The 72,089-nt window shown below is 45.6% G+C and overlaps 2 protein-coding genes across 2 annotated transcripts; one reads left to right on the forward strand and one right to left on the reverse strand.

The window, feature by feature from the left end:
• Window positions 1–3,808: 3,808 nt before the first annotated feature.
• LOC115330680 lies at window positions 3,809–6,088 on the reverse strand. The gene has a single exon (XM_040218140.1). It carries the CDS (start codon window positions 6,086–6,088, stop codon window positions 3,809–3,811), a length of 2,280 nt encoding a protein of 759 aa, XP_040074074.1.
• Window positions 6,089–12,984: 6,896 nt separating this feature from the next.
• On the forward strand, window positions 12,985–28,012 carry LOC115311840 (tropomyosin-1, isoforms 33/34). Its single transcript, XM_040218152.1, has 7 exons — window positions 12,985–13,216; window positions 18,084–18,166; window positions 18,315–18,453; window positions 19,184–19,296; window positions 25,363–26,025; window positions 26,949–27,177; window positions 27,867–28,012. The coding sequence occupies exons 1-7, from the start codon at window positions 13,051–13,053 to the stop codon at window positions 27,980–27,982; spliced, it is 1,509 nt and encodes a 502-aa protein (XP_040074086.1). The 5' UTR covers window positions 12,985–13,050; the 3' UTR covers window positions 27,983–28,012.
• The last annotated feature ends 44,077 nt before the right edge of the window (window positions 28,013–72,089 follow it).

Raw genomic sequence — 72,089 nt, forward strand, 5'->3', positions numbered from 1 at the left:
GATATGAGGAAGTTCTTACATCCGAAGCCTGATGACACAAGAACCTCCTTACCACACATGACACAAGAACCTCCTTACCACACAAGGCAGTGATGTTCCACTTCGATTTTGCGGAAAAGTGAACAGTACTCTTCCCAACCGAAGTGCAGTGTTTTCATTGGAAAAAACTAAAGTGTCTATCTTCACAGTGTGGTTATGTCCACGCAAGGCACGCAAAGCTTTGCCATTGTCAGCGATAGGACACGACACATGAAACAGCTCACGCTCTTCTAGCAACAGAGGCCATAAAAGAGTATGTTGATGAATATTATTTAGTCTTTTCTGAAGTAATTCTTTTATCAGACGAAGCGGCGATGCATTTTAACTTATCGCTTCCAATTGCAGGAATTGTCTCGGAAGCCGTACACTTCGGCAAGATGGATCTTTTCAGCCACTGGACACGGAAAAAACGCTTGTTATGGAGTAGGTGGTGTTCTTAAACACCACGCAACGCTCACTAACTTGAGCTCTTCGCTCAACTCAACGATTTTTACAGCTAAAGGCTTTGTGGGAGTGCTACGTGAAAAAGTAACAAATGACACCATGTTCCACCTGTCTGCGGAACGGGTTCGAGAGTTTTGTGGGGTGAAGCAAGCTGAGTGGACCACCGTAAAACCTGTGAGAGGAATCCAGGCATCTCATTTGTGGAAGTCATTATATGCCCAGGGGCAGGGTGCATACATGGCCACTCGCGCAACTGAGTTTTAAGCTGATGTGCATAGTTAGCGAATTTGCAGAGTGGGGCCGTTTTGTTTGTGTGAATTGCAAGCTAATTATTGGTATTCCAGCTCAAAGTCCCTTTTCGGGTCACTAATACTTCCCCCTTATGAAAAAAGGAATTTTAATAATATAAAATATATGCCATAACTAACGCTGAAAATGTTTGGTGTTGTGCGGCAGAGCCACTATGACGAAAACGTCGGCTTGCTCCGAGTGAAGGTTCGTCGTAGCTTTTCCCGTTCGGAGGTAATATGTATTTTCAGGTTCATCACAGGTTAGTTCAAGTCACTCCAAAGTGCCAAGAGGAGTTTAAAGAAAACAAAAGATGGAGTATTTTTGAAATATTGACGCCCAATCTTCCCTTACGAAAATGTCAGATATGGCCCCGATATATTTTATATACGCCCAGATATGATGATATAAGCACCGTATAGGGCCATATAAGTGCGTAAATACGGCCAGATAGTGTCATATCAGTGCGCAGATACTGCCGTATAGGGCCATATAAGTGCGTAAATACGTCCAGATAGTGCCATATCAGTGCGCAGATAGTGGCGTATCGGGCCATATAAGTGCGTAAATACGCGTCCACATATCGCCGTGTAAAGTCAAATACTGATCCTTTCACGACATAGAAAATAGAATATCCCTGATAATGATATATGGGCCCCGTTTAGTTTGTATATCAGATATCGACCGCGTAGTATAAAGTCGTACTCGTGAAGACAGTTGATTTATCTATATTGCATGAGAGTGACATGTTCTGCAATTGGTTAACTATTGTTAACATCCTTAAAGTGAAGTAATTATTCCAGGTAAAATTTGCACCAATTAATTGCATATTTTGAAGAATGAAAGTCAAAGTAAATGTGGTTGTATATGCTTGACGTGTGACGATATGACGAAGTAAGATCTGAAAGCGAGTTAATTAAACAATGCATTTTAATTGTGTCCGCGAATGGGACATGTGAAGACAAACTCATCAGATGGATCTTCAGCGACTTATTAGCAGACTTTCAGTTGGGGCACATACGTGCGGCATATATCTCCCCGCGGTTTCTTTCATAACCCGATCAACACGGTCTTAACATCCATTTCGCTGCCGCTAGCGCCGCATGTTAATTACCACGAAAGTTATAACCACTTCAGCAGAATGGATCGCTAATGTGCACTCACTGAAACGAGCTGATCGATCGAGGAAAAAAAAAAAAAAAGCTCTTGACAAATAAAAATGAGTCCCGGGAGACTCCTTTTTGCTTGTGCTCATTTGCATATGTACCCAACACACGGTACGATTCAATGCCTTACTTACGGATTTATTTTTGCAAATATTTTCTCCTCGTTTTATCAGAAATGAAGGTTATCGCCCAAATTAACCCGCATTTTCTCCTAATTACATACAACTTTTTGCAAGAATTTTGGTGAGTAATCTCGCATGAAATGTGTCTCCACAAAGCTAATAATGCGATGGAAGAAACTTATTTATGTCATAACACACCAATAAAACGATCAAAAGTTAATTTGGTACTCTTCCAACATTAACAGTTGGAATTACATTTGCATGCAACATTCCTGCTAAATAAATTTTAAAGAAAAACCGTGTCTTAACTGCACAACTGGATGATTTTTGAAGGCATTCAAACAACTAGATACTGGTGTTTCACAGCTTATCAATTTTATTCATTCAAAAAATTAATATCCCTTTCAAGAAACACACAAAATCACAACAAGTAGGGATGGACATAGACACTCAAAAAAGCGCTTGAGAATACAAGTATATATCGAGATAAATGTACTGAAAGGCTGCAATATATGAAAATACCAAGATATGCATTTACTTTTTCAAACATTGGAAAAAATACATAGAAAGACATACACACAAATTGATATACTAAAATGGACTAAAGTGTATACATGACAATCTCAAGTCCAATATCAAGCACTGGCACAACTGACTTTTCAAACAATTCATACTTCTATGAAAAAAAAGTGGTTTTGCAAACATGCAGCAATCAATTACAGTTCAGTATAAGAAGACTCAAATCGGCTTGTCTTCAAAGCAGTCAAAGTGCATCGCAGCACAAATGATATGTTGTAAGAGGTGTGACCCAATGAAATCTGTTAGAATGATTTCAGACAAACGAAAAGGTACATTAGCAGGTGGGGTAGAAATAAACAAAGCAATATATAAGGTAGTAACAGTGCAGCAGGCGTCCCATAAATCAAGTCTCTATATGCATGCAGACACACATCCCGCAGCTGGGGAGGCAGTGGACACAGTCTGCAAAAAAGGACTGTGGTTGTTCCATAAACAATTTGCCACCACAGCCATGATGTCTGCATCAGATTGGAATTGTCGTCCCTTTTGAGCTGTCTATATAAGGGATCGAACAAATTAATGTCACGTGGTGATATGTCAGGACTGTAAGCTGGATGAAGCAGAACCTCCCACCCTTTCTGTGCTAACGCATCCTGCACAATCCTAACAAAAGCCTGCCAAGAGAGATATTTCATTTCCTGACATCCTACCCGAAACATACACACCCAGTCAGTCACTGTTGCCTTCGATACAGATTTGTCAACAAAAAATCGCCTGCATTCTGCGATGAATGTCGACTGATCTACACCCTCAAATTGTTAGAAACTAAATCACAGCTCGCTCACCCACTTCAAACAAATTCCTAATCATATCACATCAGCCATGTTGTCTATGGTGTCCAACACAAACCAGACAAGCGAGGACTTATTGCAGAGAAAGCACAGTGTAACCGAGCTTTTGGTTGCACGTCAAAAGATCCCCAGGTGGTCTAAATTAATCCTCAGTCCTCCGCTGGGGCATGCCAGATGCCCCTCGTTGGTTTGGGACGTAAAACCCCCAATTTGCCAAAAAACGTTTGTGTCACGTGCACCGGGCTACGTGACACAAACGTTTTCCATTTGATCACACCTAAAAACATTTTACTAGCTCTGACAAATAGCATTAACAGCCTCTGTTGAGATATGAATGATGAGACAAGAAAGGTCTCGAACTGAGGAGACATTATTTTAACTACAAATTCAGTTCATAAGAGTTAGGAGAAATGCACACAAAATCCAACACCTTGACACATTTCGTCATCTTAGGAGGAACAGGAATTACGTCCAAATGGTCTTTCTGCTTCACAGCAATGATGTGTGGAATCGAAAATCCCGTTCCCTCAGGCCTGTACTGCACACCACACTCCAGAAGTTTGTTAATAACCATGTACACTTGCCCAGCATACTTTGCGAAGCACTGAATTAATGCAAAAGTTCTCTCTCTCTCAACAACATACATGACTGTGAAATTGTTTCTTCTCTTCTGATTAATGCACAACACAGAAGAAAATGTTTCTGTGCCCATTGTGACTTTCTTGTAAACGTACACGTGCTCTCTGTTGGAGAAGAAAGAACCAAGAGCTGTCCTCACAGCTCCACTTGTCTGACATGGTCTGCCATGAAAGGCAATACCATTAGATGATACTCTCGTGAAATGTAAATTTTCTAGCTTGCTAAGCACAAAGTCAACATGCAAGCGGTCTCCAACACGATTTTGGATGACACTGAGGGCATTGCTTATTGCAACCAAGCTCGCAAGCTGTTTCTCCACAGCTTGTGTCCCTTTCACAAGGCGCATCAGTTCCCCATTTCTATTCTCAAATAAAAATGCTGAAGTGGACCAAAGTGGCCCCCAGTTCCTTACTGAGTCAGCAATGTGTGTGAGCTGGTGAACATTAAATGAGCAAAACCGCTCTCCATACAGATTTTTAACACCATAAACGAATCTGAGCAACAGCCTCTCCGAAATATCAATGTCCTCTACGGAGACAGATTCAGAAAGCAACAGGTAAACTGCGCCAACCAGAAGGGCAAAATGATCAAAATAAACATCCGGAAGGCTTTGGTGCAGAGCAGGAAATGAGTAGAACAGAAGCCACGCACGCAGTTCGCTTGCTTTCCAATAGCATCTGTGTTTCAAGGAACGTGGGGTCCTGGTGATATAGTCCGGTGGCTTAATGGCCAGTAGTTTCTTATCCACCACCTCTACCTGACGGCCCATGTACCATGACTCTCCATGGTACTTAGAGTCAAACCATAAATGCAAGAATGTTCTCACCACCCCGAGCAGAACGCAATGCATGTAGTCGACAACAAATCCGCTACCGCAGTCGAATTCGGGTATGAGGCTCAAAACAGTGGGACCTTTGACGCCCTTCACCGGGTGACCATTCTCAAGTGCCTCTGCAGCTTGCCGTTGCATCCGATGGCCATTCCTGAGGGAGTATGTGCTACCAGGCAGATAGACATGGACATGCCCTTTGCCTGGCAACGAGAGGGATTTCCCAGGATGCTCACAGAAGGAGCAACCATACAGACCATTGAACTGTCTTATACCCTGAAGCATTGCTCTCGCAACTGCATCTACCGAAGATACAGGAGCTGTAATGTAAGAGATTATTGTCTTGCCTGTCTCTGGGTGACGCCAAGCAAGTCCACTAGTGGCAAGTTCCATAAGCTCCATGCAAAAAGGCTTCATGAATGTATTCATTACCGGCTTTACACCAAACCACAGACAAGTCAAAATTTGGAACTTCTTACGCATGAGAGGTGGAAGCTCAGGAATAGTGCAGTGTAAGGGCCAAAGAGACTTTCCCGAACTCTTGAAGACCTGAACACCGTCCGTATTCCAAAAAAGAGAGAAATTAAATTTAGAAGAACAAGCAGGTTGTGACTGGTACATCGCACCATCTACAATATCTTCAATGGGCTTGTCACTGGCTGAACTTGTTGGTTTAATGAAATATTTATATATTTTATCATCCTCTAGAAATGATCGCAAAGTGTCTGCCAACTTCATCTGCAGGAAACTGCCCTTGCTATGGCACGGCTCATTACAACATGGACAATGTGTGGCATTTTGTTCTAGGTATTCATTGCATTTACTACAGAAAAAGTGGCTGCACATTCCTCTGCCTCTTTGAAAGCGCGACAGAACCTTGAAGAACATAAATGTGGTGCTCGGGAGGGTGTTAGATGATGGCAGAAGTGTTGCAAAAGCAAACAGGATTTGACCTAGGCATTCTCTTGTTAGTCCACACTTAAAAAACACTGTCATCAAAAAGAGGCAAGCCTCAATGTTAGTGAAAGGGCTGCCTTCAAAAAGTGCAGACTCGTCAATGTTAGGACTGTCAGGAGCAGCTGAACTATCACTTTCTGCAGCACCATTGTCAGAATCAGAGTTCATCTCTAGCACATCATCGTCAGATTCAGTGTTCATCTCTAGTACATCATCGTCAGATTCAGTGTTCATCTCTAGTACATCATCGTCAGTTTCAGAGTCGGAACAGTGAATCGGTTCTTCCGTCTCACTCTCACAGCATGAAGCAGGACTTGATGGTTGAGCTTGGGCACCATCCAGCATTGAGGAGAGGACAGTATCTGGTGCATCGTCTAGAACTGCTGGGCTGGTTGTTGCACTGGAGGCTGCCATTGCCGAGGCTTGCCATCGTCGACAGGTTTCCCGAGGCAGCTTTAATTAGAGATTCAAAATAAAATTCATTATTATGTATGGTACACCTAACAACAAACTTGCCAAACAAAAAGGGGCAATAGCAGAAATGGTAAGCAGCTCAAGACCACCCTTCCCAACTCAGAACCCAAGCATCTAACCAGTTAAAAAAAATTTGACAATTTTTCATTTCATTTTATTTCATTTATTTAGATACCTTCATAACACTATAAGGCGACGGGTCGGTCGAAGCCAGTAGAGGCTCGAAGGACAGAACCCAGCAAATGCAATGTCACAGATAGACAGAAGAAGTCCGTTGATGCATATATTGGTAATCGGAAGGTAAAAATCAAGCTGCCAAGCATTTGCTTCATCTTACCTTACATGGTGTCTAAAGAGAAAACAGTCTATATGTACAGATGAATAAACTGTACTGAATGTGCAACTAAAAGCATGCCAGGTAATTTGTGGAAATCTCTACAGGTGTGCATTATGAGATTCAACTTTTGTGTAGAAGGACGTATAGACAGGAAAAACCTGTCTTAGACCACAGACGCAGTGCGCTCCAGACTGTGCGTGTTACGTGTGCCGGCGGAAGCTGGGCCCGAGATAGCGCGGCTCTGAACATGCGCTGCCAGTGTGCAGTGCTGGGCAGATCCCAACATTTGTGTTGACCCCCCTGCAGTCTCCACTGGACGCCAGAGATGCGCTCAACACCTCCAGGTCACCAAATCAAGGCGCTCGGCATGGCGGCCCATGCGCTGCCAGTTCCACATTATCATGCATTCTTCCGAGAAAAATTTAGCCGCTAAAATTCTGCGCTTGCTTCCGTACTTGCACGAAACCTTTCATGGTGTGTGCAGGAAGCTACGTATTTTCTTGTTTGCATGTAAAGCTTCCTCACCACTACCTATTCAACTGCTTGATACCTCTGCTCTTTCGATAAATTGCTTCCACAATGAGAACACAACCACATAACTTTGGCTCTAAGTCTATCGTAGGGTGAGATGGAGTATAGGGTCTATAAAGCACATTTCAAGCGCTACAAAATTCAAGCACATAAACCAAAAGGAAGCAGGCAGGGATTGCTTGAAACGCTTATCACTGAAAAGGAAAATTTAAATTATAATGTCATTATACTCAGGAACAACTTGTGGCAAAACAAAGAAAAAAAGTGTGTTCATAGCGTAGGGCGCTCGCTCTCCCCTACCGTAGGCTGCATTGACGCAGAAAGTTGACCCCCAGTATAGTGTTGTGCAAATTCTTCGAAGATTTACAGCAATTCCCACTGTCACTTGTGCAACATTTACTTAAAGCTATGCGGAAAATAAAAGCCACTCATGCTTTACAGCTCTTTCAAGCGATTAATTTTAGGCACTCCAACAGAATGCTGGTGATTTTATTAATGCATTGGGCTTCCGAACCAGGTGTTAAAGTTATTCCCATATTACACTCAAGCAGCGATAGAGTTTACACTTTATGGCTTCAAAAAAACAAAAGCACGGTACAGCCATTCTTCAGAGTCCAATCGCCTATGGGGTGGGTATGTTTTTTGCTTGCTTTTATTGCTTAAGATCCTGTAAGCTGGTCATTTATTAGCCTTGGAGTCGTTCGTAGAAAGAGATAGGAGTGAGATTATCCAATTGCAGGTTTTAAAAAGAAATGCAACAGAGATAACAAGCACTTAAATTGGTAAAGGTGAGGAAGCATTACATGCAAACAAGAAAATGTGTAGCTTCCCGCGCACACCATCAGCGGTTTCACGCAAGTACGGAAGCAAGCGTGCGAGTTCAGCAGCCAAATTCCTCTCGGAAGAATGCGTGATAATGCAGAGCCGGCTGCACGTGGGCTGCCACACCGAGCACCTTGATTTGGCAGCCTGGAGGTGCCAAGCGCTCCTCTGGCAGCCGGCAGAACCTGTAGAAGGGTCAGCGTAAATGTTGGCACCTGCCCAGTGCTGCATAAAGGCAGTGCATGCTCAGAGGTACGCTATCTCCAACCCAGAGTCTGCTGGCAGATGTAGCACGCGCAGACCAGAGGGCACCACTCCCATGCTCTAGACAGGTTTGATGTCCTCTGTACATTGGTCAGACAGGACGTCGTGTCAATGACCAAGCACAGGAACACGAGTTGTGAGTAAAACCAATAAAGGAAATGCACACTTGAAAACACACTGTGGTGCTTGCATGTGTGACCTACAGATTCACGGGCTTAAGAACATGTGCAGAAGTGAAGATACTACAGCAAGAGAGTTCATGAAAGCTTATTACATTATAAAGAAGTTTGATGCCTGCATAAGCGGCTTTTTCTTTTTTTTTTTGTTCAGTAATAAATGGGATTTTTACCTGGTTTGTTCTGGTGAAATTGACTCTCAGGGGATTTTTCTTGGTTTTTTCACTTTTTCCCCCTACATTTTCCCTAGCATCTGACCGTGATTAAATTTGTTTAGTGTTGCACTTGTCTGTGCCCCTTTTTGTTTTGGTCTATATTTGAGCAAATAAGTTTCCTCAGGATCATGCACCAACTAGCGTAAAGAGCAATTGAAGATAAAGTAAGTAGGCAGGCGAGCTGGTTGATGTTACAGATTTTTGAAAACCGGAGACGACGGACGAAAAAGGGGACAACACACAAAACGTCTCAAATAGATGTTTTGAGACGTTTTGTGTGTTGTCCCCTTTTTCGTCCGTCGTCTCCGGTTTTCAAAAATCTGTAGCCTAAAGATTTCCCCTTTCGGTAGTTTCGTAACATTTATTCTATTTGATCAGTACAGCTCATTCATCCACACACTTCAACTAGGCTACAAGGCTTATATACTGTTTTCCCTTAAGGTGGACCGCTGCCGATTCAACAGTGGTCCACTTTTTCAGCCAAACCAGCCCTGAGAGACATCACTTTGTGCTCTGAGCAACACGGAAGTCATGCGGCACATTTTCAGCTCTAGATTAGCTGGACTTGCTCATAACATTCACAGTAGTCTTTCTCAAGGAGAAAAATAGAAATTGCGATAGGTATGCCACTTTCATGTATTATATTATCTGCGCCCATGACAGACATTGCAACACGCCTTTGTGCCAAGATCACAAAAAGCTGACTTACCAGTTCTTCGGGATTCGCAAGGTACTTCTTGTAAGGTCCTCGCCTTCTGCTTGGATCCATCTCAGCTTGGCAGCAATGTCAGAAGAATTTTCCTAGTGCCTAGTTGAATAATTAGGGTGTAAGTCAACTACATAGCGATATCAGCCTTGCAGATTATGGTCCAGAACGTAAACAAAAGCATTATAGGAAGTGGATAATCTGCCGGCAGTTGACCCAATAACCCGGAGGAAAATTGCCGGCAGTTCTCCCCTGTTGTGTCTCGTATAAAAAGAATTGTGAACACCGTTTTTCAAAGCTGTAGAGTAACTCAGTGGTAAGGTGTCTGTCTCATATGCAGCAGGACCCTAATTCGATCCACAGTGAAAACTTGCTTTTTTCTTTTCTCTCTCGATTTTTTTTTTCTTTTTTGTCAAGCGTTTACGACCTTTATTTTTCACAATTAACAAAAAAAAAAAAAAAAAAATCCGAATGTTGTCGACGAAATTGCGCTGCACTAAATGGTATGGACTCCTTTTCCGGGGTGAATGGAGGACAGCGGGGCTCGGGCCGCCGGCGGGCCGCCGCGAAGCGGCGTGTACGGTTGGGCCAACTGGTTTAATATTTTCTAATGAGCAGCCGCAGACTGCCGCCGAAACGCCGTCCGAAACTGCCGGCAGTTTTTCCCCCGGGCTATTGTGCCGGCTGCCCGCAAAATAGTCTCACCCGGCATTATAACACATAGTTAACTGATCTTGTGTGACAGTGGCAGTATTAATAACGTCGCACAAAAAAGTTAACGCCCGGTAGAATCACTAATCAAAATGCAGCCTCATGGTTGGTACAAACACAATGTACTCACGTTGGAAAAATGTGGTTGTTGCATCCAGACACGTTGACAGTAGTTGCAATGTGATGCGGACGCTGATCAGATCGGAAATTACTTAATTCCTAGGTAATTCGATTCACCGTTCCGAGGAGCTCGTGTCGATGCTTGTAGTGTGAGCGCCCGTTCAGTTCCACCCCCAACTCGAGAACTTACAAAACAAAACAACGTGGATTTTTGCACATGGTCCTCGCAGCTGGATTTGGATCTGCCTTGGATAAATATGACTGGATTCTTAAACGGATTCTGAAGTGGATCGTTTTGTTTCGGTTTCTTCTGTATTTTACAAATAAATAAGTAAATAAAAGAATTAAAAAAGCGAAAGCTGTGCTTTTGAACAATTACCCCCCCCCCCCTCTTTTTATTTTTTGTCTTCGTTTAGTGAAGCTGTGCGGCTGTGCTAGAGAGAACAGTGTTTTTCGACTCGCATCGTAGGAACGTGAAACCCCGTGACGCTAGCTGTGATAATATAACGCGAAAGTTTAAAAACATGACGTTACCTTGATCAAACAATAAAAAGAAAAAAAAAAACACAATTTTCCCCCCAAATACTTTTTCTCCCTCTGTTTCTCTCCGTCGTCCACCTAAGCCTAAGATCATCAAAGCACGCCACAATGTCATTTCTGACATTGGGTTGTCGAGCACCACGTGGCAGCTAGCAAGAAAGATAAATGTCATTTTCTTTCTCGCTGACAAGTTTGTGTCCCTGAAATAAATACTACAGGCGCCGAGTGTCATTCCCTGTTGTGACGACATTATAAAGGGCCACTTCGAGAGCTTGGGGTCGCTGCTTCGAAGCGTTCTTCCGTAGAACGAGCATTCGCGCTAGAAATGCACGTCTGAAAGCCAGGGGCGCGGGCTAGCTCGCGCCTGTATACCTTTGGCTGTATACCTCCGCCTCGGGCGTGAGTATTCTGCCTTGATGATACTTCGTCACTCGCGCAATCGAAGCCCGGCCAAAACAAGCAGGTGCAGTTAAATGGAGCGTCTACTGGGTTCCTAACCGTTGGCAATCAGTTCGTCGAGCAACGTTATCAACAGGGCGCTTCGTTGCCATACGACGTTTCATCAAATGGAATTCCCCCGACACCAAATTTGCGACGTATTGTCGCATCCAGGTCCCTATCGAAACTCGTTTTGTTTATAATTACGTTTCGTGGACAACTTTTAATAGACACACGTTTTGTCGACACTGGTCGTTTCGTGGGAACTCCTTTCGTGGACACATGCTCTTGCGATGTTACGTCAACATATTTTGTTTTTATCTAATAAAATCCGGAAGCCGCAAAATCGTGCTTGTCTCTGCGTGCCCCCCCCCCCCCCCCCCCGCCCCCCTTTTCTAACCCCGTAAACCAGGCAAGACGCAAAACGTTTGCTGCGAAAACAGAAGGGCTGTGTTCGGCGAAACGTCGCAAGGGGTGTCAATGGAACGAACGCGGGGAGCCTTTCGATAAAACGAATTGATGATGAATAAGCGTCGCATGTGGACAAAATGATCTTTCTCATTGGATGAACTCATCGTCACCGTCGAACACAACCCTGCTCTTTTTGCAACGAATTTTTCGCGTCTGGGCCGGTTTGAGGGAGTAGAGAGAAAAAAAAAAAGGGGTGGGATCCATAGGTAAATATATCTTGGTGAATTCCGCGATTCACGATTTGATCACGCACTAAGAAAAAAGAAAGAAAAACATTGTCAATGAAGCGTCCCTCGAGCACGTCTCAAAACATGATACCCGCGATATATAAGTTCGTAAAAAGTTGTCCACGAAAGTTGCTCCTACGAATTACGATATTGATCCGGATATTGGCTTGGAACACTCAGGGGCAGGTCGGCAATTCGTAGGCGCTGGTGGTTTGCTGAGCTTGGAAACATAGGCTGAGTGGCATGGGCGTAACAACCGGAGGGGCCGCTTGCCCCCCCCCCCCCCCCCCCTGAAACAGCCGCCACTGGGCACCCCCCCCTGAAACAGCCGCCACTGGGCAGGGGAAACACTTGCCGGCGGCGCCCAAGGGATACCAAGGGCACTGCCCCCCGGCCCTGGGGGGAAGGGGGGGGGGGGGAATCTGGGTCTGGTTTGCCCCCCCCACTAAAAAAAAGTTGGTATGCCACTGCTTAGTGGATATATGTAGGCTCGGAGAAATTGTGCTTGTCTTTGTTCTTTTAGTCATGATAACGCCATGTTCTCAAACGTGTAAGTTTTCGTCGCTAGCGGTACATTTTCACGGAGTTCCGGCTTTCTACGTTACGTAGTTCGTTTGCGCGGGCCGAGCGGGCTGGCGCACACCAGCTGGGTACACGTGGAGCAAACAAGGTCAAACAGCAAAGCTGCAGAACCCCCCACCCCCCCCCCCCCCTTCCCCAAATATTGATCCGGATGAGCATCGATCATACCGGCGTAAGGTCGTGTACCACTTCTGCGTTTGTACCGGTTGTACCATCTAAAACTGAAAACACCCCCCCCCCCTCTCCCCTCACACACGCACACACACACACACACACCGCATATCGAAACCAACCTTGCACGAAACTGATACGTAGTTTGGGCCGAGGTTTCAGATAGAAACTATTGTTGGTTAAAACATCCATATAATTTATATTTATTTATTTGATCACGTTAGCTGCAAAAAGAAACAAAAAAAAAATGCTCAAAACGCCTCCGCATTTTTTTTTTTTTTTAAACACAGAAGTGTTTCATAGTCGTTCGTCGATCCAACGTCAATCCAATCCGGCCGGCCAGCCGCCATTTGCTTTCGTGTTTTCCGCGTGCGTGATAGCAAAGCCGCCTGTAGTCTCCGGCATTTTGTCATGGTGGGCTACGGGCTTGTGTCTTTCGAAAAAGAACACTCTTATGATGTGCTCAAAATGGACTTCATCAGTAGCCCGTCCGGCGAATACCCCACTGAAGGGGAAAAAGTACAAGTTCGCTGGCGGGACAAAGGCACCTTCGAAGCAACTTTAATCGCCACATCAGGTAAGCTCTGAGAGTCATAGTGAGTGTTGAAATGCCTCTTCTCATCGCTGAGAGTCCGTTGGTGGCTAGTACTAGCAGTTGCAGGTAGCGTTTATTGCGGTCCAAAGTGCAAAGCGCAACATCGTCGTTCGTCAAGCTCAGCGTAGGTACAGTCGGGGACAAAAGTCTCCAGGACGTGCGAGCTGCGGCTAAAACGCATCGCTCTGACATCTGCCGGCGGGTGGCCTGGTTTCGAGATCACACAAAAGCGCATGCGCGTCCTCCTCTGCCTGCAAACATGTCTGTTTTCCCGCTGTTCTGCGGCACAGCGCCTAACTCGAAATCGGGCGCGTGGTACCGCCTCGGTGATAGCGCTGGCGGCTGACGAGCGTCTGCTACACATTCCGAAACTCGAGATGCCGCCTGGGGCATTTCGCCGCATTTCGCCGCATTTCGCCGCGTCAGCGCACCTTGCTTTATAACCAGTTGAGCTTATCGCTCAGTTGAGATGCCGTGACTTCTTGCTTGATAGGTGCCATGTCAGTAAGCGCTATCTCCGAGGCGGTACCACGCGCCCGATTCCGAGTTAGGCGCCGCGCCGCAGAAGAGCGGGAAAGCGCACATGTTGGCAGGCACAGTAGGATGCGCATGCGCTTTTCTGTGATCTCGAAACCAGGCGACCCACCGGCAGATGGCAGAGCAATGCGTTTCAGTCGCAGCTCGCGTGTCCTGGAGACTTTTGTCGCCGACTGTACATACAAGCGTACTGCTAGGCTACAGTCGCCTTTAGCACGAACCCTACGCCACAGGGAGTCATGCTCGTAGCCGCCCTTTTGAGCACGCTTTTCCTTCAATTTATGGATACAATACCTCGTGACAGAGACGACATCCCAGGGCTCTGCAGAACTATCACCCAAGTGTTAGTATAGATGTGTGTGTTTGTCTTCTTTTTTTCTTCTGTAATATAGCGCCACCCTGTTGGTGCCAGGCACACTAGTCGTGTAGGGGTGCAAAGCCTTTCCCTGCTCACTGGCACGTTGAGCGGCACCGTAAATTAGGAGCAATAAATACTATCGCTGTATTCACTGGGTGCCATATTGGTGCTTTATGTTCACACCGAGTGCTCAGAAAAAATATCCTTATTTTCCCCAAAGGACGATAATTTAGGTGGTGTGTAATGCACATGTTGGAAACATCGGTTGAGTCGATAGCCATTTGCAACGAGTGCCATGGTAAACTGTGCCACGCTCGGCTGTAGCAATTTCTATGTATACAAACAATAATTTCATCGGCATGCCCTGTGACAGAGTAGCCGTCAAGTTAGAGAAAGTATGAGTGGAAGGGAAGGGATGCGGCCTTGCATTACTGAGTTTGCCGGACGCATTTTATAGCAGCGAATGACGGCACTTTTCTACCATTGTTTACATTTGTGCATGACTTTGCATCACCTTTGCCTGTTCGTGATGTAGATGCCCTTTGCCTTTCGTATCATCACTCTCTTTCCATGCTTTGAATGCGCTTTTGGTGCTCCCTGCCAAGTAAGGGCAAGAGTGTTGTGCAGGGAGCCCGGCCAGACGAGGATCGGTCAGCGCAGATGTGTGTACGCTCGCCGCGACCAGGACATCGGCTTGTGCCGTCCGCGGCAGGGTAACCTTTGCAAGGAGTGAAAGTATGCAGGCAAGCTGGTTAGGAAACATCATAATATAAACCCTGAGACAACTAGAGTCGTCTTGTCCGTGATTTTATTTTTTCTTATCTCAGGGTTTAGATTACGACGGTAACCTTGAGTTGTTTACCAGTACTTCGCAATATCGTAGCAGTTTTACTAGAAGCGGCTCCTATAGCCGCTCACCAAATTTTGGGGCACGCAAGGAGAATTCTTTTGCCAAAACACGACGACACTCTGTGTCAAAACTTCGTCGGTGGCATATCGAAACTATGCTCGTAGCACAATCGCACCAACGCCGAAAAATTCCACACTTACTGGCTAAAGGTCGTCATTGTGAGCTCAGCATGTTTTTCCAAATTCACATGTGAAAGACAAGATACTTTTGTTGAAAATATGGTGTATGTTAGTGCACGTCTGGTCAATTAGCGGCATCCTACATCTTGGTAAGTATGCAGACAAGCGGTGTGAAGTCAGCCACCGGTATGATGCAGGGCCCCATCCTTCCCTAGTGCTACGACATGTGCAAGGCATGTATGGCGACCACTGAACACCACCTAGCATGCCTTGCACTTGACATCATGCTAGGGAATGATAGGACACCTCACCATGCTGGTGGTCGACTTCACATTGCATGTATGCACTTATCAAGGTGTCGAATGCTGCTGACTGCCCGGACATTTGCTGACAGGCACCATATTTTCAACAAAGGTATCTAGTTTTTGACGTGTGAACCTGGAAAAACGTGCTTAGTTTATGATGAGAATGTTCAGCTAGTACATAGGGAATTTTTCATCATTGGTGCGATTGCGCTATGTGCAGAGTTTCGATGTGCCACCGACAATGTTTTAACACAAAGGGTTGTCATTTTGGCAAAGAAAAGCTTCATTATGTAGTTCAAGACAAATAAATCACTGAAATCCCATAATTATTTGACAAGTGACCTGAAAGGGGCACTGACACCCCAAAGGTCGTATTTATTTTTATTGTCTAAAACGATGCAAGTTGCAGCCATAGACACGCAAAAAAAACCGCATCGCGAAAAAAAATTTTCTCGCGCGCACGCGGTGCCTTTTTATTTTTGGCGTTTGATTTTCCCGCCTCTCGCCTCCTCGCTTCTTTTGATCGGTGACGTCAAAAATCAGGAAATTTAGAAGCTTTGTAGGCGGCATCTTTATAACATTTAATGACGGCAATCCTGAAACATGTTTTTTAACGCAATTGCGAACGCACTACGGCCCTTCTTTTTGAAATACCAAAAATCGGGAGTTCGTTGTGGTGCCGTCTCCTGGATTTGTATCCTCCAACGGAAAACAGGCGACACCGCTCAAAACCGGTCCGCCGCAACGCCTGCGCTGGCTCCTTTCCTCCTCGCTTTGGGTCGCCATGGCAACAGCAGGGAGTGGTGACAGGAAAGTGGACTCTCAGGTCTCTGCAATTTTTGACGTCAAGGCACCGGCGCCGATCGCGCGGGAACTTCGAATTCGGCATTGGGAAATTGTTTTTTTACTTCACAAATACTGAATTCCCAAATTTCAAATTTTGAGGGTAATGTCCCGGCATCGTTTTCGACCGTTTCGGATAATAAAAAAAAATATGATTTTGATGTGTCAGTGCCCCTTGAAGAGTCACCACTAAAAGCTCTTCAAAATAAAGTACTGAACTTCTTCCGATTTTGTGAAGTACTCGTAAACAGTGCAAGGGTTGCTGTTGCTGGGGATGTCCCAGTGACTGTCTCGGCGAGCGAGCACTCGCAAACTGCCGGGCTCGCGACGCGACACGCTCGCCTATATTTGGCCCCATACTTACTGATGCACTTAAAGCATGCATACGGTATGATGGAGTGAAAGGCAAAGGGCATCCACATCACAAACAGGTAAAGCTGATGCAGAGGCATTCACAAACATAAACAATGCGAGAAAAGTGCCATCGATCAATCACTGCCGCGAAATCTGTTCCGCGAAATCAGTAATGTGTGGCCGCATCCCTTCTCTGCCACTCATACTTTCTCAAACCTGTCAACTACGTTGACACAGGGCCTGGCGATGAACCGATTGCCGTGATACATAGCAATTGCTGCAGCTGAACGTGACGGAGTTTACCCTAGCTCGCACTGCAAATGGCCATTGACTCAATCACCAGCATGGTGGTTGGCAGTGTTTGACGTCATTGTGTGATGTAAGTGCGAGGCATGTGTAGGGCTATTCCACAAAATGCATTCGCACTTCCGGTAAGCCGAGTTCTGTCACATTGATGAATAGTGTCCCCCATTTTCTCCATTAGTTTGCGTGCAGAGGCTTAGTTATTGACATTGTTATTGGTGTTGGTGAAACGCACAGGCATGGCGAGTGGCTCTGTTGATGACAGAACTCTGTATGTACAACCAGGGACATATTTTGGGCACACACCCGTGCCGGTTCTTTCTGTTTCGGAGTCACGTCGCCAGCATCTATCGGAGGCATTTTGGCTGCTGACAGGTCGATTTTTCTATGGTCTACTCATCTTAAAGGGCCCATGAAATGAATTTTCGTCTGGGATAAATGAATTTAGATTTTACTATTAGCGTATCGTTTAGTGGGGCCAAAAGAAAGAAGGCAGAATGTCAAAAGCCTGATTTTTGGTACGAAAATTTAAAAACACAGCGGATTATTTCGTACCTCCTTCCCTTCGTAAGCTTTTTCACTGTGATACATCCGCGGTACCCAAAGTGCGTCACCGGGCCCAAATGCACGTCACACGATACCGGACCTCACTTATTCCCTTCACCCCTAAGCCAACAGTGCGGTGGAAGCTATGCGCTTGCCGGACCAATCAGCTGCCTCCTTTTTATCACCTGACCTCATTCTCTGCTCGTGGGTATGCACGAGGGAGCGTGATCGCGATCATAATGCAGTTTATAAAATTTGAATGCAATATCATACTGTTTTGTTTCTTCAGCTGTGAGAGAGGTGATGTGATAAATGATCTTTACATTTCACGGATGAAGAAAGAGTAAAACAATTAAAACAGGGACAACAAAACCACATCTTTCATACTGTTCCCTGCTTTAATTGTTTTATTCTTTCTTCATTCATGACTTAAACCAACACACTCTTCTACCAAGCATACATTTCACATTTACTGTTGCTCTTTAACCCTGCATAGACCTAACTTTGTCTGACATTGGGATTGAAAGTAGCATAATTTTTGTCTGGTAAACTATATGAACATTGTTTATTTCAGAGGACGAGCACCAGCTCATCGATGAGATGGAAGATATCATTGCTCGCCAAAACCAGATGGCCATGGCAGCATCAAAGAAAAGTGTATGATATATTTTACATTCAGTGAGACTATCTATTGCTCAGCTGCCGAAATTAAGAGCTTGCAGCTTGCAGTTTGCTGGATTGCTAGACAGAGTGGACCTAGTGCATGTACCTGATGATTCTCTTGCATAATACTTCTCTCTTTTAGAAAGAAAGGGTGCAACAAAAAAGGCAGGGTCAGCAGCTGCTGTCCACCATAGAAGCACAACAAACGAACCTGAGGAAAGAGAACACGGAACTAAAAAAAGAGGTGGCAGAGCTGCGTGCTGAGTTGAAGAACCATCGAAGTAAGCTTTTATAGTTTTCACAAGTTCGTTCAATTCAACCTTGTTAAAACCATCCTTCAAAGGATAGACCGATCTCACCGGCTAGTTTGGTTATTCCATTGCTGTCACAATGCATCGAGGAAACTTCAGTCTTTTTGCACGTGCGACAACCTTGTTGGAGCTCTGCGTGTGCAGAGCCTGAGACGGCTCGTGCTGTCTCGGGCTCTGGCACCTGCCGCCTGTGAACTGAAGTTATGGCGGCTTCACACATGTGCCCAATGCTTAGTGAGATTGGTCTATTAGGCATGCTTTTTCTTCACATAGTTGAAACAAATGTTTCAACCCCCTTATTTTGGTAGAATCTTGACCTGTTAAACAAGCCAACCCTTATTTTGGTAGAATCTTGACCTGCTAAACAAGCCAACCCTGAACAACATTTGTGATCCTGGAGGCCAAAGGAAGAATATTTAAGTGTTTATCCTCAAATACAGGACTGCTTCAGTTTCTCTTTAAGTATGAGCGTTGAAAGAAGAAAATTTAGCTTGAGAAACAAGGGCCATGCTGATGCAGCCATTAGTACCGAAGCCATACTTACTATGGCACCATCTGTTCTAGTAACAGAATAGTATCACTTAAAAAATGCTCAAGAATAATTGCCTGACACCTCTTTTCTCCCTACTGTGCCTTATACTCTGATTTATTTTGTTTAAATGTTTACATATGTTTTTTTGGTTTTTGATTTTTATATTAGAGCTTGGAGCCTACCTGAAGACAGCGGAAAAGCTGGTGAGACACCTCAAATGCCGGAACTGTGGCAGCAAGGTTCCTGTCCTGAATGAAGAAAAGAACCCCTCTGGTGATGAGGTAACTGCAAGTTGATTTCTGCCTACTTTGAATAGACAAGAGTTATACCCTGGTTACACAGGAAGCGTTAACTGTACAATAAGAGTCGGAGATTGGCGGCTGAAGGCACAGCATATCATGCTATTGTTAAACACTGAAGTGCCTGATCTTGTGTATCAAATTCTCATTGAGCAAACTTAGCTGAGTGAAAAGTTAGAAATCAATAACCTGGAAGTACCTACTCACGGCATCCGTCTGTTAAGGAAGTGCGTCTGATCGGTGCAACAGACAGAGATGGCAGCTCTTCCTGTATCAGAGAATACAGAGCCTAGATCTGTAAGGAGATGCGGCTGAAAGCTTGGAGAGTATTTGCAATGTAAGGACGCCTTTTGTGCAGATTGGTTGCAAGTGCGCAAGCGTTGCATCAGTGCGTGGGTAGGGGGAAAGGCAGAGACGCTTGCGGACGACAGACACTTTCGGCTCCTCCTTGCAGCTTGTAATAAGAGCTGCAAGGAGGCCGTTGTTCCATGTTGTGTGCTGCACCGGCCGCCACCGGAGTTTTGTTTTAGTGTTCTTTTACGTTCCGCGTTGAAATTGTGTGTTTTCTCTAGGTCTTTTCATTATTTTAGGCTTTCATTTAATCATTTCATATCTAAATTTCAACATAGCTTTTGTATTTCCTTATTTATGAAATGGAATCGGACAGCGAATGGATTGACGATACAAGATTATGCTTCAGAAACCATGCATGTAAGTTCACATTATTTTGTTTTTTTTTCTTTTTTTTTTGCTAATAAAGGGAGGTCAGCACCATTGCGACATATAGAAATTTCAACTGACGCAGTAAGGCTATCGCAGTCGCGCTTCTCGCTGCATGTGCGCGCTTTGACATTGTTTCCGTTAGTAAAAGTCGAACCGCATGTAAACGCTTTAGCGAGCAACAAGACGAGCGACAACGACGAGAGTCAGCGACGAAGATTTCTCACCATCGCTCGGTTTTTGGATTTCTAAAAAACGTCACTCACCGTCTTGGTCGCTTGCTTCCGTCGCTTTCATGCAGTTCGCGTCGTCGCGAGACTGACCGAGCGACAGCGAAGCTGGTCGCTCGCCAAATTGCTTATGTTCATACCTAATTAATTTCGATGCACACAGCACTTAACCATTGGCGCCTCGATATTAAGTATAAACCGCATGCAAGCGATTTGGCGAGCAACGAGACAAGCGACAGTGACCCACTTCTCTGTCGCTCGGTCAGTCGCACGACGAGGCAAACCGCATGAAAGCGACGGGAGCAAGCGACCAAGACGGTGAGCGATGTTTTCTAGAAATCTAAAAACCGAGCGACGCAACGGGCGACAGTGAGAAATCTTTGTCACTGACTGTCGCCGTTGTCGCCGTCGCTCGCTAAAACGTGCACATGCAGCCACAAGCACGACTGCGATAGCCTTACTGCGTCAGTTGAAATTACCATATGTCGCAATGGTGTTGACTGCCCTTTATTAGCAACCAAAACCAAATAATGTTATGAACTTACATGCATGGTCTCTGAAGCATAGGCTATAATCTTGTATCGTTGATCCATTCGCTGTCCGATTCCATTCCATAAATAAGAAAATACAGGAGCTATGTTGAAATATAGATGTCAAATGAATAAATAAAAGCCCGAAATATCACAAAGTGTTAAAGAAAACACACGATTTCAACGCGGAACGTAAAAGAACACGAAAACAAAGCTCCGGTGGTGGCCGGTGCTGCACACAACGCGGAGCAATGGCAAGAAACTGAAGGTCGGCTATGGCGGCAAGGTTTTATGAGAAGAGCGAGTTGGGCCGACTCACACTTTTCTGCACCAAACGACGAGGAGATGCCGACAAAAAGCGCTGTGTGTGGTTTGGCGACCTTCCCCTTTTCTCTTCTGTGAAAAAAGCACCTGCTAAATGCCATGATTACGCCTGCTGAAATGTGCGTAAATTCATTGAGAATAGACGCTTTCAGGGAGTCAGTTACTCGTGCTGCCACCAGTCGGCGTGCCCTCCGCGCACTTTCCAGGCCGCCATAGCCGACCTTCAGTTTCTCGCCGTTGCTCCGCCTTGTGTGCTGCACAGGCCACTACCAGAGCTTCGTTTTCGTCTTCTTTTACGTTCCGTGTTGAAATCTTGCATTTTTTTTAGGTCTTTTCGATATTTAGCACTTTCATTTAATCATTTGATATCTATATTTCGACATAGCTCTTGTATTTTATTATTTATGGAATGGAATCGGACAGCGAATGGATCGACAATACAAGATTATGAGGCTTCAGTGACCATGCAAGTTCATCCCATTCTTACGTTTTTGTCATTAATAAAGGGCAGTCAACACTATTGCGACATATGTAAATTTCAACTGACGCAGTAAGGCTATCGCAGTCGTGCTTCTCACTGCATGGGCGCGCTCGCTTCCGTAAAGCCGACCTGCATGTAAGCGATTTAGCGTGCGACGAGACGAGTCACGAGCGATGGAGATTTCTCACTATTGCCCATCACATCGCTCGGTTTTGGGATTTCTAGAAAATGTCGCTCACTGTCTTGGTCGCTTGCTCCGTCGCTTCCATGCGGTTTGCCTCGTCGCGCGACTGACCGAGCGACAGCGAAGCGGGTCGCCGTCGCTTATCTCGTCGTTCGCCAAATCGCTTACGTGCGCTTTATACTCAATTAATTTACAAGCACACAACATTGAACCATTGGAGCCTCGATATTAGGTGTGGAGAAAGCGTCAAGCGACTCCGATGTCTCGGATGGAATGTCTTTTAATCACGCGCGCTCGCGACCACATCGGTGTTTGTGTATGGCGAATGGCGATAGTGCTGCGAGCTCAAAGAGGAAATAAAAAACAACGAAGTGGACCCCGACGGGGCCCCCCCATTAAGTATAAACTGCATGTAAGCGATTTGGCGAGCAACGAGACCAGCAACGGTGACCCGTTTCGCTGTCGCTCGGTCAGTCGCGTGACGAGGCAAACCGCATGGAAGCGACGGGAGCAAGCGACCGAGACGGTGAGCAACGTTTTTTAGAAATCCCAAAAACCGAGCGATGCTACAGGCAACAGTAAAAAATCTCCGTCGCTCGTCGTTGACGCTCGTCATCGTTGCCACCGCTCGTCTCGTAACATGCTAAATCGCTTACATGCGGGTCGGCTTTACGGAAACGAGCGCGCACATGCAGCGAGAAGCACGACTGTGAGAGCCTTACTGCGTCAGTTGAAATTTGCATATGTCAAATGGTGTAGACTGCCCTTTATTAGCGAGGAAAACGTTAGAACGGGATGAACTTACATGGTCTCTGAAGACATAATCTTGTATCGTCGATCCATTCGCTGTACAATTCCATTTCATAAATACGAAAATACTAGAGCTGTGTTGAAATATAGATATCAAATGATGAAATTAAAGCCCGAAATATCGTACAGACCTAAAGAAAACACATAATTTCAACGCGGAACGTAAAAGAACACAAAAACAAAGCTCCGGTAGTGGCCTGTGCAGCATGCAATGTGGAGGAACGGTGAGAGACTGAAGGTCGGCTATGGCGGCAGGGTCACGTGACGTCAAGATGGCGGCGCCCATGAAATGTTTCCTGAAAGGGTCTATATGTCCTATGTGGGTCAGCCTTTACTTCTCACACCATCACTGCCGAGTTTGTCCACGATAGCGTCCCTTATCGCGTCTTTGGCAGCAGCAGCAGAGAATGTTTGCTTCGGCAGCTCTGGCTGTCTTTGACACATTCTCTCCCTTTAGGCAATGTTGAAGGCAAATACTGTGAACTTTATTTTTGAAGCCTTAATATTTGGCAAATTTTAAAAATTAGGGGTTTTGGGAATATTTGGCAAGCACAATATTTCGCAATGAAGAGTGGTAGTTTGTATTCTTTACCATAGGCTAATTAATTTGTGTGATCTGTTTTTCACAATATTTCTTGAAAAATAGGTCCTTGCAAAAATTAAGTCGTTTACAATGCACTAGGAACGACTTGTTGCATCAAAAGGCGTCGGCTACCAGCAACGTTTGTGAGGTAGCCACCTTACTGAACTGCTTCAGCCTTGCATATTTTGTGTTATTATGTTTCCCCCCTGACCTTTTATAGCAATTTCTCGGTTACTATGAACAACGGATCGCTCGGACAGAAAAGAAATGGGACACCTGAAGGCGACAGTAGCCAAATTTCAGAATAGCTCAAATGCCATGCTCAAATGAGGTATCCTCAGGGAGAGCTGTGTGTGTGTGTGTGCTTGTAGCTATGATAATTCTTTTTATTGCACGAGCTGTCACAATGAATCCTCATGCTCGCTAACGTGTCCTGACTTAATTCATTTTGAGTGTAGGGAGCACGCAGATAACGGACTGGTTTATAGACCGACACGCTGTTTACAAACAAGCCCGCGTTTGCCCACAGCAGGTGTGGGCACTGCGCGTGCGCAGAAACCGAATTCACTTGAAGTGAAGCGTCTGCGCATGCGCAGTGCCATCGACAGCGCCACCGCAGCTGCGTGACGTCAGGGCCGCGTGTTGGTCTATATTATGTTTTTTTGTTGACAGCTGTATTTTTGCTGCACAACAGTGAATCTCGTCCTATTTGAGAGGTTATCCATCACTCCTTTCTGCCTACGCAGTGCCGCAGAGCAATAAAAACGCATCTGGAAAGGTGCTGCATGGGCACTACGGAGTACTGGCCTTTGCGACCGTATATCATGTAATGGCAGGCGCGGTCCCGCTGGCAGCAGCGCACATGGCCACCTTCAGCGGGTGCGCATAGTTTAGAATTGGCTCAGCTAGATGGCGTGGGATTGGGGAAAGGCTTGTTGCACAGTTACACGGCAGATAAAAGTGCAGATTATCCCCTAGCCATAGTTGGAATAATTGAGCTTGGCGAGCTTAGTTTGGGCGTGTCACTAAACAGGCTATGCTTCAGAGTAACACTTCAGCCATCTTGGTGTTTAAAGGGCAACTCCGGTCAGTACTTTCGAATTTTGGATTACGACTGTTTTCAGCTCAGGCAGTGTCCCTGAATAACAAGGTTTTGAGAGCGGTGCTGTTAAGGGCTACGTTCCCCAGGATCGTGCCCGGTACCAAAGAAATGTCGACACAAACCTCTGGACAGCTGCCGCCATCTACAAGCGACGGCAGCAACAGACAACCAGTCTGGTTGCCGCCATCGCTCATAGATTGCGGCAACCTTTCCAGCTTTCATTGAAGAAGGGATAGTTGGGCGAGTTGGTGGGAGTTCATCGTAGGAAACAACGCGCAAAACAGACGAGGACGAAGAACACACATGATGAGTGCAGCGCTCGTCACCCGTGTTTCTTCTTCGTCCTCGTCTGTTTTGTGTGCTGTTTCCTACGCCCTTATCAGTTTCTGTTTGTACTCACGATGGGTTGGCGGCGTGCTTTTTCTTCGGGGAAAGAAGACCGGGTGCGGAAGAGGCGGCGACATACGCAGCAGTGCGAATGGGTCCGCAAAGCCGCTGTCGCCTCGACTTCCACTTCAGATTTCCTTGCGAAAGAAGAGCACATCGCTCGCCTCGAAATCCAATTACCTAATCACACCTTAATCCTTACATTTATAAATGCTTAATTTCCACCGTAGTACAGCTTCGTCTTCCTTCTTCACAAAAGTAGAAAAGCTTTTTGATATTGCATTTAGTTTTATAGACATCAAGGGCTCAAAGTTTGCTTTCGGGTGTCTACGGCAAAACCGAAACTATCTGCTACCATCAGATGCGGTTGCGACATGACGATACTGTGGTGCTGCGGTACACTGTACATTCTGTTGATGGCAATGCAATTACCTAATGTCTGGTTTTTTCTCAACTTCATGCATTTGATACGTTTTGATGGGCTTTTTTTATGATCACTAAATGTTATTAAGTAGCCTGTTAACATGAATGTACTTTAAATTTAGGTTAATCATGTGATACCAGACAATTTTAACTTAGAGCAAAAGTTCTGTGCAACATTTGGTCAGTTCAGTTGAGCCGAACCATGGTTAGCGGGTGGCTAACTGTTGTTTGCCTTCACATAGTTATCAAAGTATTAATTTTGACTCCCATGCAGCCCCTGCAAGCCTCAAAAGCCTTTAGGGAAGCCCCACCGATCCTCAAGAAGGCCCCACCAGTCCTCAAGGAGGACCCGCCAGTCCTCAAGGAGGCCTCACTGGTTGCCAGAGAGGCCCCACCGATCTTTGAGGAGGCCCCACCAGTCTTCGAAGAGGCCCCACCGGTCTTCAGGGAGGCCCCACCGATCTTCATGGAGGCCCCACCGATCTTCATGGAGGCCCCACCGGTCTTCGGGGAGGCCCCACCGGTCTTCAGAGGGGCTCGACAACCCTTCGAAACCTTCAGGGAGGCCCCACCAGTCTTCTGCGAGGCTGCACGATTCTTGGAAGACCCGAGGGAGACCCCACCAGTCTACTGGGACGCCCCACCAGCCCACAGGGAGGCCCCACCAGCCCACAGGGAGGCCCCACCAGCCCACAGGGAGGCCCCACCAGCCCACAGGGAGGCCCCACCAGCCCACAGGGAGGCCCCACCAGTCCACAGGGAGGCCCCAGCAGTCCTCAGAGAGGCTACACAATTCTTGGAAGCCCCCAGGGAGGCCCAACATCTCCCCCGGGAGCATCTGGGAGCCATTGGGAAATTAGATGGCCACACAGCTAGGCCACACATTTTGAGCGGCACCCCTGCCTCACAGCTACTGCACTCTTGGAACGATGCTGGTGTGAGTACTGTAAAATACCGGGCAAGCGCCCATTCAAACTTTTGAGATAATCACAAAAAAATGGGCGATGGGCGCTCGTCCGGTCGTCAATTTTACATAACATAAATGTACTGTATGTATTTTCTCAGATCTCGCAAATTGGGGAATGGGCACTTAGTGTGGAATGGGCGGATACGCGGTATTCTATGATAGTCTTGTCTTATGCATGGAGTGCATTTTATAAAACCCCAGTCCCAAATTTTTGTTGGTGAACCAAGGTAACATGACCATGTGACCCTGCTAAATTTAGAACATGTCCTCTACTTCTCTACAGTTACATCATGTCCTTTACTTTTGAAATTTCCGTAATGGAATACTGCCTGTGTTGAATTCGAGGACATGAATCCACATTCGGCGGCTCATGTTTTCCTTGAAAAAAAAACTTTGCAGAGTTTCTGTTCATCAGTTAAAAAGTGTAGTGACGGGTTATCTCGGTCATCCGCAGTGGCGGCCACCACGTAACAAGATACCTCATCATCAGTAGTTAAGGGGTCAAATATCTATGTGGCAGTTTTATTATAGTGTAAGTTGGCTCCACTTAATATTACTGCTTTTTTTTTTTTTGCTGACAGTTGAAAAGCATTTTGACACCCACCATTAGCATGTTATCAACCCATCGTTTTCAGAAATTATCAGTCTTGTGTGACTAGCGCAATTACCCATCGTTTTCAGAAATTATCAGTCTTGTGTGACTAGCACAATTATGATAGTGGCTTGTTTTCTGGCTACAGCAGAAGTAATATTACGGAAAATAAAAACCAAAGGGCTAGAGTGACTGTGTTTTTATTTAATTCCTGCTCAGTCAATCTTAAGGTAGTTCATCACATCTTTTTCTGCTCTTGAGTTTTCTCTCAAACATTCTTCTCTGTGATCTGATTTTGCAGGTTGTGGAGCTAGGGCCTGGCTCTGCAATTTTCATCGAAAGCAGCCAGCTCCGGAGTATTGAGACATACTCGAAGACCGCGACGGCCACGGCGCGTGGATTGCTCACCGCAGTTTTCACACAGCAGGCCCTTGTGATCTGCTCAGTCAAAGGTCAACGGGCCAAGGGCTCCCATAGGCCATCCGAGCAGCGGCCCCCACTGGACGTCTCAGCCATCACGGCTATTTTGTGTAAGTTTTTGCATTATTTTAGTCTGCTTTGCTTCTGAAGGTTTTTGGCTTAAATCGGAACATCCTTCAAGCTCTGGTTCTATCGTGTCGGAAAACCACAACTAGTCAGCATTGCTGATGTTCGCAGCTTGTATCCGTTCCTGGTCGAGCAGGAAAGCACAAGTGTTAAAAGGCGTTTGCCCGTTCATTAGGGAACAAGCAGTTATGGAATGGTTTTGTTGATGTCGGGCAGGTTGAACTATTGACACTTTGTCTAATGAATCTTGACGACAATAAAAGGCTCTTGGCATGTTAACTCATGTTGAACTGGCACAATTTCAAAACTTAGCTGTAGACTGAACAAATAATTGACGACTTGCTAATTCTCTGCAGTGTCTCTCAACAGTCGCATCAATCCTTGACAGCCATTTGCTACTGTACATCTGGAAATTCAAATCTTTTTACTTTGCAATACACGGTGCTAAGGTAAACTAAAGAAGATTAACATAGTGCAGATTCTTGCAATGTTAAAATCGTTGCACGGCCCTGTAAAAAAGGCATGCAGGTGTACTATTACTTCTATTCGAATTTCTTTTTGCAGAAGTGTGATATAAAGGGTATAACTCCATCAGGAAATGCTTTTTGCAGTCACTTAGTTTTTCAAAGCTGAAGTGTGTACATTTCTTCTTTTTTTTTTATCTCAATTGCAGCGCACACGAAGGCCATGTGCAAAAGTAGAGGCTGGGACTTCAATGAGAAGTTGATTCTCCTGTCCCTAGGAACGAAGCTCAGCGAAATGAGGAGCGGTGTCAAGCAGCTTGTCTAAAAATTAATAAAAGTTTGTACATGTTCATTATCCCATTTATATCTTTTTATATAGATTTCTAGAAAACATATATACAGCATGTTTTTTTTATTATTATTTCAGATTTGTTAAAAAAAAACGCAAAAGCTACAGTTGTGTGGTTTGTGCAGCTCAGTTATATGGACAGCAGGACATTGTATAGGGAGATAGGCACAACTATTAGTCGGCTAATTAAGTAAAATGTGTTAATTAACTTTTTAATTAGTGCAAATAGCCATATAGTTCCAATTAGAAACATGCTGAGCATCGTTGAAAACCACGAAATCAACTATTTTTAGAAAAATATAACGCCAAGGAAGCATTTTATGGTGTTTTAAAAAAGCGCTTCACTTGGACGCGTTTCTAGGTTTCGCTTTCTTATCGGAGCGCATCTTTGCGCCCGCGGTCCTGCCCCCGAGTAATCGCGGCGCACGGCCATAGAATAGAATCGTAGAATGGAGGGAAGTAGGGAGCACGTGTGTGGTGCGCCTAAGTCACTGGGGAGCAGGACCGCGGGCACAAACATGCGCTCTGATAAGAGACTGAAATCTAGAAACGCATCCAAATGGAGCGTTTTTACAGAATGCCGTAAAATGCTGCCCCGGCGTTATATCCTTTTAAAAGGAGTTGATTTAGTGCTTTTCAATGATGCTCAGCAAGTTTCTAATGGGAACTATTTGTAATAATTAAAAATTTAATTAACAAATTTTAATTAATTAGCCGACTGATAGTCGCAACTATCTCCCTATACTATGTCCCCCTGGCCGTACAACTCAGCTGCACAAACTGCATAAGTGTACACTGCTTTTTTTAAACAAATCTGAAAGAATGAAAAAAAAACCTGTATAAAGGTTGCCTTACCTGATTTGGACATATCTGCAGCCTGATATGGAGGCATATCAGGCTGCAGATATGGAGGCAGATATACCCCTATTTGGCAGACCCAGATATGAATATATAAAAAATTGGGCATATCTGGGCAGATATGCCTTATTTAAACTGATATGCTTGATATGGCCAGATCTGCCCAATTTTTTATATACTCATATCTGTTATTTTTAATATCAGTTCAGATATGCCATTTTTGTAAGGGTTTCCACATTTTGAGAAATCAGTCGCATTTCTGTGTTAATAACAAAAAGATAATTAAAGGTGGGCATATCATCTTTATATATTCGTAAAGAAGATTTAAAAGCGCATATTTTGATATGTTTTGTGAAGTATTATGAAATATGGTTTATTTGGAAAACAATTGTGAATACACTTTTAAACGCGTTTTATGTCATGTTTGGTTTCTTTGTGTGCATAGAAATATTGTATTGATATTTTTATTTTTTGTGTATGTGCTGTATACCTTTTGTAAAGCGCATTAAAGCATTTATGGTGACGTGAAAGCTTTTATGAGGAAATAATGACAGTGAAAATTAGCACTCTGAAATCGCAATTTCCACGCCTCGGGGTTCTCTATTTTATTTCTCAGCGGAAAAAAAAACCGTTACGGCGTGCATATATATCAGAATGTTTCTCCCAAGAACATGGCTTTCATATATACTTTTAACAACAAAAAATCGAAATTATGACCCGGATTATCATTGCATGAATGGACGTGGAATCACACTGAAGGGATTAAATACCGTCCGGAAGCAATGGGGCGAAGAGAACCCGTGATAAGAATCAGTGGCCATTAAGGAATGAAGTTGATTTGGATAGTATTCGACGCGGGGGCGTATGTACGGACCGCGTGCGAAAAGGAGGTGCAGGTTCGGGTACGTTTTACGTACACGAAAGTTAGATTGGATTGGATGCTATGGCTAAGGCGAAACAACTTTATGTCAGTGTGGCCTGCGCACCGTCCAACTTCTCCAAACAGTTGACATGTTTACGAAATACGGCAAGAATGTTTATGAAAATAAATACCATGTACCTTTATTTCACCAATATAAAAATACCGCGCTATTATAAGGCAGAGCCATATACGTTCGACTAGTGCTCTTCTTCGTCTGCGTATCGGAATTTCTCTCATGCACTCTTTCGCAATGCGGATGTAAGCTTTTCTGAGGCAGTGCTCCGGCCTCCAGCCTTCGGACCCTAGTTCATCGTAGGGTGACACGGAGTGTACACGAAGAGTACAATCTTATGGTATACAGTTACCCAGAGTCCCTCCCAGATTGTTTGTACTCCCCGATCGAGAATCCGGAATAAACCACTGCACATCATTCCAAGGCTGCAGGCAGAAAAGTGCGCGTGGAATTCGCGCGTTTTCGCCAGGTAAGTACGGCATGACGAGCAATTTATGCACGACATCGCCCAGAATCAGCACGTTGTGTGCCCTGTTTGCCCTACAACGTGTTTTTTTTTAACCAATCTAACGTTTTACGCGAATAATGACGCCGGTACCACTCCGAAATGAAAGAAGAGACCCGGAGAGCTCTGCAGGCCATGAAACGATTATGTCGAAGGAGCGCCGGGAAAATGGACCCTTTTAATTGCTCTCAGGAGGAATTCGAACGACGACGACGACGACGACGACGCATAATACGGACGGGAACAGCGCTCCAAACACCGATTACATCTCGGCAGGCAGCGGTCCGGGGTCGCATCATTCGAACTGCCGGGCAAACCGGGAAACTGGACACTGGATCCCGGTTGGCGCAGATATTACAATCATGCAGCGACAAATGGTACGTCCTTCCTCGTCCGCTTTCCCTTCTGGTGTCTCTCACTTTCTCAATTTAAGTTATTTGGCCTTCTCTTTCTTGTTTACTTCTATAGTTTTGTACATTGGTTCAAGACGGTTGTGAGTTAGATGTTGACAGACGTTACTATTCTGATGATGATGCAATTACTGCAAAGTTTAGCGTGCTGAAAAAGAATAACTATAAAGTACCAGGACAATTATTTTTTTTGTTCAGTCGCGCACCAGTTATCTCGCTGTGGTTAAAGGTTTGTGTTTTGCCCACTCTTTCTCTTTTTTTGAGGGATTATTATCGTTATTCTTGTCCAGCTCGGTGCATCTTTGCATTATTATCATAATCTTAAAATGCATGCCCTTCAGCCTTGTTCGTATTACGCTGGTCACAGCTGTTAATACCAGTTTGCTCTACTGACGTCTACCTCCTTGTTAGCTAAGTTGGGACCACTCCACCGGAAATGGGGAGGTCGCTGGTTCAATACCAGAACAAGGTGGATTTTTTTCTGTCGCACACCAGTCACCTAGCAGTTTTAGGAGCTCCCCTTGTTCCGCTTCTCCAGGGATTATTATCGTTATGACTATTGTGCCAAATTAGCTTTATTAAACAGAAACAACTAAAATTAAAAGCACAGAACAGTCGTTAATTAATAATAGGTGTTTTGTTTCAATATTTGAAAAATTCCGGCAATGAAATATTTCTAGCTAAAAGTGATTACTCTCGTATATCCATATATACGTTACATTCACATATTGAATTCGTATTTAACTGTTTTGAATTCAATTTATATTTATAATATTCTTTAAATCAGACATTTTAAAAATCGCATGGTGTGTTCCCACAAAACGTTTAGGATATATATATATATGTATACCGGGTCATTCAAGGAGACCGCAGGCTCTTTAAATCGACCGGAAAATTCGGTTTCCTAACCTATCGCGCGACGACTTTGTGCAGCGTTGCCCACAGATCATGCTTTTTTTTTTTTTTTTTTTGTAAAATCTGCAAAGAGCGAACTTACCCGAGGAAAAAGTAAAGAAAGAAAAAGGCTTAGCTCCTATGGAAACGCAGCGACGCCACCGGTCTGCAAACAAGATGGCGCCGTTTCGCACAGGACACAAGAGATGGCGCAACGAACGCCGCCAACGAACGAGCATACGGCGCCGAGAGCTAGCGTCTTTAGCAGACAATCTTTTCGACTCAAAAGCGGAGTGCGTTCGGCGGGCGGCGACAGTCGCAATATGGTGCCTGGAACGCGTCTCCGACTGGTGTGTTTACCGCGGCCAAAAAAGTGGTCCCTCGATTTTTGCCTGATGACGTCATAAACGTGTCGTGCTGTCGCCGGTCGCGACCCTGGCGGCGTCCCAACAGTTGTGGTAGAAATGGCAGATGCCTGTTCTGCTGCAAGTTGCTCTCTACTGTGACAGTTTACGGAAGCTAGAGCAGCCGGAAGTTGGGACGCTTGGGACGCCGTGAAGACAGCGACACTCGCGTTTGCTCGTGCTTTACGCCAGCATTTCTACGGCCAACCGCCAGGATCGTGACAGGCAACAGCATGACACTCCGGTTTCTGTGAAGTCATTTGTTGCCACACCGGGACCACTTTTGATGTATGGGCGGGATAGGACGCTAAACACGCCAGTCGAAGACGCGATCCAGGCACCATAGTCGCAGAAACAAAAACAGGCGCGGTAACAACAAGGAACTGCAGTTGCTTGTCTGCTGAATACGCCGGCTCTCGGCGTCGTCTGCTCGTTCGTTGGCGGCAGTTGGCGTCGCGACCGCGTGCGTTATCTCTTGTCTCCTGTGCGAAACTGCGCCGTGTTGTTTGAAGACCGGTGGCGTCGCTGCGTTTCCATAGGAGCTAAGCCTTTTTCTTTCTTTACTTTTTCCTCAGGTAAATCCGCTCTTTGCAAATTTTACAAAAAAAAAAAAAAAGAAAAATAAGCACCATCTGTGGGCAACGCTGCACAAAGTCGTAACGCGATAGGTTAAGAAACTGAATTTTCCGGTAGATTTAAAGAACCTGCCGTCTCCTTGTATCACCCGGTATATATTAGAGGGTGTTTTTTGTTTTTTTTAAGCTTAACAGATTTGTTTAAAAAAAGCCATGAATGTTACACTTATGCCGCTTGTGGAGGCGAGTTATACGGCCAAGGGGACATATTATAGGTGCTAATCGTAACGATCAGTCGTCTAATTAATCGAAATTCGTTAATTAACTTTTTAATTAATGAAAATAGACATATGGTTTCAATTAGAAACTTGCTCAGCGTCTTTGAAAACCACTAGATCACTCATTTTCAGAAAAGCTTTCGGCGCGTGAGAAGCGTAGTATTGTTCTAAAATTATCACTCATGGAGCAGGTACAACGCTGGGGCTAGATAGGAGACGGAAAAATCGCGCAGGCGCCTTATCGCAACCGCTAGCTTTGTACCTGCTCCACGAGTAGTAACTTTAGTGCACTACTACGCTTCTCACACGCTCAAAGTCTTTCTGAAAATTACTGATTTAGTGGTTTTCGATGACGCTCCGCAAGTTTCTAATTGGAACCATATGTCTATTTTCATTAATTAGAAAGTTAATTACCGAATTTTAATTAATTAGTCGACTGATCGTTACGATTAGCCCCCTATAATATGTCCCCCTGGCCGTATAACTCACCTCCACAAGCGACATAAGTGTAACATTCACGGCTTTTTTAAAATAAATCTGTTAAGCTTAAGAAAAAACACCCTGTATATATATCTATAGGTTTTTTTTTTTTTTAGCTGCACCAAATTTTGAAAAAAAGGGAACGTGAGGTAGAGTAATTTGAGCCCTGGGGAAGTGTTAGTAGCCACGGCGGTCTCTAGAAAAAAGGTGAAATTACGTAATTAGTTTGCTAATTAACTAAAATGTTTTAACTAACTTTTTAATTTTTCACTTGAGGGCACCTAATGCATTTACAGGAGTGAAGATCGGCCACAGTATGGTCTACTCGTGCTGTGCGATTGGGATAAAAAAATTCCCAGTAGGCGCTACGGGGTCGAGAAATGTCACTTTGGTGAATGGCGTCCAACCGAAACTAAACTGGAAAGAGCGCCGGTACAGTTATCGCTCCACCTTTTCGGGCATTCGATTCGTCATTATCACGGCCGGTTCGACTTGCTTCGGCGAGTCGGCCGCGATAATGACGAATCGCGTGCCCGGAAGGGCAGAGCGATAACTTTATCGGCGCTCTTTCCAGTTTAGTTTCGGTTGGACGCCATTTACCAAAGTGACATTTCTCGACCTCGTAGCGCCTACTAGGAATTTTTTATCCATATTTGACGACACGGCTAGACCATACTGTGGCCGGTCTTCCATCCTCTAAATACAATAGGTGCCCTCAAGTGAAAAATTAAAAGTTAATTAAAACATTTTAGTTAATTAGCTAATTACCTAATTCCACCTTTTTTCTAGAGGCCGCCATGGCCACTAACGCTTCCCCAGAGCTCAAATTACTCTATCTCACGTGCCCCTTTTTTTTTGAAAATTTGGCTAAAAAAGAAAAACACCCTGTATATATATATATATATTTAAACGGCATCGAAAACGTAAACCACGATTCCAGAATTAGGTTTGCCATATATTCTGATGACAATAGTACACTTTTACGACACGAAAATAATCTTGCGGCCGAATTCATAAACGCTTCTCTATTCTAAACTCGACTTAAACTTAATTCGAGAACGGTTTTGCGCTTAAAAATACACTACTATTTTCTCCCGAATACAGCTAGGTTCGGTCCTATCTCAAGATTTTGTTCGAGGCTCAAGTTGTTTTTTTCTTGCGTGTCATGGGCTACCGACACATAGCTCATCGATGTCATAGATTTTGTCGTCAGAACCGACAAACTCCTGCCTCACAACAAAGACGAGAGCCTTACAGTGTCATGGCGTCGTTTCAGGAACCGGCTGAACGGAACGGAGGTGTTCAACTACTTAGAATATTTTGCGCGCTACTGCTTTACGAAAGCGACTGTGACCAGCCATCTGAAGGCCCCGCTGGAGGAGTGCGAGAACAGTCGTGGTCTGCCGGTCCCTCCATTGCTCCGGCTGTTCAGTGAGCTGTTATACGGCGCTAGGACATTCAGGTGCAAGGTATCCGGTGACCTGTTAAATTTGTTGCACTTCACAGCGCGACAGTTCATTGGCAAACGTCGCGGCTTATTGCCAGCACTGGTCAGGACTTCGTGCCATCGTCTCATCAATCTCCCCGGGGAGCATGGCGGGCGTGGACCTTGTGGTGGGAAACTTTTACAAACTTAAGTTTTGCAGTAAAATTTATTGTTTAACACTGTACGAAAGAAACGTGCTAAACAGGTGAATTAAATGTCATTTTTGCTAAAGGCATATTGACACAATAGAATTTGACCGCTTGACTACCGACGACAAGACTGACGGTCGTACCAGTCATGCATCAATAAACGTATTTTCAGCCAAGGTTATAATGGCTCCTGTCGAGTTGCGATCACGAGACACCGAGAGATCCGTGCTTCGTACGTAGTAACCATTTAAACGTGTAACTCTTCCAGCGATAAACGAAGCATGGATGTGCTGGTCACTTCCGGTTCTATCAACCTGTATAGGTCATGTGACGTCCGGTCATGTGACGTTAATTTCATCACTAAATTGTGTGGGGAAACTGATTTGATGTGTAGGTCACATGACGTCAAGCCCTGTGACATCAACTTTCAGGCTAAATTGAGTGGGGAAACTGAATTCGTGTCTAAGTCACATGACGTTAGGTCATGTACGTGTCAATCATTTTCCAACAAAATTGAGCTGAAACAAACAATTGATGTCTAGGTGGCGTGACGTCTCGTCACGAGACATAAATTTCCCCGCTATATTGATCGGGGAACTGAACTTGTGTATTGCGTGCGTGATGTCAGCTCACGTGACGTAAGTTTTCCCACAAAATTGAGCGGGAAAACTGAATTAGTGTATCACGTGTTTTTTTGGTGTCACGTGACCTCAGGTCACGTGAAACCAAAATATTTAGGCTCAATTTAGCGGGGAATATGAATTTGTGTATAGGTTTCCACCTGACATCAATTGACGTCACATCACCTAAACAAAATTTTAGTTTTCTCACCAAATTTAGCAGGAAATGTACGGACGGACGGACGGAGAATCGATTTTGGCGGTTCAAGCAAAAAACAATTGGTACTTTAAAATACAATGTCATCATCACGGTAGTTCATAACATTCTGATATATCATATTCAAGGGCTGCTTGTGCTGGCAAAATATTCCAATCGATTACTTTTTGTGGCATAAATATTGTATTGTTCCACTATTAGTCCGCACTTTCGAGTGTGTGTTTAGTTTAGTTTAGCAGCGCCTGCTGTAAGGGGACTCAGACACCCCGTCAACCTGTTGCTGCAGATTTTTATACTGCAGCAATTGCTGCAGTATAAATGTGTTGTGAAATTTAATAAAAAAATTAATGTTTTAGTTTATTGTGCCAATATGAATTTTTCAAATCACAACTGCGCGTAGGAATGATGTGCTGCACTCGCCATATTAGATCATTCATAGTCTTGGCAGCCTCAGAACGATTTTGTGCTGTACTCGCCATATTATACCTTTAGATTACACTTGAGAGAGCAGAAGAACAGACATACCTCAAAATATCACTCACACTGCGTTGACTTTGAACTCTAGTTTTTATCGTGCTTCATATTCATTCTCTTTTACTCTTATATATAAAGAACTAATTTAAGCTACGGTTGGTATAACTACATAAATTTTCGTAAATAGTCAAACTCTTTTTTATAGAGCAATCGAAGGGGTACTAGCTCATAAGCTATCTAGCGTAACAATGTTCGCGGTTTTTATGATTTCTCGCGTGAGTTTGTTATTGCAATGAAAAGGAGGTGAGCTAGTTGGTTGTACATACTTAGATCTTGGAAACCAGCTGAAGTTACAGAAAAAAGTGTTAGGAGAGAAAGGAGAAAGGGACGTCCGCCAGGCGATCTGACGTCTTTTCTCCTTTCTCTCCTAACACTTTTTTTCTGTAAGTTCAGCTGGTTTCCACGATCTAAATTTGTTATTGCTTCTGCCCAGTGCGGTCCAGTTGGCCAGAAGTGGAGAACACCTGAAATCTCGGCAATGTATGCCTAAGTGACCTGAGTCGGCCTTGATGGCGTTGTAATTCGCGAAGCCGGTCGTTGAGACATTGTCCTGTTAGTCCGATGTATCGCTTTCCACAGGAAAGAGGAGAGGAATAAATCACTCCCTCTGTGCAAGAAACAAACTTAGTTTGGTGGTTCTTGGTGCAGCACGCTGGTCGAATAGAAGGCCCATTTACCTTCTTAGATAAGCTGGAGTGTTTATGCGGAGCGGAAAAGATTGTGTCAATATTGACTCGATTGGCTGTTTTATTCAGCTTGTGGGAAAAGTTAGGAAGATAGGGCACAATAATATGTTTTGTGGTGCGTTCTCTTGGACTGCGTGTTATAGCTCCTTCCTGCTTGATTTCCCTGAGCAGGCATTCAGCAACTGCTATTATAATAAAGACGAAGGGTACCCCGCTGAAACCAATCGAGAGATTTGCATTTCGAAGCTTGTATGTACTGTGTGCTTGCATGATTTTTTAAGGAAGGTTTTTAGACAGAGTTGCAATGCCCCTTTCAAAAAGCTTTGTGTGTGCTGAGCTATAGCTAAGGAGCGGATTGTTTGCCCTAGGTTCGTAGGACGAGCAGATGTGATGGTTTGTCATGAAAAGTCGAAGTTCTAAGAATCTTATGGATTGCTCAGCCAGAAATTTGTAAGTTTTAACGAATGCAGGCAGTTTTTGAAAATGGAAAGGACACTCGCCACCAAGGTAAGGAAGTTGTTATCGTCAGTGTCAGAGAATGCCAAGTAATATTCAACGTAGCAAAACACACGCATAATTTTTGAGTGGTCCAAGTTTTGCTGCAAGATTCTGTTGTGGAAGGAAAGAAAAATCTCACTAAGGACAGGAGCAATACTAGAGCCTATGCGTACTCCCGTTTTTGCAAGTATGTTGTTCCGTCACATGTGGCAAAGGTAGATTTAAAGTAGACGGTTATTAAGTCCAGAAAATCTTTGATAGACAGACCAGTTGCGTTTAGAAAGGCGATAACACCAGATGTGTCAATGCTGTCTTCTCTGAACCTGAAAACACCATCTTGAGGTAGAGCATAGTAAAGGTATTTTACATCGATGGAAAAGGCATTGAGTTTTTCTGTCCTTGTGTTTGTAGAGAAAATGCTAGAACTCATCAGAGTTTCTAATCAAGTAGGGATCATTGGTGTCCAGTTGGTTTAGTGTGTCTCGGAGGAATACAGTGATCGGCTTTTGCCAAGTGCCTCGTTCCGACACAATGAACCCGAGGGTCAATGGATCTTGTGAGTTTTCCCACTGAAGAATATCTGAAAGCTGGAAAGCTTGCTCCGGTCAATGGAGGAATAAAGTTGCGTTAAGTCAAGTGAACTACATAATTTATTGGCTTGGCTTTCTATCTTACTTAAGGATATATCGTTGTGGCATTGAAATCAGATTCATGGGTTGTTAAGGAATTAGTGCCGAACAAGTTTTTGCGCTTAAGCACAAAACCGCCTTCCTTGTCGGCCGGCAGACGAAATCAACTACGCTTCTTTAAGTAGGTCTTAACCATCTTATGGCTAGCGGTGTGACTGGGTGTTTGTAAAGAGAAAGTATGTCAAGTCCTTCCGATATGCAACGAACAACGTCGGGTATGGAAGTTCGCTGTGACACTTGCCTGACCAAGGACAAAAGCTCTGGTGCCGACTTGCCGGATTCCACCGCTAACTTTGGACCGAGGCTGAGTACTTGCTGCACTCTTGGCGGCAGAGGGATGTCGCCTATAGCGTGCGCAGGGTTGCTTTGGTTCCGTGTCCTGCCAGGCACAAACGCTTTAAGGGGCTTCAAGGCGAGTCGCCACAGACATGCGGTCGTGCGGTCAGAAAGATTAAAGTAATCATGCATTTTTTTTTTTTTTTTTTTAAATGGTGGACTCATATTGTTGCGCAAATGCACGTACAGGCAGTTCCGGTAGAGCATTGTCTGCCGATGTCATTCTGCTTGTAAGATCTTGAAAAGCCTTCTAACATGGCCTAGAGAAGAGCCAAAGCCTCCAAACAGGATCTTAACTTCCGGAGGTGGAATATGGACCCGGATGCAATAACTGAAAGTCCGTGCTTGACAAATGCTGATGGCAATCAGGGTTACAAGGACGCCAGGGTCCAAAAGAAAAGGCGGAAAGGGGCCGGATGCACTAGAAAGGAAATTAATCTATACTTCAGCATGGGCGTCTAGGTTGTTCATGCATACACTTTACAGTGCATAAGAATAGACACACCTCAAAAGATCACTCGCAAAAAAAAAGTACACGCTCACTGCGCTGATTCTCTGGTGAAGGATCGGTGGCCGAGTGGGCTAGCGCACACTAAAGCCCCTTGATGTTTGGGTTTGTCTCGCAAGTAGCGTAAAATGCGCCAGTGCATGGGGCCCGTGTCTCGAGCGGCCCTGGGAAGCAAATGGCGGCGTAGCAGTGAAATGGGCTGCCCTTAAAAGAGAATGGCGGCAGAGCATCCGCTCGTGGCACGTGTCTTGCGCGTGACCGCAACAATGGTTGGCGGTACTTGTAAGCGTTAATTTCATCAGGGAACCTTAGCGCACACCAGCTCGGAGCACGTGAAGTGAAAGCTCGCGCTGATCTTGGGTTCAATGTTGGCTCAATCCCCACCCCTGCCCGTTTTGATCTGGATGAGTATCGTACCGGCGTGCGGTCGTGTATCTCTACTGCGTGATGCACGTTACGACCCCATGCTAGGGATTGTACTGCACTGGCCAAATGTCTAATCTACAGCTGGGAGACTCCTCGCCTGTTGAGGCAGACCAATTTCTATGCCGTAAAAGCGTACACACAACCCAAATTTTGTTCTCAACTTTTGTTTGCATTGTGCTTCATCTCCATCTTCTTTTGCTTAAATTAGCTTAAATTAGTTCTTTATTTATAAGAGTCAAAGAAGATGAAGATTAAGCACAATTCAAACTAGAGTGCCCTAATTCAAACCAGACTTGAGAGCCAGTGAAGTGTGAGTGTTCTTTCTTTTTGTGAGTGATCTTTTGATGTGTGTCTGTACTTGTGCGCTGTGAAGTGTAAGCATGAACCACCAACTCGCTCAAGCTGAAGATAGACCTTCAGACTAGAAGAGAAGCCACCAAATTTCGGAGACGATTAACTTCCGCTGATTAGGCAATCATATACGTTATTTGTCTTATACCCCTCTAAGACGGCGTCGTGAATGTCCTTTTCGTTAAGCTCCTTTATAAAATCGGCCAATCTGCTCGCGATGTTGAGTGCGCACGTGCCCTACGGCGTGCGCCGGTTCGCCGATTTTATAAAGGAGCTTGTTCTAAAGGCCTTTAAAATGCTCGTCTGGCAGGGGTATCAGCCTGACAGACCTTTTAGAAAGCAACTCTGCGTTCGAAGACTTGTACGTTGAATATATGTGTTATTGGGCAGGAGATCGAATTATAGGGGGCGCTTTATCGAGGTTGTTGTCCCCACAGCCCGGTGTTTACTAAAACAGCATAACAAAGAAATCGAACCTCGTCATGCACTGCCTGGACACGAGCGCTTCGCCCTGACCAATGCTGGCCTTCGAATCGTCGTCTTCGATATCGCTGATCAAAAACAAACAAGAAAATTCGGTTTGTTGCCCCCACAGTTGAAGCGTGCCACTAGAGGCATAACTGCTCGATCTCCTCCCCAATACTAAAATAATTTGTGCGAATATGTTGCCTGTCCTACCTTAATGACTTAAAGGGGCGATGTAACAATTTTTTACTTTGCGCAAACACCACTTAGAACGGATGCCTGACGTTAATGACCTATAAAACACGCGTTCGTTTTTCACCCCACGCAATAGAAGTCCCATTAAACATTTAAGAAAAACAGGCAGCGTTCACCCCCTCAACTCGCAGCGAGAACAAGCGGCCACGTGATCTGGAGCCGATTATATGCCGCCAATGTTGATCATAGCCACGTGCTGGGGTTTTCAAAGCACAGGACGCGCTGAGTTCCAGACATTGTTATGGCTCGGCTATAGCCGTCGTTGCAGCGATTGGACACGGGCCACTACCCGAATGCTTCTCGAGCTAGTAATTATCACGAGCCCAAATCGAGCGCCCACGCAATGCTCGGGTCGAATCTATGAACAGCATTCAAATATCGTCATATGGGTGTACTGCGATCCCCACTTTACGTCATCAAACGTCATCAAATTTTGCAAAGGAGAAATTAAATGAAAATGATCACTTTTGTCTCTGAAATTACACCGCAACAAAGGAGTTTCTTGGTCAGTGGTGTTGCGTGCGAGTAACCTTGAGTCCCACTAGTGCCAGTAAGCTCGTGTAAAGTGAAAAACATTCTAATTGAATATTGTTGCACCGCCCCTTTAATAGCCTTTTGAGGTAGAGCACAAAAGACACATTGACCTAGTAAACTTTCATTACATAATAATATGAGAGAACAAGAAAAGAAAAGCAGGGTGATCCTAGTTGAAATTACACCAAAAGGGTACTTCGAGCGCAAAGTGGCCCGCGTTCCGCAGGCGGCTACAGTCGCAGAATCAAAAGCAGGCGCGGTACAACAAGGAATTGCAGGGCAGACGACATAAGAACCCCGAAGAAGAAAGTCAAAATAACAAGACAAGCCGTTTTTTATTCGATTATATGTCCATTCAATGTTTTCCATTAGTAAGAATGATAGAATTATGCATTCGCAACTGACATCGAAAACGCTTGTGACGCGTTCGAGTCGAAAATATCGTCTGCCATTTGATGGCGGCTCTCGGCGCCGTATATGCTCGTTTTTTGGCGGCAGTTGCGTCACAACCCCTTGTGCCCTCTATTGTCTCCCGTACCAAACAGCGCCCTATCGTTTGAAGACCGCTGCATTTCCATGGGAATTAAGACTTTGTCTTTTTTTACATTTTGCTCAGGTAAGTTCGCTCTTTGCAAATTTTACAGACAAAATGCACCACCCGTGGGCAATGCAGCACAAAATCGTAGTGCGATAAGTTCAGAAACCGATTTTTGCGCTTGATTTAAGAAGCCTGGACGCTGTTTGAGACACACTGTACAATACAAAAATAGAGGGGTTGAGAGAATAGGATGAAGCGGCGCTAAGGGGCTAAAATTAGGGCAAGCCCACAACTTGCCCTGAACTCAGCTGCGCTTTGCTTTTTGTCAAAAGTATTAGTTTTTGCATGGTGTTGCTCCGCTTTTATTTTGTACATAGTTGGCTACATATACTAGATGATTCAGAGAAACTGGGCTTCCCATTAGCCGTTGTAGCCTTCTCAGGGTTATTAATTATGACTAGACAAATCGCACATTGATTAATAGGTCAACCTTTATAACTTGATGTTTATGTTTTTTTTTATTTCTTTATATGTATACTGTTTATTTCATCTGCTCTACGTTGCGAGAAAACAATTAGGGTAGCCGCGACGATCTTATTCGCTGTAGTGTCACTACAAAGGGTCTTGCTACGAGAGATTGTACTTCTTTTTTTTTTAACTGGTGAATGGAGTACTTAGCGTCTCGTCTCGGTGACAGTGAAGACGACCACATAGGTTTTTCAGTGCCGTCATAACTTGGCTAACTGCAACGCGTGATTAAGTAGTCTTCATTAATTATTGACGTTAAAATATGAAACTTGTTTCGATAAAATGGGCTTTGAAGATTTAGTTGGCAGGAGTAGCAGCAGCCGCGCAACAGCATTTTGACGCAGACCAAGTGACACCCTTTACGAGTAGGCGCTCGCTAACCGATTTTTCAGTCCGGCAATGAGAGTCGCCGAGCCGCCGAGACAGTGAGGGCTGGGACACACATGCCCAAAACGACCCGAAAATTTTTTTTAAAAAATTTGGTCATCAGTCGATAGTTTTACAACCTTTATTTAGAAGCAAAGTGCGCATGGCTATTTCTTGAGCTCAAATAAAAACTACGCATTTTAACAAGTGTACCCTCATTTTTCGAAAATCGCTTTATGCTCTTTTTGGCGTGCTCCGAATTTTGTAGAATTTTTATACGGTTTTCGGCACATCTCTTCCAGTCGTCAAGCGACGCCTCAGAAGGGACGCGTCGTGTTTGTTCGTATCTGGCATTTTAATATTCGCCAAAATAACCATCAACAAGTCCACGGCGACTGCCACGGAGTTTGCCGCAGAGCTTCTGACCAACATAATTGCCCTAAAGGGTGCTGATTTTTCTAACAAACATTAACCTGAATTCAAAAAGCGCTCCACAAAAAGTTGGTCTAGCAGCAAATCAATTCCTGAGTAAATCGCACCGGAGGTATTAAAGAAATCACGCTTGAATGAGCGCACGTCGGCGTAGTAATATTGATTTGATTTAACGATTCCGAAAGACCCAGGCCACTGTCACAATGCGTGTCGTTTTAATGACACAGGACCGGTTGGCAGCAAAGGAAAGGAGTTTGTAGCTGGGCGAGTACGCAAACGTGATTGCATATAAACGGCAATTGGTGATGTGGTGCGAAGGTAGACATAAAGGCCGCTTTCAGGGATATCCCATTCAAAAGAACTCTTAAAGCCGACTGGCCGTTCGCGGGCTCAAGTGTGGTTATCATAGGTGGTTGCTTATCAGTAGTGCGTCGCACGACCACTGCGACTCCCAAAGGTGATTGCGGCCTAAACTTTGGACATCGTGGAGAAAAAATGTCCCGCGCGAGAAGTGACGAATTTCACCAGGTGGCGTCAGCTCTGCGCGCGGCGTCAGGACACTGGCTGTCGGTGTCGCGCGCAAAAGGAACCTTGCGTCCTTGCGACGCAGCTCGGTTGTTCACCACATATTCACTCCAATGAATTCAGCCCTGAGAGTTCTAGACCGTAAGCTCGTGGAGAGGTTCAGTGCAGCGCTGCTGCCAAACAGAAGCCATATTAGAAATATTTTGCTATTTGTAAACATCGTACTTCTATGTGCGTAGTAATTTCTGTCACTCGATTTCGTTTACCTTCGATATCAACCTATGACGCTGCGCGCATGGCTGCCTGGGAAACACGTGTCTACGCAGGTTCTTTATAATGACTCAGTAACTGACGCCGAGAGGCAACTCTGGATGTGACGTCGTTTACATGGATACCAACTTCCGAGAGCTCTTGTGCAGCCGCAAAAGGATAAATTGGGACATTTACTCGAAGTGTGAATGCATGCCCAGAATTGTCATTTGAATAGATTCTGAATATGAAAAGCCCTCATTATGTTGAAGCGTATAAAATAAAATGATCTTACATTGTGCACCTGTTTGCGAGCTTCTTTAAAGAAGACGTCTGCGACTTACTTGAACAGCATCCCATTTTTTTAAATAAAAATAAGGTCACCGCATTCAGACAAAAGTTTTCTTACTTACTTTGGTAGGTGTATTTCGTCTCGTTCTAGTTTTTCCCCGGTAAGCGCTCTTTGATCAAATATTTTTTGAAGAAAATATTCCAAACTTCGTCCGAAACAACCAAAGGCGAATTCCCGCCGATGTTTCGCAGTTCCTACTTTGGTCGGTGTAGTCGACTCGTAAGCAAACTCGGTTCTGTATAAATAATCGCAGGAAGTATAAACAGCATGGCGAGTCTCTAAACTGAGTAACAGAAACTCAAACAAGCACCTTCATGCCCTCCGGTTCTTTTGAACGGCACACCTTCCTGGTTCTGTAGACCCTCCTGCGCGTGTGTGTGGTTTTTATTTTGATTGATTTATTTTTGTTTGTTTTTTATCGTGCGTGTGCGTCAATATGTGTGTTTTTAGTGTATTTTATTGATCCTAAGAATGTGATGCTATCGCTTTTGCGTCTGAAGGATTCGAGAGCTCCTTTTCGACTTTCGCCTCTTTCCAGCTTTGGCTCGACTTGACTTCGGGGTTGGGAACACCCACTGGAGCGGAAGGAGGAAAGGAAGGGCAATCGACTAGGTTGTTGTTGACGCGCTCTTTATGCAATTCGGGTTAGAGAAAGGAGAGAAAGAGAAGAGAAAAGAAGACACACCCGTAACGTTGTAACGTCGCTGAAGGCGAGTCGTGCAAAAGCTTTTGAGAAACAAATCCGGCGCAGTGTTATTGTAGCAGCTCTCGTCCTCTGGTTCCGCGCGGATCCGGCAAGCGGCTGTCAGGAGCTGAAAGAAGATAAGGATTCTGGAGCGAATTAGCGTGTATTCTCGATGCTGACTTTTTTTTTTTTCTGAATTTGTTTTTTGGCGTTTGTATATATATATATATATATATATATATATATATATATATATATATATATATATATATATATATATATATATATATGTATATATATATATATATATATATATATATATATATATATATGCACAGGTAATTTTAGATAATATCGACCAAGGGGTTGGTGGTCGGCATTTCTAAATCAACTGATGTTTTTATATGCCATTGTCTAGTGCCTGGTATAAACGAATCCAAACTTAGTTTTGACCAGAAAAAATTTGGGGACAGGAAAAATCGTAAGGCGTGAACAGGTGAACAGTTGCATTAACGCGCACTGATCGAGGAGACGCGTTTGAAATTGAATAACTAAAACGATAAAATTAGAAGATTTACAATACCTTTAAGAAACAAGCTATGTGTACAGCTTGCTTGTAATATATAGTAATTATATTTGTTTTCTATTATATTTTGTTTTCTAAAAATTGCCAAGCATGCCTCCTCGAACGACAAATGGGAAAATTTAAAGGTCTGCACCTCCTGAAGTAATTTAATCATTATCATATACTTTTCAGAAAGTATTCTACTTATATATGGCTATTACTTAAACAATATATAATGTATCTGAGTGATACGACAGTCGGGATATATTTAGGCAAACATGGGGAAAAGATCGAACAACAAAAATTCCGATGCAAATAAAAAACAACGAAAAACACCTTCGATGTTTTTCTTTTTTGTTTTACATTTGGGTTCCCTGTTATACTCTATTTCGGCATTTATCTCTATTGAAAATATGTTGCATAATTTGATTGAGAAAGAAGACACAACTCCCCAAAGTAGGGTCCTTTTTCAAAGCCTGCACTTAACAGTGCCCTATAGGAGAAGTAATCCTGAGTTCCAGTTTCATGAAACTAACACACAGATGAGATGAGGCCATTGATAACTATAGGAATCGTTCACACAGTAAAAGTGGGGAGAAATCACTGTGCATAAAGAGCTATTATATTACGCACTAGTGATCCGAGGAAAGATCCTGCTGCCATCGGCCACTGGGAACTCCTTTTTTCTTTATTTTCCTACGACACTTTATGCTCCCCTTTCTTCCCCTCTATGTCCATCTCTCTCACTTATATATATGCCTGACTTATACCAAGAATAAAGCCACATTCAGGCATTTCCCTTTCTGCGTGATAGTGTTCTGTGGCTAGCAACAATCATCTCGTGAAGATCACGATTACGGCGCAATAGTTGACGGAAGCAGCAGACGACACTGTAGCTAGTTCTGGCGAAACGGCCAATTCAATATTTTTCGCATTTCCCCGCTCACTGTCAAGGATGAGGGGGCTCGCTTTAACCAGAAAAATATGGCAGCCGATGACTGTTTACTAAGCAGTCGTGCCTGTCGCCATCCCACTCGCTGGCGTCACAGGAGATAATATCATATCCAAAGAAGCGCACCGACATACAGCAGAACCACCAAGTACTCGAGCCCCGCCTAGATATAATAGAGTGTAAACACTTTTGCCATGTTAACATAGGAAAGGTAAACATGGCGACGGTGTTTGCGCTTTAGGTAAGGAAGAGCATGGCGTGCGATATGAGTCGGATCCTCATACGAGGAGCAATGTGAGCCCTGAGGACGTGTCTGCTGCCCTAGAGTACTTCACGAAAGACGAGCTACAACGTCACGCCAAGGTCCCAACCAGAAAGACGTGATCTGTGCCATTCTCGAAGGGAGAAAATGTTCGTGCCAAAGCGCTTCCTGACACGCTCCCTTCGAGAGGGTTTTTGTGCATACAAAGACAAACATCCTGATTCCGGCGTTGGGCTAAAGAAATTTTATTACCTGCCCCTAAATGGGTCCAATGTATTCAACACCAGAAAGTGTGCGTTTGTGTGCGCTGCGCCAATTATTACCTTTGTATTGCCGCTGTAGAGAACGTTACGGGTTCAACATTCAACACTGGGGAAATGAACTTTCAGCCTTTCTGTGTGACCCTCTCACAAGTCTGTGTGTCTTTAAGGAGACTGTTATCACTGCCCAAAAGGCCAGTCTATAAACTCGAGGATCTTTGTATCCCAGAGGATGAAGGGATTGTGCTTACAACATGGGAGTTTGGCGACCTTGCGAAAAAGAAAACATTGGATCCTGTGACTTTCCTGAAATTCGTTCAAGTAACCGTCGAAAGTTGGATATTTTACAACCATACCCGACAAACGCAAGATAAAGCGATCTACAATGAAAAGGAGTGCATGCAACGCGGGAGCATTGTCTTTCATTTTGGCTTTACGTAAAACTGAACCATCGTGCTTCCTGACAAAGTTCAAGCATACCACTAGGGAAAAAAGTTACGATATGTGTATGTGTAGTGACGTCAAGAAAATTTACAAAAAGCTTTGCTATCATCAGTGAGGACCTATGTGACGCCGCCGCTCACACGTGCTTGGCTCTAGAAAAGGTGATAGAGTGGGTTGAAGACAACGTTGCGGTATACTCGTACGTAAATTACGGGGCCGCCAGTCATTTTAAGAATTGTTACCAGCTTCACCAGTTTGCACAAAATGATTGTCCAAAACCTCAGAGGTTATTTTCCGCATCTGGACATGGAAAAATGCACGCGACGAATTGGCGGATTCGTGAAGCGCCAGGCCACGCTGAACAACCTCAGAGAACGTCCAATAAACGCAATTCAGACGGCCAGGACAACGGTGAACGTTTTATTTGAGAAACTGGGTGCATCTGGTGTATCTGGACAAAAATACGATTGCTTAATATCGTCAACAACAAAAAAAAAGAGTGGCTGACGGTGCGCGCCTTTCCTGGCATTCAGTCTTGGCGCGCGTGGCGGCTGTGCATGTCATCACCAGAAAAACCCTGTGCCATATATAAAGCAGGGACAGTCGGATCTGGTTGGAAACAACTTTATTAAATGGTTACATCGAGGAAAGCCTCAGCGTAAAGTGCCGAATTCGGTTCCCCAATGACTGCTCATTTTGAATGCAGGGAGATCTTATTTGCCACAGTTTTCTTCGTGGGGTATTTAACCTACTGTTTTACTTGGTGATATCTTATAATCTGTATCTGATGACTATATGAGAATCACGAAATATCATACTCGCGCAGGATAAAATATATCAGCTTGCCAGGATCCATTCACACACCGAGAGCATCGAAGCTCTTACAGTCTGGCGCGGTGGCACACCTCACCTGAAATGGTTTGTCCCCGGAAATACATAGCTTACCTAATCAATTTTTGTATTCTATCTTCATTTTTGTGCCTGGGAGTAAAGTTATTTCTTTTGTTCTATATATAAAGTATACCAGAAAGTAAAACTTCACACTGCATCATTTTTTCTAAAATCACTAGTCTCTAATATGATACCTTTTTGTACGTAGTATGTAAAATGCTCTATATTCTCTCCTCACTTTTACTATGTGAACGATTGCTATAGTGATCGATGGCGTCATATGAATAAAAATTTATAAAAGATGTATGTTAGTTTTATAAAACTGGAACTTAGAGTCACTTCTCGTATAGGGCACTGCTAAGTGTAGGTTTTGAAAAAGGACCCTACTTTGGGGAGTTGTGTCTTCTTTCTCAATCAAATAATGCAACACGTTTTAATAGAAATGAGTGCCAAAATAGGGTATAACAGGGTATCTAATTAAAAAAAAAAGAAATGAAGGTGGTGTTTTTTTTTGTCGAATAGGAATTTTTTGTTGTTTGATTTTTTCCCCATGTTTGCCAGAACATATCCCGACTATCGTATTACTGAAATACTTCATATATATATTTAAATATTAGAAATATATAAGTAGAATTCTATCTGAAAAGTATATGATAATGATTAAATTATTTCATGAGATACAGGCCTTCAAAATTTGCCATTTGTCGTTCGAAGACTGATGTTTGGCAATTTTTAGAAAACTAAATATAATAGAAATAAATATAATTACTAAATATTAGAAGCAAACTATACCCATAGTTTGTTTCTAAACAGTATTAGAATTCCCCTAATTTTATCGTTTTAGTTATTCATTTCAAACATGACCCCTCCATCAGTGCGCGTTAATGCAACTGTCCACCTCTTCATGTCTCACGATAATTCCTATCCCGAATTTTTTTTTCTTGTACAAACTAAGGGTGGATTCGTTTATACCAGACACTAGACAATTGCATATAAAATAATCAGTTCATTAAAAAGTGTCGACCAGCCACCCTTCGGTAGATCTTATCTGAAATCCCCCATATATAAATAGACATGTCCTGTAGTACTTTGCTAAAGTAGCGAAGCGGGCCGAGTTGGTTCATGATATAAAATTTAAAAACGCTAACAAAGACGAGGACAAACAGGAAGGCGAACTTGCTCTCTCTCAAAAATATTATTTCTGTTTTTTTTTTAGGACCGGACTTTTGCTTTCTTGCAAGTTTAAATGTAAACAAAAACACGCAAATTTTCATTACTGTACAGATCTCAGTATAGGCCCGCCACTTGTACTTCATATTTCGAGGGTAAAATAAGGGGGGGGGGGGGGGGGGTTCTTGGCACCCTCTTCTTTTGTGTTATTTATTTTAAAATAAATTCAGGCACTTAATGGTACACGATCAAAATGTAGGATTCGCAGGAACTTATCTTTTGACAAAAAGCAGGAATCAACATGGAGCAATCGAACGTTTACTAGCTCCCATCTCCAAGGTGACTTTAGACGACTTGCCACATCTTGCGAGGTTTCCTGCGACGAGTTGAGTCAGCGCTCGGCGTTGCCACGAGTATCGCTTCGCGCTGGGAGCGATACCTCATACCTGGCGACGGCCAATGTGGCTTCGCGGTTCTTTTAATTATTTTATTGAAAGGGACACTGTATTAAGGAACAATAGCTTTTTTTTCACCCTGATAAATGTCAATGTCAAAAAATCACCTTTCCTAAAAAAAGACAAAAAAAAAAATCCTATTTTTCGCTTTTAATGCGCGAAGAAAAAAAAAGCAGTAGCTGTAGCACGCACCTGCAATGCGGATGGAATGATGCCGTCCCGTACCTGAGGACGGAAGCGCAACATGGTTAATTCTCATAGCTGTCGTGGACGCCACTGACGACCGCCACGAGTGCGCGGTGATTAATAAAGTGGTTAATCGCGGTGTTCTCTAAAACTATCATACAGTACGCGTAGCAACTGGATACTGCCAACGTGGGTTTTCGTGTTACGCGAGCGATGTTTGAAAACAAGTGTTTGAAGCAGATGTCAGGAAGAGCCCCCCTTCGTCGCGTCGTTACTGGCGAGATGCCTGGGCTCCCCGCTCTTCTCTCTCCGCGCTGAGCGGCCGACAGGAAAACCCGACTTCCCGCGTTGGTTGGTTGGTTGATTTGGTGTTTATGGCGCAAAAGCTACTAAGGCCATAGAGCGCCAAAAACAAGACTTGCTGGAAAAGGTTTGGAGAGAAAAAAGAGGCTTTAGTAGCCAGTGATTAGATAAAAGATGGTAATGGGGTACCAAAAGGTAAAAGGGTGATGGGCATGATCTGTAGGTTAAAAAAGCTACAGTCGGTGTAGAAGGCCGATACTATCTAAAAATTTGAAAACATTAGTAAGTGTCACAAGAGAATCATCACTTAAGAGCAGAGCTGGGTGTAGTGGGACTTGTTCTTGATACAGTTGCGAAAAATACGAAAGCCGTTGTTCATGATAAGCAGGACATTCAACTAGAATATGAAGAATGCTTAAGGCATTGTCACACCGCTCACAAGTGGGGGCATCTTCCCCACGAAGAAGGTAGCCATGAGTCAGATGAGTGTGACCAATCCTGAGCTGGCAAAAGACAACCTCAAAAAAGCGTTTCTGGTGGCGTGCACTCTGCCATTCGTTCAAAAGAGGTGATCATGTGCAACTTCTTGCCGATTTCTTGGTCCCATTCAGCCTGCCATTTGCACTTAACTTGTCGCTTGAGAAGGCCTTTGTAGTCTGCATAAGGAATGCTGTGGAGGTCAACTGTTCGCTTTACACAAGTACTTGCTGCGCGATCTGCTGCCTCATTGCCCGGGATGCCCACGTGGCTGGGAATCCACCAAAATACAATTTCGTATCCCTGTCTTGAGGCAGCAACAACCTTATTTCGCAGTTCAAGGAGCAGGAAGTGTTTGAGAGGGGTGTTAGTGAAGACAGTGCATGCAATGCACTGAGGGAGTCGGTGTATACGATGGAGCGAGAGAGCTTTTATCAATTATGAAGCCTATGGTAAGAAGCAGACCATAGAGCTCTGCTGTAAAAATAGATGCAGAGGAGTTGATTCGCCTAACAAGTTGAACTGTTGGGCCAATCATGGAACACCCAGCTGCAGATTCCGTCTTTGTACCATCTGTGTAGAAGCTTACATATTCAGAATACTGACTTTGAAGTGCTAAGAATTTCTGAAGAAACACATCATTAGAAGTATCAGCTTTGTTGTATCGCGTGAGTGAAAAGTCACACTTAATGACAGGGTGCTCCCAAGGTGCTCCCGCAACAGTAGACTGCACTACCGGGGGGGAGGGGGGGCCTCCAATCGAGTCCCATGTTCTCACTGGCCCTTTTCAATCTCAAAGAGAAGGGAGGCACAATTGTGGCTTTGTTTTGAAACACCCTTTCAGAGCGCATGTTTTCCACAGCCATTCGCTCAGGGTGATCAGAGATGGACCGGACTCTCAGGGAATACATAAAGCCCAGTGAAAATCTTCTCTTCTCAAGAGACAGCTCCTTGGCCTCTGCATACAGACTTGGCACAGGAGACTTGCGAAAGGCACCCGTCGCCAATCGCAACCCAAGATGATGAATAGGGTCGAGCATTTTTAGCATGGAAGGCCTAGCTGAACCGTGAACAATACTGCCATAGTCCAGTCGTGATCGCACTATCGAGCGATATATCCTCAAAAGGCACGTTCGGTCAGAACCCCAGGATCGGTGGAACAGGACTTTAAGAATATTAAGTGATTTGTGAGCTTTTAATCTTAGATTCTTAATATGGCAACCAAAGGTTAGTTTGCTGTCAAATGTAAGACCGAGAAACTTGTGCTCATGCTTCACAGAAACTGTGGAATTGTTTAGTGCAAGAACAGGTTCTGTAAGTAGTCCGCGTTTCCGAGAAAAGCACACACAAACTCTTTTATCTGACGAAAACTTAAACCCATTTTGATTGGCCCGGGGTTGATAGCTTATTGATAGTTAGCTGAATTCGTCGCTCACACAGTGACAGATTGCAAGACGACACAAAGATCTGAAGGTCGTCTACATAGAGTGAATATTGCACCGATGGGAGGATAGCCGATGCAAGGGAGTTCATTTTGACAATAAAAAAAGTGACACTAAAAACGCCTCCTTGAGGAAAGCTATTTTCCTGGACAAACACTTTAGATAAAGCTGTTCCTATCTGAACATGAAAGGTGCGCCTGCTGAGGTACCTCTGAATGGTACGAAGCATTCGACCACGGATACCCATATCATACAAGTCCCTCAGTGTACCAAAACGCCAGGCTGTTTCGTAGGCTTTTTCGAGATCAAAAAATACAGATAGGCAATGTTGTCTATGAACGAAGGCCTCACGCACGACTGTCTCCAGCCGTACTAAATGGTCAAGAGTGGACCGAGACGAACAATAGCCGCATTGGTTCACACCTAGATGTCTATTTAGTTCAACAAAATACATCAATCTTCTATTAATTATTCGTTCAAGAGTCTTTCCAAAGCCGCTAGTGAAATCGATAGGCCTATAACTAGCTGCACAGGATGGATCCTTACCGGGCTTGAGTATGGGTATGATTGTTGCCGTTCTCCCAGTCCAATGGAAAGTAGCCCTCAAACCAAATACAATTAAAAAGGTATAAAACAATATTAAGTGTGGAAGGATGGAGATGTTGAAGCATATAATAATGAATACCATCTGGACCAGGAGCCGATGACTTAGAGTTTTGGAGCACTATGTTCAGTTCGTGTAAAGTAAAGAGGGCATTATAAGCTTCGCGTTCACCACCGGATGTTTTCAGTACCATATTTCCAGCTTTCCTTTTATGTTGCAGAAAAGCAGGCGAGTAATGCTGCGAGCTGGAAATGAATTCAAAATGCTCGCCAAGGATGTTGCCTTGCTCTTCAAGATCGCTTGGGCATTTTCCATTTCTGGAAAGAAGTGGAATAGTGAAAGCATGATATGAGCCATTTACTTTATGAATCCTGTCCTATACTTCCTTGGAAGGAGTACAACTATTGATAGAGGGCGCATATTTTTGCCACCTCTCGCGTTTCGCTTTCCGACGAATGTACCTAGCACGAGCTTTCATTTTTCGGAAAGATATCAGGTTGTCCCGAGTTGGATAACGTCTTAGAACACTCCAAGCTTTGTTTTGCTGTTTGCGACTCTCTTTACAGTCTTCATTCCACCATGGCTTTGGTCGTCTAGGGAGCTGTCCAGATGACCGAGAGATTGAGAGTGACGCTGCAGTGAGAATATGGGATGTTAAAAGATGGCTGAGTTCATCAATCGAAAGCTGATTGAGGCGAGAACAGGCTAGGAGTGACGACTGCTTAAAAAGGCTCCAGTCTGCTTTTTCAAACTTCCAGCGTGGATGGCACGAAGGTGAAGACTGCGGAGTGTCGTTACATTTTAAAATAATAGGGAAGTGGTCACTTTCATGGTGATTCTGATCAACAGCCCATGAAAAATCGGGTAGCAGATTTTCACTGCCATTAGAAAGATCAATGCATGTAGATGACAAGGATGAAGGACTAAAATATGTAGGATGGCCAGTATTAAAAATGCATAATGTCTGTGAAAATAATATGGATTCGATCATCTTTCCACGTGTATCTGTATGATCACTTCCCCAGAGGGTACTATGAGCGTTAAAATCACCGAGTAAAAGAAAGGGCTCTGGAGGCTGGCTTAAAAGAAAGTCGAGATCCTGTCGCTTCAGAGAAAGAGAAGGTGGAAAATACACTGAACATACAGTTATGGCTTTATGCAACAAGAGACGAACAGCGATAGCTTCGAGTGGCGTCTGAAGCGGAACCTCTGCACACGGAATATGTTTTGGAAGTACCACCGCAACGCCGCCACAAGAAATGGACGTGCTGGGGCGGTTTTTACGAAACACACTGTAGCGTCTCAGAAAGTTAGTGTGAGATGTATTCAAGCGTGTTTCCTGCAAGAATAAGGCAGATGCCTTATACTCTTCTAAAAGGAACTCAACATCTGCAAGGTTAGTGAATAAGCCACGGCAGTTCCACTGAAGAATTACAGAGCTCATTTTAAAGGATACAAAATTTTATAAATGAATTAAAGCAATTCGACATGTGCTACACACTAAGGAGGAACCACCGCCTTTTTTCCTTTTTGTTTTGATTTAGCAGTTTGCCGTTCCATATCCTCCTGATCCGAGGAAGGAGCTGAAGAGTCGGCAATGTCAACAGCTCCCACTGCATCCTAAACCTTGGACGCAGGTTGGCCAGTTCCGACGTGGTCGGAGACCTGGACCACGAGTTTCCGGCCACTGCCAGACCCAGCCGAAGAAGTCTTCGACGTACCAGGCCAAGACCTTCCCACATTCACGCTTTCAACGTCTTTTGACATTGATGGAGCAGCAGGTGGGCCCCGTTGCTCCGTAACAAGGCGGGCCACCTCCGAGGGATTGGAAGGACGGCCTCGCTCTCCATCTTCAGAAGAGCCACTGGCACGAGCCTACCGGTCAGCCAGAGGTCGTGCCTGAATCGACTGGGGAGTCTGTGTGCTCCCAGCGTTACCTGGGGCACCCTGCTTCCCCGCAAGTTGTTTCGGGGCCTGAAAGGGGCCTGCGAAGTCCTCAAGAGAGAAATGAGTGGCCCTGGACTCCGTACGTGGTGCAGGGCCCCTGCGCACCGAGTCGGAGTAGGTACCTTTGGAAATGAAGGAAAACCTTTGTTTTGCTTCAGGGTACAATAAGTTCTCTTTGGCTCGTAAGGTAAGGATCTCCTTCTCTTGTCGCCACAGCGGGCAGGACCGAGAGTAAGCAGGGTGAGGATTCTTGCAGTTTGCGCAGGCAACCGAACCTTCACAGACATCGGCCACAAGGTCGTAGCTCGCACACTTTGCACACGTCTCCCTCCCCCGACAGCTGCGCGACCCGTGACGAAAACGTTGGCAACGAAAGCATCGCTGTGGGTTCGGGACGTACGGTCTGACACGGCGATTCAGGTAGCCAGCTTTTACGAGTGCAGGAAGCGTGTGACGTTCAAAAGTCAGGATACTGTGTTTAGTTTTCACCTCTGCGCCGTCACGCCTCGTCATAATGCGTTTGACCGCCACTACTCTGGATGCCTGCAGGCCTTCCAAGATCTCGTCTTCACTACTAAAAAGTAGATCGTCTTCTGAGATCACCCCTCCAATGGTGTTGAGGGTCTGTGCGTGCTCACTGTTACCGGCACGTCACCTAGGGATGTCAATTCTAGAAGAGCAGTGCTCTGGGATTTTTTTGCAACTTCAATGTGCAGATCGCCAGAATGCAGTTTCTTCGGTTTGTAATCACCATCTATCTGACTGTCAAGAACTTTTGCTACAAGGAACGGTGACATCTTTGAGATAGGATTATCAGGGACCTCAGAGTGGATTACCAAAAATCTTTAAAAAGTTTCATCTTCTTTATCTTTCACTATAACTGTTCGTTCGGGACGATGCCTTTTAGCGGCACGTCCAGAACTGGGGTTTTTGGTTTGGGGGGTTGCCATAAGAGGCGAAGTTTGTTCGGAACCTGTGGTGTGCCGCCCACCACGGAGCCCAACATGGGAATAGATAACGCACCGTAACGAAAAGGGCTTTGCTGGAGGTGTTATGCTATTAGCACTGCCCAAGAACTATAACCAGGTGTGCGTCTGGACAAGGGGTCTGTTGCCACCCAAGGTTAGCCCTTGCCGCCAAAGGAGTTGAGGAAGGAAAGAAGAGAAATGAGAAGAGTGAAAAGAAGGAGAAGACAAGGGTGAAAGAAGGGAGGGGATAGTAGAAGATGTGGCGACTAGACTGAATCATCCTGGCCGGGCCTTACCAGGACTCCCGTCTATGAGAAACGGTGGCCGAAGTGGTGTATTTCCTCTCCCGGGGAGTCCCGAAGGGTCCAACCCTGCCCCGGGCTCGGCTCAACCACCAGGATGCCCTTTTCCCCAGAAACGGGAAAGCCACGCACAGTCAGACGTGGGCGGGCGAACCCGCATGGCTCGGGGTCCGTGGAGACGCCACTCTCCAAACACCTGCTTTCACAGGTGCCCCCTGCGGGGCCGACTTCCCTCCCCTAGCGCCAAGAGGGGAGAGAAAAGGGGTTTTGTTTTTGTTTTATCTCGCCAAGAGGGGAGCAAAGAAGGGTTTTTCCATAGCGGCGACCACCACCTACAAGCTCGATATTGCTGCAAAGGTTCACCCGTAAAGCAAATCTCTCTGAAAAAAAAGAAAGAGTAAAGTAATGCGAAATATTTATACTGTAAGAAAACTTTACAGTTGCAGTCTAGAAACTTTCATGTATTTTGAATGGTCGACCTCGGAACAGAACGTGGTGTCGAAAGAGCTTCCAACTCAGAATGTGTCTCGGTGAGTAAATGGTGATTTCAATATTTTTATTTGGGAAAACTTCATTTTGGGAGACACATGTGTCTTATCCAAGCAACAAAAAACTAGGTTTTATTTATTTCTTTTTACTTATGGAAGCTTGGCGTTCCTATAACTAAGAGCATAGTAAGCCCAGATACACGATAAAAGCTAAACAGGTTAAAACGTGTTAAGAGCGAAGAAAACATCTGCCATTGTGTCTCTGGCCACTTACGAACGGTCGTGCTTGGCGAGTCCTGAGCCAGCAGTTATCGCACCTCAGCCAATATAATTTCTGCATTAACCATTAAGAAAACAAGATAACGAATTACGAAGCAGAGAACCGTGCAGATATTAAGTCACGCCTTGTGTTTCTTAACCTGTCGGTGACCAGTAAAAAAACAAACTATGCCAAAATCGCTGCTGTCGCTGAGTTGATTCTAGACGAAATTCGTTACAATTTAGCGCAGGTGCTGCGACTCAGCCAAGGATGAAAATTCTAACCTCCGCAAAGGTCCGCACACTGTTGTCTTCGGAGAGCCAGTATGGGGCGTCGGCGATTTCAGATGCAGCCACCACAGCTCTCCTCCATAGCCGCCTACTGCCCGCAAACAGTTGCCTTAGAAAAGCCCATCTTTCATCCCGGGTGTCGACGGTTTCGCGCAAACGACATCGTCGCTGCGCTTCGGGTATACGTTGTCGCGTACTTTGTGTCACCGCCACGGCGGCTTGAACCCCTCCTCTCCCGCTCAAGCGGCGCGTCATTGGAAGCGTGCAAGATGACTCTTTCCCTCTTGTAAGAGGGAAAGTGAACGTTACGAGTGAACCAGCGGTGCGAAAGAGTACGGCGGGAACTGCGCATCGGCCTCACGAAACCAGTCCAGTCCAGTTGAACCACGACCGATCAAATGGGAGACGGCTGCGCGCAGCAGGGCAATAAATGCTAACGCATTTAAAACATATTCCACCCAGAAGCCATATCACTTCAAACTGGAAGCCCACTTCGACCACCCAATTATAGGAGATAAACGGGTCCGCGCAACACTGCGCACACGCCGCGAAAGCGCGGATGACGGAGGCTGCAACGAGCTGCGTACTTCCCCATCTTCACGGCGTCGGCACGAGTCTCCGATGTTGTATACGCTTAGGCGGACCGCAGAAAACTCTGCGCCGACTAACGACACCCCGGATTAATTGGGCAAAGCCACGAACGACGGGCATCGCGGGCTGATTAGCATGTTAGTGCGCGCGCCCAGCCGCGCTCCCGAACTACCTCGGCTGGCCGCAATTAAGAGTGCATGTGCTCCGCTGCGTTGTTCGACAAGGAAACAAGCCCTGAGAAGGAAATGAAGGGACGCTAAACTGACGTGTAAGAAAGGGGGGGGGGGGGGGGGGGGGGGGGGCGCGTCGAAAGGCGAGAGGCGAGAGCGGTTTCCGGTGCGAGTCTCTCGAATCTGCATCCTTTCCTTGTGTGTGTCAAGTTTGGGAGCCGACAGGAGGGGGTGAAAGGGGGGGGGGGGGGGGGGGGGGGATGGTGAAGGAGGAAAGAGCGTAAGTGTTGCGGTTTCCGCCCAAGGTATACCTTACGCGTGCGGCTCCGTCCGTTGCGTGTTACGAATGGGGAGGCGGGGGGAGGGGAGGGGCGCAGAGTAGGCGAATATGGCGGGGAACGAGAGTTTACTACTGCTTTCACACCTAAGTTGCCGGTGCGGTGTAAGCTACCCTTTCGCTGAACCAATCAACCGTCTCCATTTCATTACCTGGCAACTGCTCTCTGCGCGGGGATAGGAACGGCAGCGTGATCATGTGCCGAAAGACAGGCGTATGGCTGGTGAAACTAGCACATAGCTTTCATCGCCCTGTCAACTTAGGGGGTGAGCAAAGTATAACATGGAGTGTTTGTTCCCCGAACAGGGCTTTCCTATAGCACCTCGAAACTCTTTCCGAGTTAAAGTCCCCCCCCCCCCCCTCACACACACACACACCTTACCCTAGAATGGGCTACGTGGCGTGTGCGGTTGCGGCAAATATGGTTTGTGTTGCGCAGCTGGGGATATTGAAAACTGTGTTCCGTGGTGTAGAGGGTGTGCCTTATTCAGTTGCAAATTGGGCTGAGAAATTGATTGAATCGCATATGTTTCGAAGGCGGCGGCAGTGTGGCTAGGCTAAGATCGCTTTTCGAACGTTTTATCTAACCACCCGTGTGCCCTGTAAAAGGTATACCACAATAGGCTGCGAAGAGTGAGGATTGCCTCGGCTGCACCAGCGCTTTATTACTCTAACATTTAGACAATTTACTTTGTCAAACCAGAGAAACCGCATTGTTTCATAACTTTGCATGTTAATAAAAGCAACAATTCCATAGGAGTTGGTGCGACGGTGGCAGGTAGGGGAGGCATGACAGTTCTGGGATTCGTCCAACTTCCAGGTGAAGTTACCATGACCCTGGCAAAAGGCCCAAAGTTGTGTTGAACCAGGTGTCGCGCAACATGATCCTTTGACTGCCGTGCGTCGCGTATCCGATAAGACTAATGTCGATGAAATGTAAATGTATGTGCTCGAAGGGGTGGACTCTTTAGTGCGTTCTAAGTAGTAAGAAGCTATGCGATATTGGGAACTGTTAACTAAAACTTAACTTTCAATGCAAGTTAACAAGACTCAACATCAAGTAAACTGCGGTTTTACATCGGGTTACGGTAACAGCAAACGAAACCACAGCAACCTCGAATTATTGAAGCAACTGGGCATCGAATGCCACGCGGCTATTAACTCAACAAGTTGGTGTGTTGAGACTTTTATTTCGACAGACCGATCATAAATCGATATAAAATGGGAGCGTTCTTTTCTACTCAAATACAAATTCGGAAGCTATTGCTTGCGGCGGTTTCCAAAACGTATTTGGCACTGCAGAGCAGAATCGTCACTTTCATTTCAGTTTCGTCGAATGCCACCTAAACAACCACGGTGGTTAAAGCGTGGTTTGCGAATTATACTCCGGTCTTGCTTATCACGCGTCATGGGCACCTTTTTGCAAAAACTCTTTAATCTCAGGGTGTCGAACCGGAACCGAACCGAACCGAAAACCGGAACCGAACCGGTATTTTTTTCCGGAACTGAACCCGAACCCGAACCGTTATATTGTTATCGCGATGAACCCGAACCGGAACTGAACCGGAAAAAAAATAACGGTTACCGGCTCGTGTCAAAACGGTTCGGCCACTCGCTGTTGACAATGAATGTGCTATCAATGCCATTTGTTTTTTAAGTGCCGTCAACTGACACACACCTCGCTTACATATTTTTCTTCTCCACTTAGTCTTAGGAATATAAACGCTGCATCCATGAATCTTGACAAACGCTGCATCCATGAATCGTGACATAGGAATCAGTATTGCGCTGGTCGCGGCTTGCACAGAAAAAAAATAAATTAAAAGGCTGTGCAAAAAAAAAAAAAAAAAAATCGCGTCACGGGATTTTATTTTTTTACAATCTCGTAAATCCTAAATGCTGCTGTGTGCTCATTTCATAACACGTTTCTAGAACGCGCGAGTTCTTGAAGCTTGCTTCCATCGGAATGAGAAAAGAAAAGGCTGTGCAGTTTGATAATAATGCATCCGGTTTCGTATAGGCACTTAGAAGCTAACATATTTGTGAGACAGCGAACTCTTCTATTTTAATATTTATCCTATTACGTCCTTCTGGCGTTGTGTTCATTGAAGTGTTTTTCACAGGACCAACTTAAATAGGGGGTTTTTTCATATTCCGTATCTTGTTTAATGAAAACTTCTTTAAGGGTCCAATTTGAGTTACCGAAGGCTAGTTCAAATAAAGAAAGCTGTATTTTCTCCCCACTGTTCCTTCAATTGCTTACACGCCGAGGTGGCGGGATAGTTAGCGAGTTCTACTTGTAAGTGGGTTTGTAGGGAGGTCACGGATTTTACAGCTACCGCGTCGGACCCAATTAGATGAAGTCCGAATGCGTAAACGTCGGTGAGGTAACCTTTGAGTGCACATAAAGAAACCATTCCTGGTAGAAATCCCTGAGCCTTACACTACGATGTATCCCGTTTCGTATGTGCTGATTTCAGATGTTTTATTTGTAATTTATTTTGATGTTGCAATTTGTCATTTATAATTTCCGAACCGGTTCGCGAACCGGTTCAGCGCCCCGAACCGGTTTGCGAACCAGTTCGCGGATCGAATTAATCGAACCGGAACTGAACCGGAACAAAATAAATTTACCTGAACCTGAACCGTAACCGAACCCATATTTTTTTCGGTTCGACACACTGTTTAATCTTTTTGTAAACCCAAAGTTTTCTTTGTTATTTTTCTTATGGAGCTTTGCCGGGAATGGTAATGTGGATTAGTTTTGTATTATGCACTGTTTTTCTTTGTGCTCTATGGCGCGCTTCACATGTTTCCACCTAATGCAATGATATCAGTAAATTTCCATGACTACTTTAAGCGCTTCCCTTACTGAATATAATGGGGGCTTAGTCAGCCAGAAATGGCTGCGTGAATTGGCGTTTACAATGAAAAGTCTAGAGTTAAGTAGGCGACCCTGCGAATGACTAGAATTAGGTTAAACTATATTCCTGCAAAAAAAATTGACGAAAACTTCACAGGAGCTCTAAAAGCCTAGAAAAATCGCCTTATTAAAGAGGCCCGGCAACGACTTTTTGACTGGTTCTTAATTTGCACCGAACCTGGGCGCACTGAACGTAGCAACGTAGTGAAACTTTACTTGAGGTTCGCTTTATTTTGAAAGTTATAGGCAAATTAAAATGAAAAAAACAAGCAAAAAATAACCTCCTTCGTGACGTCCCTGGTCCAGGCTTGGGTGGCCGTGAACTCAGCGAGCGCTCACGGCTGCCGCACTCTGCGTCAACGGCTCGAGAGGGCGCCACTGAAGCACGTGCTGGATAGACTGAATGAAGCGGGCGGCCAGGGCGGCTCGCATTGCATTTGCTGCGCGACTAAACACTAATTCGGCATGAGACTTCATTGAACACAAACGACAGCAAACACGGGGTAAAGTTCAGTTCAGAACGGGAGCCACTTCGCGCTGCTGAATCGTCAAACGGCCAAACCGCAAGCCCAGCCTGCTCGCTGAACGCCTCCGTAACGCTCGGAACCGGTCGGATCCTCCAGCCCATATGACCGCAGCGCCGCCGCGTACATTCAGGACCTTTCTACGCTCGCCGCTTCACAGCAATGCGGGGCGCGCGTCGGCGCCTGGTCCCACTACCCCTTTCTAGTAGGCGCCGCCTTTTCCACCGCTTGGTGGCGGGTATGTAGACAGGTCATTTCTTGTTTTCGTACGTTATAAACTGCATTTGCTTCTTTTCTGATCTAGAATATTCAAGAAAAACTACTTTCATAAACAATTGAAACGGTTCGCGCTACCTATATTTTGTATTTCGACTAAAATAAAGCTTTTAGCAGCTCTGACTAGTCGTAAGGCAGGAGCTGGCCAGGACCTACAACGTCACAATGTCGTAACATGCCACGCGCCAGGGGAGGGGGGGGGGGGGGGGAGCGGGAGGGAAAGGGAACGTACGTGGCGCAAATTTGCATTTAATTAAATATAATCAAAAAGATTAGAAGGGTATAGGAGGGGACTAGGACGTCAGACCGTGTAATCTCCTCAAGCCATGATCCCTTTTTTGCCACATCACATTCTCATTTTCCTCCTTAGCCTCCTTACTTATCGGGCCAACATGACCACAGCACGTAACCGTCACGTTGTTCATGGTTGCGGGTGACAGGGGGTGTGGTGGTGGTTGGTTTTATTTATCAGTCATCACAACTAGAAACTGTGGCCCGTGCCCAACCGACCGATTCTACGGCTGCTGCGTTACGTTATGTACCCTCAACTATAAAGTAAATCCATTGTTTTCTACAGACCGTTACCATTATGAAAACGATATTATTCAACGTGGAACGTTAGCGCTGTAACGATTGCCTGTTGGCGTGTTTTGGGTAATGTACCGTGCATCTGCGGGAAGTATTCCTTTTATCTCCTGGCCACTACTTACCACAGTAGCCAAAGCAAGCATAAATTATATACACAGATGATTGCGTAACTATTTCGATCCGACAGGTCGGACCAATACTTAGGCATTTTTACGGCGATGATTTCCGCGCCCGCCTGCAGGCAAATGATAGCTGCGCTCTCATCGTTTTTTTTTTTTTTTTTTGTTATATCACGCTACAATACGTTTGGCTTTTTCTTGTCATTGCGACCGCTATGCTGGTCGTCCACTGGGTTGTTTTATTGCGGTCGGGACAAATTGAGCCAGCTCAACTCGACTCGAGGCTGGGAGATGTTTTATCGACTATTTGAAGTGCACGGAGCACACAACGCTCCACTTCGATGGGGTCCAGCCACCGCCGCGACCAACGACCGAAATCCATCGTTTCCGCAGTTCGGCGACCGTCGGAAATCTAAGAGAACTGTTGATCGCTTCCTGTTATCATAAAACTTTGTGCGTGCAATACGCAAAGGGCTTACCGGTGAAAGCTAACTCCCGCTGAAGAAAAGCCATTCCGATTGCGGCAGCCAACCACGCTGCAAGCGCCCATCCCGTAGCCGGCGGAAATTAGCCTCCCGGCGATGCCAGGCTTTCGTGTTCTCCGTTGTGATTGCGGCGACTGCCCTGATCGTCCCGTGTACCAGCTGTTTAGCGGTGTGTTGTGATCCGCCTCAACCGCTTGTTGCTTGCTTCACGTCTAGCCTTTGATCTGATAAAACCTACCGACGAAGCGCGCGCAACCCTCCAAGGAATCCTAGTACAATCTGTTTCATTCTGCGGGGCGCAGAATGAAAGAGACATAGTCGCTATGGACTAGCGGGATTATCTTACACTAATGTCAGCAACGTATGTACAAAACGAACACCAACCAGTTCGCCATGCGAAGCCATGCACAAGCCCGCGAGGGACTCACCGCGCGTGAACAACCTTGACGTCTTTTTCTTACGCGTCTGAACTCCGACATGCTATATCCAACATCCCCCTTTCTTAGAATAGAGGGAACATAGCTGGACTGTATACAGTTCTACAAGTCTTTCTTGAGTTCCGCGAGTTCACAGCTCTGGACACAAGAATTGCTCCGAAGCTCTCTTCGCGATGACTGAAAACGTTTTGGAGGAATTATGCACCTCCCACTCCTAGTCTGCTCGTGTTTTGGGTCGTAACACGATGTAGGGACTTTTGTGCTTGTAGATGTGTCTCCACTGTCATCCATAGCACGCGAAGACTGCCCCGGAAGCGGTACTAAGTGAGCGCGGTTACGGCGTACGGACTCTCTCTCAATTTCTACCCAGTAGGATCTGGGCTCATCGGCCTGACCACCGACGACGCCTTGGCGCTGGAGATCTACCAGCCAGATATCTGTACCATCGTCTAGTGGGGACAGGTCCCGGACGTCGTGACGCCGATCGAAGTCCTGCTTCTGTTTTTGACGACTTTCTCTCTCGAATAGCCTCAGCTGTTTCTCGTCGGGAGTATGAGGACGAAGACTCTTGGAGGCCACTGGGAGAGTCCTACGAAGCTTCCTTCCCATCAAGAGTTTGGAGGGGCTGTACCCGTCCTTGAGGGGGCTTGTCCTATATGCAAGCAGTGTCTCGCAGGGATCTTTTGATTTGTCTAAGGACCCTTTTATTATTTTTACCGCCGCTTCGGCGAGCCCGTTGCTCTGACGGTAGTGCGGACTTGAGGTCACATGGCGGAAGTTATACTCTTGTGCAAACTTCGCAAATTCAGAATGGCATGTCTTAGAAAACTGTGGTCCGTTATCTGAGATAACCACTTCCGGAATGCCATGTCTGGCGAAAAGAGACTTGCAGTGGTTGACTACCGCGGCTCCGGTAAGGCTGCTCAGGCGGACTAGCTCTGGGTAACGCGAGTAGTACTCAACCACTAATAGCCACCACTGACCACTGAGCTAAAAGAGGTCCATTCCCACCTGTTGCCGTGGTTTTTTAGGGAACTCCATTGGCTTCAGTGGCATTTGTCTGTTTCGGCTGTTTTAGGCAGATGTGGCACTTTTTAACAAAATTTTCCACGTCTGCGTCGATGTTGGGCCACCATACAGAACGTCTGACTCTTGCTCGGCACTTTTCTATGCCGAAATGTCCTTCATGAAGTTGGACGAGGACTGACTTTCGGAATCTTTGAGGAATGAGGATCCTGGTTCCGCACATCAGGACGTCTCCGCCCATAGCAATGTCGGATCTGTGAATCCAATAGTCTTTAAGGTCGGTTCCTATATCTCGGCGACTTGGCCATCCAGTCGCACAAAATTTGCTGATACGTTGGCATTCCTTGTCCACTTTCTGCTCAGCAATTATTTGCTTAAGGCTTGGCGGAGTCACCGGCAGAGATGACGTCACGTGGTCTACGAAGCCTCGGATCTCCTCGGCAAGCTCCGTCGTTCCAGGCCGTTGAACTGGAGACCAAGACAGGGCGTCAGCCGCGGTGAGATCCTTTCCTGGAACGTAGGAAATGGTATAGGTGTATCTCATGAGACGCATTCGCATCCTCTGGAGCCGTGGCCTTAAGTCGTCGAGTGTTTTGGATCCGAAAATTGAAACCGGGGGTTTGTGGTCAGTTTCGAGTTGGAAACTTCTCCCAATCAGTAAGTCTCGGAACTTTCACAAGCCCAAACTAGGGCGAGGCCTTCCTTTTCAATTTGCGCGAAGCGGCGCTTGGTGTCGGTAAGGACTCTGGTTGCATACGCGACGACCTTGAAGTGTCCGTTTTCCTGCTTTTGTCTCAGGACGGCACCAAGGCCGTACGACGACGCGTCAGCCGTGAGAACTGTCTGTTTGTTGGGGTCGGAGATGCCGAGTACAGGATCCGATGACAGGAGAGCCTTCCACTTTTTGAAGGCTTCTTCTTGGGGGCTTTCCCAGACGAAGTTCTGCTTCGACGACATCATTGACGACAATGGCCGCAACACTTCGGCTATGCTGGGCACAAATCTTGCTAGATATGTTGCCATCCCCATCACGCGCCTCAGCCCTTTTTTAGAGGTAGGGTGGGGGATCTCGGCAATAGCACGAAGTTTTTCCCTGTCGGGCCGCACCTCGTCGTTTTCAAGGATCTGCCCCAAAAACGATATGCTGCGCTTGCTGAACTCGCATTTGTCCTTGTTCAGGGTAACTCCGGCTGCTTGGAGACGATCCATCACTTGTCGTAGTCGTTGGTCGTGCTGCTGTCTTGTCGACCCCCAGATGAGTACATCATCCATATGGCAGACGACTCCATCCAGACCTTCCAGGATCTGAGCCATGCGTCTCTGGAACTGTTCGGGGGCGGAAGAGATGCCAAACGGCAAACGGTTAAAGCAGAAGCGTCCGAATGGTGTGATGAACGTAGTCAGGAGCTTGCTGTTTTCGCTGATTGGGATTTGCCAGAACCCAGAATTTGCGTCTATCTTGGAGAACATTTTTGCACCTTGTAGCATGCCCAGAGTGTGCTCCACGGCAGGTATTGGATGCCATTCTCGCAGTATGTACCTGTTTAATTCTGTGAAGTCCACGCAAATGCGGAGTGCCCCAGATGATTTTGGCACAACTACCATTGGCGCGCACCAAGATGTTGGCTCGGTTACTGGTGATATCACTCCTTCGTTCTGCATGCGTCGAAGTTCCTGCTTTGTTTTCTCGTACAACGGCAGGGGTACCCTCCGAGGAGACGTCAGTGCGAAAGGCTTAGCTTCTGGCTGTAGCTTGACGTCGTATTCATCTTTCAAGGTTCCCAGACCTTGGAAGAGGTCAGGGTACTCGGATTCGACATTTCCTTTTTCGATAACGCCGATGCCTGCAGCGAGTTCAGTTAGAACATCAAGCTTCTCGATGGCAGGCTTGCCTAGAAGTGGTGACTTCAGGCTCTGAAGTACGTAAACTTCTTCAATGCTTGTTCGTCCGTTGAAAGTCATGTGCATCTGGGCCGTGCCGACAACGATAAGTGGCTTACCGTTGGGGCCGTCGAGGGGCCGTTTCGCTGGCTGGAGCTGTACACCTTCGAACAGATGGCGGAAAAGGCCTTCTGGAAGCACTGTTTCATCCGCTCCTGTGTCGGCTTTGAATATAACTTCCTTGTTATTGACGACCACTTTGACGTCCCAGTTTGAAGACCTTCCGTGGCTTGTGAGCCCCAGGAAGCCTGGTTCTTGCTCTTGAACCCTGCGTACAGCTGGAGACAACCGACAGACGGTGGCGAAGTGTCCTTTCTTTGAGCACTGTCTGCAAGTAGCGCCTTTCCGAACATGCATTCCTTGAATGTCGTTCGCTACCACACCAGCCGCAAGAGCTTGTCTGGTTCTTGCCTTTTGGGACCTTTGCAGTGATTGACGGTAGAGGGCTCGATGCACCAGCGGTGCTTTTTGCGAGGGTCTTCCGTAAGGACGGTCGATGTTTCCCGGTCCGCACGTTGTCTATTGTGACTTCGCTTAATGGCTCCTTGTGAATTACTGCTTGTTGCAGATGGACGGCCTCGTGTTGGCGTGCCATAGTCAATGTTTTCGTATAACCTAGATCCGCATCGAGCTGCAGTTTTTCAGAAACTTTCCTGTCTTTGAGGCCAACGACGAGCCCATCTCGGATTAGCTCCTCTAGAAGGACTCCGTAGTTGCAGGTCTCTGCCAGAGCATGTAAAGCCGTAACGAAATCTTCGACAGACTCACCGTCCTGCTGAATTCGTGTGTTGAAACGTGCCCTTTCAAAGATAATGTTCCGACGGGGAATGAAGTAGGCGTCGAACTTGCTCAGGACTAGATCGAACTTCTTTTGTTCAGTATCGCTGAGCTTGAACGTGTTGAACACCCCTTCAGCCTTTGTACCCATCAGGTAAACTAGTGTGTCGACTTGGCTGGCTTCTGGCCTGTCGCTCAGTCCTGATGCCATGTGGCAGCGAAAAAAACGTTTCTTCCACATAGGTCAATCATTGGAATTCGCGAAGGCAAGCGGCTCCGGCGGCGTAATCTGGAACGACGTCATGGTCACGGGCGTTTTGTATCCCAGCTGCGGACCTGGAGCTTGGCTGTGGCCGGGTGTATCGGCGCTGTCAGCATTTGACGAATCAGGAACTCCAGCTTGAGACGTTGCCATTGCTGACCTTGGACGTTCGAAGGTTACCGGGAGATACATCATCATCTGGCTGGCTCACTTCTGAAACCATGTTTTATTCTGCGGGGCGCAGAATGAAAGAGACATAGTCACTGTGGACTAGCAGGACAAAAGGGTTTATCTTACATTAAGGTCAGCAACGTATGTACAAAAAGAACACCAACCAGTCCGCCATGCCAAGCCATGCACAAGCCCACGAGGGACTCACCGCGCGTGAACAACCTGGACGTTTTTTTCTTACGCGTGTGAACTCCAACATGCTATATTGTCACGGGTGGTGACCAATAAACAAGAAATAAGCAGGAATAAATAAACGTTTAATGTGGCGAAATTGTGCCAAAAATAAAAGGGTACAAAAGATAATAACAAAGCGTCGCGGGCGTCGAAGTCGGCGTAGCAGCAGAGTCGAACGCTGGGGCGAAACTGACTCCGCTCGCCTTGCGGAATCCCTTATGTACCCTCGTGGGTTTCTGGATCGTTCGGCGTGGAAGGTTCGGCGCGTAGAACATCCTGGCCTCGAACAAGCAACATGGTTCTGGAATTTACCAGAACATTACTTTACAGGGTCAACAAAAATGCGCCTCCGCGGCCAGGAATCGAACCCTGGCTTTCAGCGTGGAAAGCACGCGCGATAACCGTTAGACCACGACCGCGCTGCCTTCTTGGCCAGCTTAGGGTGCCTCAATGTCCTTCTGTTTAGGGTGATGCCACCCTTTGTAGTACCACATGCCGACAGCACGCGCTCTCGGGAAAAATACCAAGAAATCGACGAAAACAAAATGTCGCCATAGCGCAGTCAGCGCCACAAGCGCGTGCAGGGACACGCTCTTTCACGCGCTTCTGAACAAAAAATAAAAATAAACGTGTGTGACAAAATGGCGAGATGCCACCACCCTAAGCAGAGCGCACATGAAGGCACCCTAGGCCAGCTGTGCTCGCGGCAATATCCAACACAATCAACCATCCACTTTGCAAGGCGTATCACACGCATAGAGTTATTATAATCTACGCTAGGGGTTCAACTGGCGCTAGTGTCTATGCGACTTCCGGGAGGCAAATTGAAGCAGACAGCAACCAGTCTACTTGTGCGGTACTCCTGTGCATTCCTATGGGAAAACGCACGAACATTGTGTCTCTTCGCCGGCAAATAACTTAAATAACTTTTGTTACTTCAGTTGTACCATATTGTATGCACCTTTACTGATATTATGAAAGTGTAATTGCTTTAGTTACAGCATTTTTCTTTACCACTGAACGGTGTTAAACCTCGCTACATTTCAGGCCCAAACCCGCGTACCAGGGCAGGTATGTAAAAGCGAGCGACGATTCTAAGCAAACTAACGGTCGGAAGGAATGTAAAGTGTGTTCAAAGTTCGCTAGCATTCCGGTGGCGCTTATATATTGCTAAAATGTTTCTCCTGTCGTTATATGAAAATGAGTCCGTAGTGCGCATCTTTACGATCGCTTAAAAAGGATTGTATGTCTACTGAAACTGCAACTTGAAACTAGGGTCTGTGCCAGAGAGAAAAGAGACAAAGTTGGGAAAGCTTGCTCGCTCTCCCCAATTTCTGGACTCCCAAGTGATCGTACCATAATAAATGCGCCAACGCCATTTCCCAAAATAAAGAGAAAGCACAATGTTCATTGCGTAAAAAATTGTCTCCGTTCACGCATTTTTGTGCAGGTAGGAAACCTTGCCCAAATTTATTAACACCGCATGATGAGCTCAAGAAACTCACACGGGATTTACAGGAAACTATCGGTGGTGACTTAAATTTCCCTGAAATTCTGTATAACCCATCGTTTGCAAGACCGATACATCCGCTCTAGCGGTGTGTGTCGCTGTGCATATGCAGTCCAACAAAACGGAGCATAGAAACGGCAGATTTAGGACAACTATCGGACTCCATTGTTCAATTAAAACGACATAATTTTATTAAAAACACCGGCAGCTTTGTACTCACGGTATGCATCGGTAATCTTCCACATCTTGAAATGGAACGAAGGAGGATTTACTTTTAAAAACGCTCGCTGCGTCCTCCCGGACCATCTGGACCGGGTCAGCTGACGACGACGGGACTGAACCTGTTGAACCTCTACCCCATAACAACCAATTTGCGCTCCCTGTTAGTGTGGGTTTCTGTCTCTAAGCACACCACGAACGTTTCATCGCTTTGTCGCACCGCCGTGCTGCATCAAACAGAACGAGATCGCCGAAGTCGACGCAGCGCTGTCGCGAATCTTGGTTTGTGGTGGCGAACTCGTGGACCCTGTGACTCCCTTCGCTTTCAAAGCACACACGACGGTTACGAATGGTACTTTTCGTCTTCCGGGAACATCACAGGGTAACTTTTTCTGTCACCTCTTCGCTACATGTGCTCGCAAACCGCTGAGCTTCTCGTGTCCCGTCAAAGCAAAACAATACCGGCGCCATGTTGAACTTGCGTTGTTGCGAGATTTTCTCCGACAATACAGAAACAACGGAAGCCAACCGTTTCTAGCTTCCAGCGTAGATCGGAGTTGATCCCTGGCCAGATTTTCTCGGTCAGCCCTAATTTAAAGATGACATACAGATGCAGCAACACTGGTACAGAGTTTTCATATGGCGGCCAGCACGGAGTGCCGTATATTTTGACGAGGTTGCATAGGAAACCACGGCAACCCCCCCCCCCCCCCCTCCCCCCCCCCCCCTGGCTGGAGGAGACTTCCGCGTCGTCCGGTTAAAATATGATGCACTGATAATTAGTTACTCTCTCTTTGCCCGCTGGGTTGCCCAAACCACAAGAGATGTGGAAACCGCAAAAAAGGCAGACGCTTAAATAGGATTGAAGGGCCCCTTTATGTCTAAGAACATCGCAGCGATAAATTAAAAAAAAATGCCCAGTTCGATTTTCAATTGCTCTTCCACCACGGCGTCTCGCTGTTCTTGAAAGCACGCTTCTTTTTATAGCGAAGCTGTTATGCGCTTGGATTTTTGAAAAAGTGCGTCCGCGGATGTTGACAGAAAACTCCCCATTGGTCGTGACGAGTATGAAAAAATAAAAGTAATGAAGACTAACTCACGCAACCAGCGTGAGTTAGCCTTCCTCTGCATTATTAGATAGTGAGGTCCTAATCCCTTGTTTTCATCTCTAGGCATCGTCCTCGAGGTCGTCCTAGACGTCGTCCTTAAGGTCGTCCGAGAGGTCGTCCCACAAGTCGTCCGAGAGGTCGTCCTAGAAGTCGTCATCGAGGTTGTCCTAGAGGTAGTCCAAGAGGCCGTGCTCTAGGCGTCGTCATCAAGGTCGTCCTAGAAGTCGTCCTTGTCGTTACCTTAGACTTCGGTCTCGAGGTCATCCTAAAAGTCGTCTGCGATGTTGTCGTGGACGTTGTCGTCGACGTCGTTCTAGAAGTCGTCCTTGAGGTTGTCCAAGACGTCGCCCTAGGCGTCGTTTTCTAGGCGCCGTTTTTCGAGGTCGTCCTAGAAGTGATACTTGAGGTCGCCCTAGAAGTCGTCCTTAAGGTCGTCCTCTAGGCGTCGTCCTCAAGGTTGTTCTACAAGTCGTCCTTGAGGTCGTCGTAGACGTCGTCCTGTAGGGATCGTCCTTGACATCGTAAAAATAACAGCTTCGCTGGTCCTCCATCTTCACGTGGAGTGGAAGGGCTCTTTATTTTTTTTTTTCTTTGGCATCGAATCTTTCCGATACTTGTATTAAGAAAAAAATAGAAGAATCTGGGTTGTGTGGATATTTATACAGCGTGTAGTTGGTCTGCCATTTCAAAGTTGTGACGAGTAACTGGCTGTAGATGAACAATTTAGCCAGTGCAGTACAACTGCTATCCTGGCGTCTTTAAAGTGCACCACGCAGTAGTGATACACGACCGCACGCCTGTACGATGCTCATCCAGAGCGGAACGGGCAGGGGTGGGGATTGAATGTAACAATAGAGCTCTTCTATGTTTATTTTATTTACTGTTTACACGTAAGCAACCTAGACTATTTAATTACAGGTTTCCACAAGATGAATTTATTATAAACGTTCACAGTGAACCTGAACGCCGTCTTGTAAGATGGCGTAGCGCAACGCATGTAAGACACGTCATCGAAAGGTTGTTTCTTCCACCAACCCGAGGATTGAATGGGCAATAAATTAGTCGTAAACCGCGATGCCATAAAAAAACAAAAAACAAAGAAGCCGCGATTAAGACGCCGCCCCATCGGGCGGCCACTCTGGCGTGCCTTCGTCACGGAGCTTTCGACGCCGTAAAAAAAGGCCCCCCAGAGATAGCCGCGAGCTAAGCCTAAAACCTCCTCAGCCAATTGTCCTAGAAGCCCGGAGAGGAGGCCCCGAGTTGTTTGGACGTAGTAGTAGCGTGCAGTCCGTGTGGACCATACGGTGGTTCCACGGCGGGGGGAACACGGTTGGTTTGGCCGCTCTGCTAA

This window comes from Ixodes scapularis, unplaced genomic scaffold (genome assembly GCF_016920785.2).
Source record: "Ixodes scapularis isolate PalLabHiFi unplaced genomic scaffold, ASM1692078v2 PGA_scaffold0__279_contigs__length_252992795, whole genome shotgun sequence".
In the NCBI taxonomy this organism is placed as follows: domain Eukaryota; kingdom Metazoa; phylum Arthropoda; class Arachnida; order Ixodida; family Ixodidae; genus Ixodes; species Ixodes scapularis.

Coding starts and splice junctions, on each gene's coding strand:
- LOC115330680 (XM_040218140.1), bottom strand. CDS start 6,088: ATGAACACTGAATCTGACGATGATGTACTAGAGATGAACACTGAATCT.
- LOC115311840 (XM_040218152.1), top strand. CDS start 13,051: ATGGTGGGCTACGGGCTTGTGTCTTTCGAAAAAGAACACTCTTATGAT. Junction 19,297..25,362: donor AGAACCCCTCTGGTGATGAG/GTAACTGCAAGT, acceptor ACTCCCATGCAG/CCCCTGCAAGCCTCAAAAGC. Junction 27,178..27,866: donor AGCCATCACGGCTATTTTGT/GTAAGTTTTTGC, acceptor TCTCAATTGCAG/CGCACACGAAGGCCATGTGC.